The sequence below is a fragment of the Cervus canadensis genome, chromosome 8 (genome assembly GCF_019320065.1).
Source record: "Cervus canadensis isolate Bull #8, Minnesota chromosome 8, ASM1932006v1, whole genome shotgun sequence".
Classification (NCBI taxonomy): Eukaryota; Metazoa; Chordata; class Mammalia; order Artiodactyla; family Cervidae; genus Cervus; species Cervus canadensis.
Window position 1 is genome coordinate 71,293,339 of NC_057393.1, and position 72,089 is coordinate 71,365,427.

Here is a 72,089-nt window from a genome sequence, read left to right on the forward strand (position 1 = left end):
CTTTAGTAGAAACAATTTAGGATTGTTTCAACAAACACATAGGAAATTTATTATTTTCTTTCCAGTCAGGGATGGCTGATATGAATAAGAGCACTGGAAATCTGTGCCTCACTTTGCTAGTGTAGAGATAATCAATATAACCTGGGCAATTTCAATTATCCCATAAATTATTTGTAGGTATTTTCATCCCCTGGTACAATCTCAGACACTGCAGTCCCCCATAAAGCAGTATAACAATGTTATGATGCATGTTCTTGGTTAATAATTGATTTATTTTAAAAATATGTTCTATGCCATGACAGCTTATTCAAACACCATATTTTTGGCTTTTATTAATTCCTTATCTAACCCACTGATTCAATATACTTTCTTAGCAAGTTAGCATGAAAATTAAAACTATGTAGGGATGTTGGACATTTAGTACTGAGAAAGGAAGAACTCAGTAAGAGAAATATGTCACCTACCATATTTAACTGAGTAAAGAAAATGTGGTAATAATGTGCATAAGATTAGTACAAGATTAGCTAAAAATTTGCCCTAGCAAATATTAAAATCCTTATAGAATTTACTTCCATAAAGCAGGCTCCTCTGTCCATGGCAAGAATATTGGATTGGGTAGCCATTCCATTCTCCATGGGATCTTCCTGACCAAGGGATTGAACCTGGGTTTCCTGCATTGCAAACAGATTCTTTACTGCCTAAGCCACCAAAGAAGCCCAAAAGTTTTGACATTGCTATATTTTAGAATTGAACTAAATAATAGCCATGATAAATACAAGTAAATGTTTATTGAGTGCTGATCATATGCCAATCACTGTGCTAACTACTTTATGTGAAATTACCCTTTACTTTCAAAATAATAGGAGGAAAAATCCTAGAGGAGCTCATAGAAGTTAAGCAACAAATCTTTAATACACAGCTGGAAATGAATAAACACTATTTGATAAAGAAAAACATTGTTACTCTTAATTTGATTCCTCTGCTTATATATGTTTGGTTCAGTCTGCTTAGAATCTTCCTCAATCTCTTTCAATTACTTTTTCTGCTTATAAATTTCTTATCTATATTTCCAGAGAAAGAACATCTATAGTTCCCTCGAGAAGTTTTCTAGACCTCTTGACTCAAAACTGTCCCCATCACTCCAAACATCTATTGAATGAAAATACACTTTTATTGAGCATTTATAGACTTCTATCCTACTATTAAATTATGCATACAAGTATTTATTCATTCGAATTGGATTGTGAGTATTGAGAAGTCAGGAATTATGATCTGGTCATATTAAATCCTGCACAGACCCTACTATATTGAACTTTTGTTGCATTTATGCTATGCTTCTACCTCCTAGAAATGTATCTTAGAATTCAATAAAATTTAACTCTCACCTTCCTGATAACATGCAAAACAATAAAAAGCCATGCACTATAGAAAAATATAATGGTTCTACTCTTATAAAATAATTAAATGGGAAAAGCATTAATGTTAAATACAATGATGAATAATAATGTCAGTTAAACACTATAATAATATAAAACAAATTTATACAATTGAATAAACCTTGGCTTGTTTCCTTAGTATTGCATCATTCTGAAAACATAGTGACAACCTTGTTTGACATTTACTTCAATAGTAGAAGAATACAGAAATGAATGAATTTGGTTTAATTTTTCTGTGCATGTTCCATTAATTGAAAAATCATTCAAAGAGAAAAGCATAGATGTTAGCAGGAAAGATTTTGAAAATGCCTGGAAATTTCCAAGAAAAAGTATCATTATAGATGTAGGATTGGTGTCTTAAAAAAAAAAAGCAAAAAATCCCAGTGATTTTAACATATTTTTTCTTCTGTTTATTTAGATAATGACTACTTTTGAAAGCAATGATTTATTGGATTCTACTTTGTTTCTGATAAATACTAGAAAGAGAGCAGAAATAAGAGAATCAATTCAAATACTTAAATGCCATCGTTTCTAAAAAAGTAAATGGAATTTATTTGTTACTTGTGAAAATGTTTCTGACATCTGCAATAGGTGTTGTTGTTCAGATTGGTTTTATTAAAGTATCTGCCATTTCTTTGTTAAAGAAAATTTAATACAACAGAAAACTGTTTCTACCATTATCTCTTGAAAGCTTAAGGAGAGAATTCCCATAGTATAGCCCTCCTTTATCTCTACTTTTTTATAACTATTGCAGAAAAAGAGCATATATTTGGGATATAAAACCAACGAGAAACAAACAAACAAAAACAACAACTGTTTTTTCAACCTAGGTGAATGCTGTACCTACGGTGGGTTTTATCACAGCTGAGAAGCCTTAAATAGAATTAAAACCTTTTAAAATAAAGTTCAAATAAATCCCCCCTTTGTCTCAGAGGAAAATCTTATATTTACTATATTACAAATAAGTAATCCTGCCCTTATTCCAGAGGGAGACACTGTCTCTATTTTCTAAGACTGTTTGCTCTACAACCATCCTTGAAAACATAAAGACAGTCAATTCCTCTGCTAGCAAGATATACAGAATCAGTCCATAAAGAATTGTCTCTCCCCAAAGACTGTATACATCAGATCAAAAATTTAAGTTGTAAATGTGAAAACTGTAATGTGTGAGATGAAAGATACACTAGATAAGATTAACTTATGAATAGACATTTCAGAAAAAGAGATATGTAAATTTTAAAAAAATCAGTTTTTTTAGTAATCAGAAATTATTCAAAATAAAATAGAGAAAATAGAATGATATAATGATGATGATAAAAAACAATCGATTATCAGGTTAAAGTTACCTAATGTGCATGTGATTAGAATTCTAGAAGAGAATAAAAAGTATTAGAAGAAATAACATTTGAAAAACTTCCTAACTGATGAAAACAAAAATCATTTCTAGGAATCCTAACATAAGAAACTCCTTTACATAAGACGTTGAAGGGTCTGACATTTTACTTTACTTTCAGGGTAATGAATACTGACAGAAAACCCAAGGTCCCTGGCTTGAAAGAATAGGCCATTTATTGCTAACAGTCAGAAGAGTGCACTGAGGGTTTCTCATGTTCCCTCTTACTATTTCATGAGTTCTTCATGACCAAAACCACACAAGGTGAGGTGATGTGGGCCAGATGTGATCTGAATTTGCTGCATGATGCACTGCAGAAGAGGAACTTTAAAGTTTATCAGCTGTTTGGGAGGCTCTGTGGGAGGTCCTTTAGGAGCCAATGAATCTGCTGACTGAAGGATCTACTGGCTCATAAAATTATAAACTATATATATATATATAAACAAAACACCATCTATCCCTGGAATGATATGGGACAGAAGGCCAGATATTGGGCTGCCTTCCTCCTGAAAACATAGTGACTTGCCTCTTGTTTGTTGTTTATTCGCTAAGTCCTGTCCAACTCTTTGTGACCCCATGGACTGTAGCATGCCAGGCTTCCATGTCCTTCACTATCTCCCAGAGTGCTCCCATTGCTCAAATTCATGCCCAATGAGTCAGTGATGCCACTCAACCATCTCATCTTCTGTCATTCCCTTCTCCTCCTGCCTTCAATCTTTCTCAGCATCAGGGTCTTTTCCAGTGAGTTGAATCTTCATATCAAGTGGCCGAAGTATTGGAGCTTCAGCTTCAGCATCAGTCCTTCCAATGAATATTCAGGACTGATTTCCTTTAGGACTCACTGGTTTATCTCCTTGCTGTCCCAGAGACTCTCAAGAGTCTTCTCCAGCATCACAATTCAAAAGCATAAATGTTTTGGTGGTGAACCTTCTTTAGAGTTCAGCTCTCACACCTGTACGTGATACTGGAAAAACCACAGCTTTGACTATGTGGACCTTTGTTGGCAAAATGCTGTCTCTACTTTTTACTACAATATCTGGTTTGTCACAGTTTTTCTTCCAAGGAGCAAGGGTCTTTTAATTTCATGACTGCAGTCAATGACCACAATGATTTTCAATTCCAAGAAAGTAAAATCTGCCATTGTTTCCACTTTTTACCCATCTATTTGCCATGAAGTAATGGGACCAGATACCATGACCTTACTTTTAGAATGTTGAGTACTAAGCCAGTTTTTTCACTCTCCTCTTTCACCCTCATCAAGAGGCTCTTTAGTTCCTCTTTGCTTTCTGCTATTAGGGTTGTATCATCTGCATGTTTGAGGTTGGTGATATTTCTCCTGGCAATTTTGATTCCAGTATGTGACTAATTCAGCCTGACATTTTGTATTATATGCTGTACATGTAAGTTAAATAAGCAGGTTGACAATATACAGCTTTGATGTACTCCTTTCCTAATTTTAAACCGGTCCATTGTTCCATTTCTGGTTCTATTGCTTCTTGACCTATACATAGGTTTCTCAGGAGGCAGGAAAGGTGGTTTGGTATTCCCATCTTCTGAAGAGTTTTCCAGTTTGTTGTGATCCACACAGTCAAAGGCTTTAGTGTAGCCAATGAAGCAGATGTTTTTCTGCAGTTCCCTTGGTTTTTCTATGATCCAATGGATCTTGGCAATTTGATCTCTGGTTCCTCTACTTTTTTTAACCCATTTGTACATCTGGAAGTTCTCGGTTCATGTACTGCTGAATCCTAACTTGAAAGATTTTTAGTATTACCTTGCTAGCCTTTTAAATGAGCACAATTATATGGTAGTTTTGGCATTCTTTGGCATTACCTTTCTTTGGGATTGGAATGAAAACTGACCTTTTCCAGTCCTGTGGCCATTGCTGAGTTTTCCAAATTTGCTGACATAATGAGTGCTGCACTTTAATAGCATCATCTTTTAGGATTTGAAGTAGCTCACATGGAATTCCATCACCCCCACTAGCTTTGTTCACAGTAATGCTTCCTAAGGCCCACTTGGCTTCACACTCTGGGGTGTCTGGCTCTATGTAAGTGACCACACTATCGTGATTATTCAGGTCATTAAGATCTTTTTTGCATAGTTCTTCTGTGTATTTTTGCCACCCCTTCTCAATCTCTTCTACTTCTCTTATGTCCTTGAAGTTTATGTCCTTTATTGTGCCCATCTTTGAATGAAATGCTCCCTTGGTTTCTCTAATCTTCTTGAAGAGGTCTCTAGTCCATTCTATTTTTTTGTTCTTTCCCCTTAGAAGTAGTTCTAAGAAACCACCATGTTTTTAGAGAAACACTATAGAGACTATGGGGCCCAGAAAGCTGTGGAGAAAATCAACAAGAATATTAGGAAAAATACTGATATATTAGCATTTATGTATTCTGTTCTGACCCCCAAACAGCAAAACGCAAGTCCTACACACATAGACAGAACATATTCTGGGCAAAAAAACCAAATCTCAATCAATTTTAAAGTATTCCTGACTTGTAAAAATTATGTTTCTGAAAACAATGACGTTAAATTGGAAATCAATAGAAAGATCTGTGAAAAATGCTCAAATATTTAGGAAAAAATGCAACATTACAAAATAACACAGTCAAAAAAGAAATGCAGAGGGAAATTAGAAAATATTTTGAATTGAATGAAACAAAAACATATCGTATGAAAATTTGTGTGTTGCCACTAGAGTAGTACTTAGGGAACATTTATAAGTTTGTGCCTATTGTATTAAATATTAGAAAAGAAGAAAGATCTCAAAACAATAAATTTCACTTCTACCTTAAGAAACTAGGCTATAAGAGCAAATAAAACCAAATTATGAAACAACAACAAAAATGAGTCAGGTAAGAATTTAATGAAATATAAAACAGAATCAATAGAAAAATTGTTAAAGCATAAAAACTGGTTTATAAACATCAAGCCAGATAGACAAGAAAAAAGAGAAAGAAAGAAAAAAGACACAGATCACCATTAGCAGGGATGAAAAAGGTGAGACACTAACCAAGTATCAAAAAGAAAATGAATAAATAAAATGATCAACTTTATGTCAACAAATTTGAAGACTTAGGTGAAATGAACAAGTTTTTTTAAAAGACACAAGGTGTCAGGGTTCACACAAGAAAAATTCATAATGTGAAGATTCCTTTATGTCCTATAGAAATCAATTTTGTAGTTAAAAAAAAAATTCCTAAAACAAAAATTCCTGACACAAATGCCTTCATTGGAAAATTCAATCAATATTTAAGAAAGAAAGAATACTGATTCTAAACAAGCAGTTCTATAAAACTGAGGAATAAGGAATGTTTCCCAGCTCATTCTATCAATTTGAAAAAGAATAAAGATTGGAAAGGGAAAAGTTCAAATTTATATTTTTATGAACATAGATAAAATATTAAAAATAAAATTTGAGCAAACAAATTGATAATATTTAAAAAGAACAATGTATCATGAGTGATAAGTGAATCTCCAAGTGGAAGATTCACCAAGGAACATACATTTTTTTAATATTCAAAAATCAATCAAGATAATTTACCATATTAGCAAGCCAGAAATAATTGTAAGACTAACTTGGTAAATGCAGATTGAACATTAGACAAATCCATCATTCCTTTGTGATAAAACAAACAAAACTTAGCAACTTAGGAATAGAAGGCAACTTCCTCAAGCTGAAATATGAATATCTTTAAAAATCCTTTAACTAAAATAATAGTGATAGAAAAACTCAATGATTTTCCTCTAAGATCAAGAACAAAGCAAGAATATCTATTCTTGCCACTTGTATTCATCATTTTACTGGAGTTTTCAGTCTGTGCAATCAGGTAGAAAAATATATGAAACACATCCTGATTGGAAAGCAAGACGTAAAATAGTCTTTGTCTATAGATGACACTAAAGTTTATGAAGAAAATTAGACAAAATCTATAAAATAGTTAAAAGAAATAATAAGGGTATTTACCAATATTGCAAGATACAACATGAAAATAAAAAATACACTGTGTTTCCATCTAAGTTGAAATGAAATATTACAACACCACCAAAATATGAAATGTTTATAAATAAATCTAACAAAAGATATGAAAGCTTTGTATGATGAAAACTACAAAATGTTGCTGACAGAAACTAAAGATGCCACTGAATGAAGTATATATCTTGTTTGTGGATCAGAAGGCTCAACACTGTGGTGTCAATTCTTTTCAAATTGATCAAACCACATTTAAAACCTCGGGTAGATTTTTGTAGAAGCTAACAGGCCTATCCTAAAATTTATATGAAAATTCAAAAGACCTAGAGACAATCAAGAAAAATTCATAATGTGAAGATTCCTTTATGTCCTAAAGAAATTAACTTTATAGTTAAAAATCTTTCTAAAATGAAAATTTTAGAAGGCACAAATGCCTTCATTGGAAAATTCAATCGATAATTAAGAAAGAAAGACTACAGATTCTACACAAGCAGTTCTATAAAAGTGAAAAAGAAGAAATATTTCCCATCTCATTTTATCAGGTTGAAAAAGAATAATGGCAGGAAAGGGAAAAGTGATGGTGATGAAAGATAATTCATCATCTTAAGAAACAAAATCATCTAACCAGATGCATAAGATACATATAATAATATCTACCTCCCTATAAAATAAAATCTTTTAGCAAATTAAAAATATTTTTGGCATAGACATACAATGGAATATGGCAAGAAATGAAGAAACACAGCTATAAAAAAGAACATGAAAATAGCATATTGAGTGAAGCACATACAAAGATTACATACATTTGATAGCCCTTATAAGAATTCAAAGAACAAGCAAAATTTATCTATGATAATAAGAATTAGAATGGCAGTTGTTTCTGTAGAAGAATGGATTAACTTGAAGTGGGTACTGGCAACTTCTTGGTTAAAGGAAATTTATTTATACATTTATTACATAAATTACAATTATTTATACTGTATTTCACCACTGCTTTAGTGTGTATCTCCAAAGGCATTACCAGTTTCTCTCACAGCAGTATCATGATCATATCTCAAAATCACAGTAGTGCCTTAGTATCATCTGGTATTTGATTCATACTCATATTTCCTTAACTGTCTCTGAAATACGTTTCTACAGCGAATTGTTGAGGGTTGGATATTATGTCTCTTAAAATCTAGAAATGCCACAGATCTTCCTTTATATTTTATTCCATGAACTTGGGAGAAAATCAGCTTTCTTCTTGGATTTATCTAACGCATCCTGATCATCTCTTTTACATATCTGTCTATTCTCTACCTTTATTATAAAGAGAACTTTACATCTATGGACTTGACTGAATTCAGATTTAAAAATTAGACAAGAATACCTTAGAGATGAAGCTGTATATTACATCTGGTTAACATCAGTTACACATGTATCTTATTTATCTTTCTATTAGTTTGGATAAAAATTAACTTTGAGGTTCATGGGAATATACTTTAATTCTTTCATTGAAAATTCTTACATTACTCTAGGTGACACTTTAAACACTACAAATAATCAATTCATAAACATTAAAAAAAATATATAATGGTGGTGTTGTTTAGTCACCAAGTCATCCCAACTCTTTTGTGATCCCATGGGCTGGACTGTAGCCTGTCAGGCTCCTCTGTTTATAGGATTTCTCAGGCAAGAAAACTGGACTGGGTTTCCATTTCCTTCTCCAAGGGATCTTCTGACTCAAGGCTCAAACCTATGTCTCATACTTTGGCAGTCAGATTCTTTACCACTGAGCCACCAGGGAAGCAAATATTTTCTTTCAATATAATGATGTTAACTTGAGGAGATTATTTAGTAAGAATAGTGATGATTTAAAAAGAAATTCCACTGCATATTTATTAGATGATGTTCTTTTATAATGAGAGTTTTTTCTTATCACATATCTTATTTTGTTACCTTGAGACATAGGTCTTACTAGAAAAGACAGAAAAAATCCTTAAATAACCAAATCTCAGATTAAAGACTTGGTGCAAGAGCTACTTTCAAAACGAACGCAGAACCTTTTGTCATACTGATTTAGTTCAAATAATATTAAATATAAAATAAATAATGATGATCAAGTCATTTTTAATCATCAGGATCTGAATTTTGTAGAAAGAAGGGTAAGCAGAGGTTTCTATACATTCCTTACTCAGACTGCCTACAAAGATAATGTTTTGCTTTTCCAAGTAACTTAGACAAATTTCTGTGTAAAAGTAAAGCAATTCAATTTAAAAAGACAAAAATAATAAGAAATTGTCATCCTAATAGGAAACAGCATGTCCTAAGAGAAAGTTGAGAGGAGATATTTTAGGACTCTGAAATCAGCCAAGGGTCGAGGGTCTCATTAGAACTGAACTAGAAAGGAAAATAAATGCAGGACAATACTGATTGTATTATTTCAACACATATATTGTATGAAACTATATAAAGTACTAAAGTATTTATGAATAAAATATGATGCTTGATATTTTCTTCTTCAAAATAATTCAGTAGTGGGAAGATATACTATTTGAAGTACAGAACTGTATTTGTGTTGGTGTTGATGAAGTGAAGTCTGAAGTAAGTGAAGTTGTGTTATACTGTTCTCTTTACTTTCATGCATTTATCTTTTTTCATTAATAAATTTATGAATTCAAAATGATTTTCAAAATATGGAAAACCATGTAAAGTGTATGTGTCTCTTTTGAAGGGAGAGAGCTATTTTCATAGATCTGATTTTTGACAGATTCTATTATCTAAATATTTAATAAGCTTTTGGGACTTCAAAGCAATGATTTGTTTCTATAGGAAACTATTAAAATGTCTGTCAAGGCATTAAAATGTCTATCAGTAATTTTTCTCTCCTCTTTGATACATATAGATGAAATAACCTCTCTTTCCATAATTGAATAGAATGAATTGTTCTATCTGAAAACAGAAGTGTAAGTGATGATACTACTTAGGCAAATCAGTAACACTTGACAATATGAACTGATTGTTTCTTTTAATAATTTTGAAAGGTTATTCATTTAAGTCATAGTTATTCATTTTTAAGTCAAGTGTACATGAAATAAGGGATCAAGTTTACTACTCTCATGTCAATGGCCTTGCTTAGAAGAGAATTTTGAAACATGAGGTCAAGGGGTAGAAAGAAATGTTATTCAACACATCAAGGATTGTATATGAAGTCCCACTGTTGGTGAGTTGAGATCCAGGTTATAGTACAGGCTCTGTTATAAAAGCTTAATTATTTGATGGTCTTGTTCTTTTGTGTATAAAATATAATTTAGTATAGAGGAGATCTCCATTTCTATAGGTGATGGTTGGGTTAAGAGGTATGAGACAGTGTGAAGCACACTTCAGTAACCAAAGGATAATCAAAAAAATCCTACTTGCAGTATTGTTTCTTAGAACAACTAAACTACATTTTTAAATGTAAAATAGTAATTAACAAAGGTAAAGTTTCAGAAAAATAATGTTAAAGAACGGCAAAAATGATAAAACTCTCCAGAAAGCAGGAATAGAAGGAACATACCTCAACATAATAAAAGTTACATATGACCAACCCACAGCAAAATTTATCCTTAATGGAGAAAAATTGAAAACATTTCCCCTAAAGTGAGGAACAATAAAAGGGTCCCCACTCACACCACTACTGTTCAACATAGTTCTGAAAGTTTTGGTCACAGCAATCAGAGCAGAAAAAGAAATAAAAGGACTCCAGATTGGAAAAGAAGAAGTAAAACTCCCACTGTTTGCAGATGACATGATCCTCTACATAGAAAACCCTAAAGACTCCACCAGAAAATTACTAGAGCTAATCAATGAATATAATAAAGTTGCAGGATAAAAAATTAACACACAGAAATCCCTTGCATTCCTACAGACTAACAATGAGAAAACAGAAAGAGAAATTAAGAAAACAATTCCATTCACCATTGCAATGAAAAGAGTAAAATACTTAGGAATAAATCTACCTAAAGAAACAAAGTATCTATATATAGAAAACTATAAAACACTGGTGAAAGAAATCAAAGAGGACACAAATAAATGGAAAAAAATACCATGTTCATGAATTGGAAGAATCAGTATAGTGAAAATGAGCATACAACCCAAAGCAATCTATGGATTCAATGCAATCCCTATCAAGCTACCAATGGTATTTTTCAGAGAACTAGAACAAATAATTTCACCATTTGTACGGAAATACAAAAAAAAACCTCAAATAGCCAAAGCAATCTTGAGAAAGAAGAATGGAACTGGAGGAATCAACCTGCCTGACTTCAGTCTCTACTACAAAGCTACAGTCATCAAGACAGTATGGTAATGGCACAAAGACAGAAATATAGATCAATGGAACAAAATAGAGAGCCCAGAGATAAATCCATGCACCTATGGGTACCTTATCTTTGACAAAGGAGGCAAGAATATACAATGGAGAAAAGACAATCTCTTTAACAAGTGGTGCTGGGGAAACTGGTCAAACAGTTATTGTTTTCTTACCTGTGGGAGAAAATATATAACCGGTATTTATAAGTCATTTGAAGATATTTGTCAATAGCACATGCTTACTTCACTTACCTCCAATCTTCTTCCCAATATGAAAATAATTTACAAGCAGGAAAAGACATGTGCATTAAAATAATATCTACTTTTATTCTAAAACTGATTGTCCCATTTTATAACTACTGACCTAGTTGCCAGTAGTTACCAGTTTAAGTTACCCCTTAAACTGATCCATGATATCATTATTCTATATGCTAAAACAGTTATCCCATATCATTTCCTCCCAAATGCCTTGCTTTTTCCAACATCAGCAAGTATAGCCCTTTGTTTTAATCCCTCTTTGACAGTGATAATGGGTGGCCATGAGTTTTAATCAGATAGAAGAATCCTCCTAATAGTTAGCTATTAAATCACACTGCCAGTAACCTATTATAAAATGCTTTACTGAGAAATATGGATGTCTTCTTTTCATACAAAGCATAATAGAGAGTGTAAAGAAGCTTAAGTCTGGGAACCACCTCCTGAAAAGCTTGAGTGGTTTACTTATGGACTGTTAGATGAGAGTGAAAGACATTCAATCAATCTGATATAAGTACAATCTGAGAATGCACAAAAAGTCACTAAGAAGGAGTTCTCTGCGGATAATCACAGTCAACTTTCATGCAATGAGAAGGGCTATGAGAGTGCAAGATAAATAAAGTCACATAGAATAGAAAGAGACACATTTAGAATAAAGTTATATTTATAATATATTTGACTAGATCAGAACATTGTGATGGAAAAATTTGGCAAGGTAATTTGGGATTGGATTGTAGAGGGTGGGGCTCACAAGTGTCAAAAACATAATGAAGATTACAGAAGAAAGAGGAAAAGGAGACACACCATGTATTTTCCCATTTTTCTCCTTTCACTACTATTTCCATTTACTATTGTCAGGTCACTTTGCTTAAACATTAAAATTCCTAATGATCAGTAAATGAAAACAAAGATTATACAAAGCCCTCACAATAGTTACTTATTCTTAAAAGAAACATGTTTAGCATATTAATGAAATTTTTATAAAATATTTTTTTTTGTACTCTTGTGGTGACTATATATTTATGAAACCAACTTTTTAACTTCATAAATATTCCTTTTCAGTAATTATGATATTAAATTTCAGCCAGCTGTCCTCTGCTTATGAGTGACCTGACTGACAGCATCACCATCCTTTGATAGATTATTGATAAGTAGAAGCAGACAATAGTCCTTCAGCTCAGTTTTCTACTATTATTCTAGAAAAACCTCCAATTCACCTCCCTGTTACAACAGCAATGACACCTTGTGGAATATGTTTGCATACTGATGGGTTGGTTGATGGGCTTTGAGAGTTACATAAGCATGCCCACAGCAAAATGTGAGAGCTTACAAGAGATTTCTCTTTAGCCTTAGAAGTAGCATGTCCAAGAAAGACTCAAAGTCAGAAAAAATCCTAGAAGCATCTACTTTGTACCTATCTTGTGGCTAGAGAAGTAGAGATGACAAGACTGTCAGCTTGTCAGTTGTAGGAGTACAAAAGAAATTTCAACTAAGAGTCAAGCTGAAAATGTCTTCCTTTGTAAAAAGCACCCCTTAGACTTCATTTTCAAAGCTGATGTATTTTTGCACTTTTGCCAAAATGCAATTACATGCACAGTTGCACAGGCAGATACATGGGAATATTTTCATAAGAGTAATTTACAGTAAACAGCAAGTGCAATTAGAAACTGAGAAGGTTTTTCCTTCACACAGTTATGTGACTAATTGAACAGCAAATGGTATTATAAAGAATTTAGAGAAGAAAGAGTTTTGCCAGCACAATCACTGCCAATCAATGCCTTTGTGACATCAACATATTTGGTTCCACCTATTCATTAACCTAAATGGGGTCTGTGATTGTTTTTAAATCAGTGCACAAAGTACATTCTAAACACAAAGGAAAACAGAAAAGCAGAGAAGATATATTTACAAAAATATGAAAAATATTTATATTTATATATTGGATCTTCAACTTCCATGTTCAAAGATGTTTCTCCAGACAGAGTCCATGTCTGTCAAGAATTCTAATGGCTCTCATGGAGACAATTCTCTGCCTCAGAGCAAAAGCAATCTGTGACAAATAGTTTGACTGTTGACTAATTTCTAGGAGAAAGATACAGAAAAAAGAAAAAAAAAAGAAAAGAAAAGAAACACACACACACAAAAAAACGATGAGCACTTGGATTTCATTTTCTCTCATTCATTTTACTAAGAAAATGGGAATGAGTATTTCAGTCAACAGTCCTCAACTGGCTAAAATTTCAGATTTCATTCAGTGATAATTTTACTTGGTATCATTCTTATCTATAATGTGGTGACAAATTGGTAACAAAATGCTCTTAAAAAGTAACTGGTAAATCTGTGGGTTTCATCAGATTCATTATGGGACAATGAACAAAAATTGGTCAATATTTATTAAAGTAAATGCAAGGAAATATGCCATATACCCATGTTTGATAATTTAATATGCATGCATGGAGGAATTGCTCAGCCTTATTATACCTATGTACATGTAAAATTTCACATGTTAATATAGAAGGTGGACTTTATCTCTCTTCGTGACTATTATGTGCACCTTGATGCATAAGCATTCCAGCTTCCTACCTTCACAATCCTAGCTTGTCCAACCTCAGTGTTAAAACTATTTTTCCACAGCTAAAGCAAACAAAAATAAATAACTCTTCTGTAAGGGCTATCACCTCTAATTCAGAGTTATGCTTTCTCTGCATACTCCATGTTACTTCTGAATATAACATGAAATTACTATTGTTGGAGCCACTCATTCCAGGAAACAAACTCATTCAGAAGGACAAGGCAGATAGTGGAGTGCAGTTTATTACACCAGTGGATCCAAGGCAGTCTCCTCGTAGCCAAGGACCCTGACCAGTTTATGTGAAAACCTTATATACCCTAAGTGAACCTGCCCAAACCCACCTCCCCAAATTCCCTGAAACTAGTCTGAACAAAGGAAAAGAAAGATACAATCAAAGTTAGCCTGTGATTCATATGCTTTAAGCCTAGGTAGTTAACAGTGGACAATTATCAATAGGCCTGTGGTCATACCCCAATAGGCATAATAGAATTTATGATTATATTCAGTTACACAGATAATTAGGGTATTCTATTAGACTACAGACAGTCTAGGTACTAGCCCAGGGACTCTTCCATCTAGGGGGGTCTGGTTTTCCAGTTGATATGCTGTTTCCATAGATACTGGGCTCAAAGTCCACAGTCTAGCCCAAGATGGAGTCCTGCTTTCAAGATGGAGCCTGTTCTGTCTGTTTCCTCCTTCACTATTTCCATTTGGAAAGAAATACATTAATCACAAGAATCAAATTCGGTTTAGTAAAGGCAATTAGTGGTTGGTGACCTAACACCATGAGTATCTTTAATATCATCCTGACAAAACAAACAAACAAAAAGCAAACTGGTCAAATTCCATGAGTTTTCAGTAGATTGGAAATAAATGAATGGGACTGTAAAATACAGGCAATTCAGAACCCATAAAAATTAATCACATTAAATCTGACAGGGTAGTATATATGTAGACATGCAAAGATAAACAGTGGTATAAGATAAACTAGACATGTAAAATATATATTTTCAAACAGAAATTTCTATGAAGGTTTAAAGAAGAAAGCAAGCATTATGTACTAGATAAATGCTCTGGATTTTCATAGGAGGTCAAAAAATGTGACAAAAGAAAGACTTCCCAAAATTAACAAAAATGCATGCCAATAAAACTTCAGATTCTTGATCATAAAGTTTTCATATTATTTCTGGATAATGATGAATAAAAACATATTTACCTATTGTATGGAGCAGGATAGAAAGGTGTATGGTAGAGAGGACAGCTAACAAGGAAACCTAAAGAAGTCTTTAGTTATAAATAAAATATAAATATATCAGTTTCTCTGCAATCCAAATTTTAGGACAGAAATTTGTCTTGAATCTTAATTTCAACTATTAAAATGAAGTAAATACATAAATTGAGTAGCACTCTTTCTCAGCTGGCCCTTGTTTCTTTATTGCTATTACCTGGGGTTGAATTTCTCAACATATGTGATAAAGAATGTTGGTTTAGTGTGCATGTATCAGATTTACCTAGTAGACTTGGTAACATACAAGTTCCTGGGGCCCATCCCCAGCATTTCTGATTCAAAAGGTCTGGGTGCAGCCTGAAACCTTATTTATAATATGTTCCCATTTGATGCTGACATTTCTGGTTTTTGGATCACACTTTGAAAACTACTGGCATAGTGGAATATATACTAATAGTTATTAAAACATTTTCATTGTGCTATGAATTAGGAACATTAGGTTAGGAACCTCAAATAGGTGGTTTCCTTTCTGCAGTATTCCTGAAAACATTTAATATAAAATGTATTTTATCAATATTGCCAAAGAAATACTGCAACAGATGGAGTTAAATAGGCAAGGGAAAGGTTATTCAGGATTATTGACATAGGGGAGAGATTTGAACTCATCACTATTGAAACAAAAGGTAGGAGTTTTTAAACACTAAAGTGTGTTAGTGAAAAAATTACCAGACGACTTTAGACAGGGGTTGGTGACTGTGATCAGGCGATCTGTATTTGCCAACGGTACCTTATGGCTTGGATGATAAAGAAACTGCCTGCAATGCAGGAGACCAGGGTTCTATTCCTGGTCAGGAAGATCCCCTGGAGAAGAAAATAATTCCATGGTACTATTTCTTTGAAGATGATATAAGAAAGGTTATTCTATGAGAAGGCCTCTCTTCAAGGCTAAAAAATTTTGAATAAATGTCACTTAAGCTCTTCATGATGTTAGTCAAACTGGGGTCTCCTGAATTGCAGGCAGATTCTTTACAAACTGAGCTATCAGGGAAGCCTTATGATGTTAATAGCCAAACCAAATTGCATACTCCTCTGAATAGGAATTGCTTAAAGGGATAAATAGCACAATAGGGTCTAACCTGGACAAAGGAAACACATAAGGTAAAATCTGGTATTTATTTTCAGAATGATAACACATCAATTAACTTGAACATGAATATGTTACATACACATACAGCAATACAAATGCTTAGTATCTTTAGAGGTATATATGCACTTTTGCTGGGCTTTCCAGGTGGTGCTTGTGGTAAAGAACAAACCTGGCAATGCAGGAAACAGAAGAGATGTAGGTTCAATCCCTGGATCAGGAAGATCCCCTGGAGGAAGACTTGTCAACCCACTTCAGTATTCTTTCCTGGACAATCTCATGCATAGAGGAGCCTGGCGGGCTACAGTCCATAGGGTCACAAACAGTTGGACATGACTAAAGCATAAGCATTTTCACTACATATGTACTGCAAAAAGTAAGTGCTGTATCACATTCATGTGCACAAATGCAACCTGGTCTTTATTTCACATTCTTTGTTTTTCTTCCCACTGTCTTAATTATGATACAGACAAGTAGAGGCTTTATCTTTGAAACGCCTTATTTTTACATTTACTCACAGTGTCAAAACATTATTCTAGGCTTATGGTAAAATACTAGATAAATTTTAAACATTATATTTACCATTTCTTGCTTTAAAATATATGTTTTTATTGCTTACATTCATTGTAAGAGGTGACATAAGTCAGTTGCTCCTAACTATCACCCTCCAATTGACTATTCTCACTCAGGCAGAGAAGTGAAAGGCACGAAGGAAGGGAAAGGTAGACCCAATTGAATACAGAGTTTGAAAGAATAGCAGGAACAGATGAGAGAGTCTTCTTAAATGAGCAATGCAAAGAAATAGAGGAAAACAACGGAATGGGAAAGACTAGAGATCTTGTCAAGAAAATTTGAGAAACTAAGGGAATATTTCATGCAAAAAATGGGCACAATAAGGACAAAAATAGTAAGAATCTAAGAGAAGCAGAAAAGATTGAGAAGAGGTGGCAAGAATACACAGAAGACCTATACAACAAAAGGTCTTAATGACCCAAATAACCACAAGGGTATGGTCACTTACCTAGAGCCAGACCCCCCAGAGTGTGAAGTCAAGGGAGCCTTGGGAATCACTACTAAAAACAAAGCTGGTAGAGGTGATAGAATTCCAGCTGAGCTATTTAAAATTGTAAAAGATGATGCTGTTAAAGTTCTGCATTCAAAATGTCAGCAAAATTGGAAAACTCTGGGTTGACCATAGAACTGGTAAAGGTCAGTTTTCATTCCAATCCCAAAGAAAGATAATGCCTAAGGATATTCAAACTACCATACAATTGCACTCATTTCCCATGATAGCAAGGTAATGATCAAAATATTTCAAGTTAGACTTCAACAGTGTGTGAACCAAGAACTTCCAGATGTACGAGATGGGTTTAGAAAAGGCAGAGGAACCAGAGATCAAATTGCCAAAATCCACTGGGTCATAGAAAAACCAAGGGAATTCCAGAAAAAAAAAAAAAAATCTACTTCTGCTTCATTGACTGCATAAGCCTTTGACTGTGTGGATCACAAAAAACTATGGAAAATTCTGAATTAGATGGGAGTACCAGACCACCTTACCTGCCTCCTGAGAAAAGCTGTATGCAGGTTGAGAAGAGCAGTTAGACCTGGACAATGGAATAACTGACTGGTTCAAAATTGAGAAAGGAGTATGTCAAGGATGTATATTGTCACCCTGTTTATTTAATTTATATGCAGAGTACATCATGCTAAATGCTAAACTGGATGAATCACAAGGTGGAATCAAGATTTTGGGGAGAAATATCAACAACCTCAGATATGCAGATGATACCACATAATGGCAGAAAGTGAAGAGGAACTAAAGAGTCTCTTGGTTAAAGCAGAAGAGGAGAGTGAAAAAGCCTACTTAAAGCTCAACATTCAAAAAATGAAGATCATGGCACCTTGTCCTATCGCTTCACGGCAAATAGATGGGGAAACAATGGAAACAGTGAAAGACTTTATTTTCTTGAGCTCCAAAATATCTGTGGACATTTACTGAAGCCATGAAATTAAAAGATAATTGCTCCTTGGAAGAAAAGCTATGACAAACTATATATCAAAAAGCAGAGATAGTACTTTTCCAACAAAGGTTTGTATAGTCAAAGTTATGGTTTTTCCAGTAGTCATGTATGGATGTGAAAATTGGACCATAAAGAAGTCTGAGAGCTAAAGAACTGATGCTTTCAAACTGTGGTGCTGGAGAAGACTCTTGAAAGTCACTTGGACAGCAAGGAGATAAAACCAGTCAGTCCTAAAGAAAATCAACCCTGAATGTTTATTGGAAGGACAAGTGCTAAAGCTGAAGCTCCAATACTTTGTCCACCTGATGGGAAGAGATGACTCACTGGAAAAGACCCTGATGCTGGGAAGTAATGAGGGCAGGAACAGAAGGGGATGACATAGAATAAGATGATTGGATGGCATCACCAATTCAATGGATATGCGTTTGAGCAAACTCTGGGAGATAGTGAGATAGGGAAGCCAGATGTGCTGCAGTCCACAGAGTAGCAAGGAGTAGAACATGACTTAGTGACTGAACAACAACAACACAGAAGCATATTTCTAAATATATTTCTATTTTGGGAGGTATTTGTAATATATGTTTAAATTGCACACATAATACAGTATATTTATTTTTCAGTTACACCTGTTACATGTGCCTTCCTAATCATTAAAATGTTTAGCACTCTTATATAACTTCCTGTACATCAAAGCTCCTTCTACCTTTAAGGAATTCTTCCAATGTATTCATATCAAAATTTGGGGACAAATTGTATTATATATTATTATTATTATTATGAAATACATAATAAGTCATAGTATTATTCATGATTGAGATATATACTGTATTGACTACATTTCCTTTCTTACACTTCTCCTGTCCTTTCACTGCAGTGATTAAAGCCTCATTAGGTGCTTACCTATCGTTTCCGCTAAAGAAACTAAAAATAGAAAGGACTCTAAAACTCTTTTTCTATAAGATCATGTGATTTTTCAGGGGTTGAATTTTCTTGGAAATAGTTTTTCTGGATCATATCATCCTCCTGCTTCAATCTCCCTGTCACCTATCTGAAGCCCTCTGTAGTTATTTTAACCCATCATAGAAAACAGTCCTTTAAAATAAAGATTTTTTTTCCCCAAAATATTTATGAAGAGAAAACCTTGAGGGGAAAGGGTTCCATTTCTGACACTTCATCCCAGAGAAAAACATTCCAGACAATAAAACTGAAATACTCTCATGTCATTTATCCTCTCATAGCTTCTGCCCAACATAATCATCTTCTGCTGATATAAACTGTTGCTTTCCTAAACCATACGCACACACCAGCAACAACCACATCAAACAATATTCTTTTTTTTGAGATTTAACAATTTTGGGGAGGAAGCTGCTGTATCATCCTACTTTTTTATTTTCCATTTAATGTTACTTTGTAGGTTATTTGTTCCTAGCATTTGAATATAAAAGAGCAATTCATTTAATCAATGTGAATTTTTTCTGTTAACACAGAATGAATGAAACCAATACCAGAAATGGTTTCTAATTTTCTGTATGACACAGAGAGCTCAAATCCATGCTCTGTGACAACTGAAAGAGGTGGGATGGGGTGGGAAGTGGGAGGGAGCTTTAAAAGGAAGGGGACATATGTATACCTAAAGCTTATTCATGTTGACATATGGCAGAAACCAACAAAATATTATAAAGAAATTATCCCCTGATTAAAAATAAATACATTAAAAAACCAATTTTTAATTCTTAACAACAGTAATGGCATAAGTCCTTTTGAAGGAGGTCACCATTACCACCAATACCCTACCATATCTTGGCCTCAGGACAAGCTACAGGGAGGTAACACAGTCAGCCCTACCCATCAATAGAAAATTGGATTAAAGACCTTGAGCACAGCTCCACCCATCAGGGCATGACTCAGATTCACCCACAACCAGTCCCTCCCATCAGAAAGCTTCCACAAGCCTCCTATCCTTATCCATCAGAGGGAAGAAGGGAAACCACAATTACAGAAAACTAACCAATGGAAAATTAGAGATACCAAGGAAACATTTCATGCAAAGATGAGTTCAATAAAGGACAGAAATGGTATGGACCTAACAGAAGCAGAAGATATTAAGAATAGGGGGCAAGAATACACAGAAGAACTGTACAAAAAAAAATCTTCATGACCCAGATAATCACGATGGTGTGATCACTCACCTAGAGCCAGACTTCCTAGAATGTGAAGCCAAGTGGGCCTTAGAAAGCATCACTACGAACAAAGCTAGTGGAGGTGATGGAATTCCAGTTGAGCTATTTCAAATCCTGAAAGATGATGCTGTGAAAGTGCTGCACTCAATATGCCAGCAGACTTGGAAAACTCAGCAATGGCCACAGGACTGGAAAATGTCAGTTTTCATTCCAATCCCTAAGAAAGGCAATCCCAAAGAATGCTCAAACTACCGCACAATTGCACTCATCTCACACGCTAGTAAAGTAATGCTCAAAATTCTCCAAGCCAGCCTTCAGCAATACGTGAACCGTGAACTTCCAGATTTTCAAGCTGGTTTTAGAAAAGGGGAAGGAACCAGAGATCAAATTGCCAATATCTGCTGGATCATTGAAAAAGCAAGAGAGTTCCAGAAAAACATCTATTTCTGCCTTATTGGCTATGCCAAAGCCTTTGACTGTGTGGATCACAATCAACTGTGGAAAATTCTGAAAGAGATGGCAATACTAGACCACCTGACCTGCCTCTTGAGAAACTGTATGCAGGTCAGGAAGCAACAGTTAGAACTGGACGTGGAACAACAGACTGGTTCCAAATAGGAAAAGGAGTATGCCAAAGTTGTATATTGTCATCCTGCTCATTTAAATTATAGGCAGAGTACATCATGAGAAATGCTGGGCTGGAAGAAACACAAGCTGGAATCAAGATTGTCAGGAGAAATACCAATAACCTCAGATATGCAGATGACACCACCCTTATGGCAGAAAGTGAAGAGGAACTATAAAACCTCTTGATGAAAGTGAAAGAGGAGAGTGAAAAAGTTGGCTTTAAGCTCAGCATTCAGAAAACTAAGATCATGGCATCTGGTCCCATCACTTCATAGCAAATAGATGGGGAAACAGTGGAAATGGTGCCAGACTTTATTGTTTTTTTGGGCTCCAATGTCAGTGAAGATGGTGATTGCAGCCATGAAATTTAAAGATGCTTACTCCTTAGAAGAAAAGTTATGACCAACCTAGATAGCATATTAAAAAGTAGAGACATTACTTTGCCAACAAAGGTCCGTCTAGTCAAGAATATGGTTTTTCCAGTGGTCATGTATGGATGTGAGAGTTGGACTGTGAAGAAAGCTGAGCACCAAAGAATTGATGGTTTTGGACTGTGGTGTTGGAGAAGACTCTTGAGAGTCCCTTGGAGTGCAAGAAGAGCCAACCAGTCCATCCTAAAGGATATCAGTCCTGGGTGTTCATTGGAAGGACTGATGCTGAATCTGAAACTCCAATACTTTGGCCACCTCATGCAAAGAGTTGACTCATTGGAAAAGACCCTGATGCTGGGCGGGATTGGGGGCAGGAGGAGAAAGGGATGACAGAGGATGAGATGGTTGGATGGCATCACCGACTCGATGAACATGAGTTCGAGTAAACTCTGGGAGTTGGTGATGGACAGGGAAGCCTGGCATGCTGCGACTCATGGGGTCACAAGAATCAGACACGACTGAACAACTGAACTGAACTGAACCAAACTAATCACTTGGATCACAGCCTTACCTAATACAATGAAACTATGAGCCATGTCATGTAGGGCCACCCAAGACAGATGAGTCATGTGAAGAGTTCTGACAGGACATGTTCCACTGGAGAAGGGAATGGCAAACCACTTCAATATTCTTGTCTTGGGAACTCCATGAGTAGTATGAAAAGGCAAAAAATATGACACTGAAGATGAACTCCCCAGATTGACAGGTGCCCTATATGCTATAGGAGAAGAGTGGAGAAATAGCTCCAGAAAAAATGAAGAGGCTGAGCCAAAGCAAAACAACGCCCATTTGTGGATGTGACTGATGATGGAAGTAAAATCTGATGCTGTAAAGAGCAATATTGCATAGGAACCTGGAATGTTAGTTCCATGAAACAAGGTAAATTGGAAGTGATCAAACAGGAAATGGCAAGAGTGAACATCAACATTTTAGGAATATGTGAACTAAAATGGACCGGAATGGGTGAATTTAACTCAGATCATCATTGTATCCAGTACTGCCGGCAAGAATTCTTTTAAAAAAAAAAATGGAGTCGCCCTCATAGTCTACAAAAGAGTCTGAAATGCAGAACTGGGGTGCTATCTCAAAAACAACAGAATGATCTCTGTTCATTTCAAAAGCAAAACATTCATTATCACAGAAATCCAAGTCTATGTCCCAATCACTAAAACCAAAGAGGATGAAGTTGGATGGTTCTCAGAAGACCTACAAGACCATCTGGAACTAACACTCCAAAAGATGTCCTTTTCATCATAGGGGACTGGGATGCAAAAGTAGGAGGTCAAGAGACACATGGAGTAACAGGCAATTTTGGCCTTGGAGTACAGAATGAAGCAGGGCCAAGGCTAACAGAGTTTTGTCAAGAGAACACACTGGTTACAGCAAACACCTTCTTCCAACAGCATAAAAGATGATTCTATACATGGACATCACCAAATGGTCAATACTCAAATCAGATTGATTATATTCTTTGCAGCTGAAGATGGAGAAGCTCTATAATGTGAGCAAAATCAAGACTGGGAGCTGACTGTGGCTCAGATCATGAACTTCTTATTGCAAAATTTAGACTTAAATGGAAGAAAGTAGGGGAAACCACTAGAACACATTCAAATCCTAAATCAATTCCTTATGATTATATGGTGGAAGTGACATATAGATTCAAGGGATTAGATCTGATAGATAGGGTGCCTAAAGAACTTTGGACAGAGGTTCATATATTGTACAGAAGGTGGTGATGAAAACCATCCCTAAAAGAATAAATGCAAGAAACAAAACGGTTATCTGAGGAGGCCTTACAAATAGCTGAGAAAAGAAGGGAAGTGAAAGGCAGAGGAGAAAAGGAGTGATATATACATCTGAATGCAGAGTTCCAAAGAAGACCAATGGGTGATATAAAAGCCTTCCACAGTGATCAATGCAAAGAAATAGAGAAAAGCAATAGAATGGGAAAGACTAGAGACTCTTCAAGGAAATTAGAGATACCGAGGGAAGATTTCATACAAAGATAGGCACAATGAAGGACAGAAATGGTCTGGGCCTAACAGAAGCAGAAGATACTAAGAAAAGTTGGCAGGAATACACAGAACTATACCAAAAAAAAAAAAAAAAATCTTAATGACCTAGATAATAACAATGGTGTGATCACTCACCTGATATCACTCACCTGACATCTTGGAGTGTGAAGTCCAGTGGGCTGTAAGAAGCATCACTATGAACAAAGTTAGTGGATGTGATGGGATTCCAGTTGAGCTATTTCAAATCCTAAAAGATGATGCTGTGAAAGTGCTGCACTTAATATGTCAGCAAGTTTGGAAAACTCAGCAGTGGCCACAGGACTGGAAAAAGTCAGTTTTCATTCTAATACCAAAGAAGTACAGTTGAGTTCAATTCAGTAGCTCAGTCGTGTCTGACTCTTTGAGACCCCATCAATCGCAGCACACCAGGTCTCACCATCCATCACCAACTCCTGGAGGTTACTCAAACTCATGTTCATCGAGTCGGTGATGCCAACCAGCCATCTCATCCTCTGTCATCCCCTTGTCCTCCTGCCCCCAATCCCTCCCAGTATCAGGGTCTTTTCCAATGAGTTAACTCTTCACATGAAGTGGGCACCGTATTGGAGTTTCAGCTTCAGCATCAGTCCTTCCAATGAACAACTAGGACTGATCTCCTTTAGGATGGACTGGTTGGATCTCCCTGCAGTCCAAGGGACTCTCAAGAGTCTTCTCCAACACCACAGTTCAAAACCATTAATTCTTCGGTGCTCAGCTTTCTTCACAGTCCAACTCTCACATCCATACATGACCACTGGAAAAACCATATTCTTGACTAGATGGACCTTTGTTGACAAAGTAATGTCTCTATTTTTTAATATGCTATCTAGGTTGGTCATAACTTTCCTTCCAAGGAGTGTCTTTTAATTTCATGGCTGCAATCACCATCTGCAGTGATTTTGGAGCCCCCCAAAATAAAGTCAGCTACTGTTTCCACTGTTTCCCATCTTTTCCCCAAAGAAAGGCAATGCCAAAGGATGTTCAAACTACCACACAAGCACATTCATCTCACACTCTAGCAAAGTGATGCTCAAAATTCTCCAAGCTAGGCTATAGCAATATGTGAGCTGAGAACTTTGAGATGTTCAAGCTGGATTTAGAATGGGCAGAGGAACCAGAGATCAAATTGCCAATATCCATTGGATCATAGAAAAAGCGAGAGGGTTCCAGAAAGACATCTACTTGTGTTTCATTGGCTATGCCAATGCCTTTGACTGTGTGGGTCCAATAAACTGGAAAATTCTTAAACAGATGGGAGTATCAGACCACCTTACCTCCTGCTGAGAATTCTGTATTCAGGTCAAGAAGCAACAGTTAGAACTAGACATGGAACAATAGACTCGTACCAATGTCAAGGCTGTATATTGTCACTGTGCTTATTTAACTTATATGCAGAGTACATCATGTGAAATGCCGGGCTGCATGAAACACAAGCTGGGATCAAGATTACAGGGAGAATCATCAATAACCTCAGGTATGCAGATGATACTACCCTTGTGGCAGATAGTGAAAAGGAAATAAAGAGCCTTTTGATTAAAATGAAAGAGTAGAGTGAAAAAGCTGGCTTAAAACTCAAGATTCAAAATCTAAGATTGTGGCATCTGCTCCCATCACTTCAAGGCAAATAGATGGCGAAACAATGGAAACAATGACATATTTTATTTTCTTGGGCTCCAAAATCACAGCAGATAGTGACTGAAGCGATGATATTAAAAGAAACTCAGTAACTGGAAGAAAGGCTATGATAAACCTAGGCAGCATATTAAAAAGCAGACTTTATTTTACCAACAAAAGTCCATACAGTCAAAGCTATTGTTTTTGCAGTAGTCATGTATGGATGTTAGAGCTTGACCATAAGGAAAGTTGAGCATCAAAGAACTGATATTTTGAACTGTGGTGTTGGAGAAGACTCTTGAGAGTCCTTTCTACAGCGAGGAGATTCAACCAGTCCATCCTAAAGGAAATCAGTCCTGAATATTCTTTGGAACTACTGATGCTGAAGTCTCAATACTTTGACTACCTGATGCAAAGAACTGACTCATTGGAAAAGACCCTGGTGCTGGGAAAGTTTGTAAGCCAAAGGAGAAGGGGACGGCAGAGGATGAGATGGTTGGATGGGATCACTGAATGATGGACATGAGTTTGAGCAAGCTCTGGGAGTTGGTGAAGGACAGGGAAGCCTGGCATGCTCCAGTCCATGGAATCACAGAGTTGAACAAGATGCAGAGACTGAACTCAGCTGATGTGTCAACTATGTGGTAGATATTTGAAGATACATTTTCTCCCTCTTGGACCCTCAATTATCTTGCAAGTCACAGTTATCTTGAATAAACTTGCTCATACATATACAGAATATCTATTTTATACTTTGGAAAGCTTCTGTGCATGGGTCCTCATCAAATAATTTATGCAGCTTCCAATAATCTCTTCCTTTGCCCTTCTTAACACCTCTTTTTTTTTTTTTTTATTCCAGTACTAGGAGATTTAATATAGATTTAAGCTTCAAACAGGAGCACAGATTAAAGTTACCTTTATAATTGCATTTATTCTTCAGAGTATATTTTAGTTAGAATTGTTCTAGTCCTTGATCTGAATCTTATTTTATGCTTCTCACTGCAGACTTATGTCTACGTACTGCTATTTCTTCAAGCCCAGGGTACTCTTTTTTTCTTATTTCTCCTTTATATAGTGAATGCAACATATTTTCAAAAACAAAAGAAGTGGTAAAAAATTATACTTACTGTTATCTAACTTTTGCTATATCTCTTGCTAAGTCTTTCCACCTATGAAGGGAAAAATAGTTTGTGCTTTTTAGGATACACTGTTTTTAGCAAAAAGATTAGACTAAATTGAGCTCAATTATACTATTCTAGTATTTTCAGTTAATTACTGTAGATAGTAGAATACTATTTTTTTTTTTTTTGTATTGAACATGCTGTGCTTTCAAGGCCCTTGATACATTTGTATATAGCACCTAAGTTATAATTTATTGAGAAGGTCAATTGTCTCTTTCAGAAAAAAGACAGATCTCAGGCTACATCTCAGACCTGAGAAATTTGCTCCTATGATCTTTAACTTTTTGCTGACTAGATATCTCTTTGATTTGAAACACACTAAAAAGGCCTGCTATGCTCTTGGGCTATCCAAAGTCTTTTATACAAAGAAATAGAAAGTGAAATTGAAGAACTGGAGAGAGGAGGGTGAAAGAGACTGTACTTGTATATACTCAGTTCTTACCCTAAATTCTCTTAAGAGAAATAGATCAAATAACTCACCTATCAGACAAATGCCTACACTTGTGATTTAATACTCCACATTTTACACTCTAAACTTGAAAGGTAGTCTTTTAGAGTCACTCCAGAGGCAGTTCTAGCCAACCTCCATAGATTGCTATCAAGAGTACAGAAAATAAAATTAGTCCTTATGATTAGTAAAGTATCCCTAACCTGTCTCTTGTCCATATTTTATAATAAGATAAATATATTGCCTCAGAGTTTGGGTCCACCTGAGGCACTTTGAAGATGATGCAATAGTTTATTCTCTATTGTTATGGATTGAGTTATGTCCCCCTCAAATTCATATGTTGAAGTCTACCCCCAGTACCTGAGAATTGACCTTATTTGGAAATAGGGTCCTTGCAAATGTAAGTGGTTAAGATGAAATCACACTGGAGTAGAGTTGGCCCCTAATCCAACATGACAGATATCCTTATAAAAAGGAGAAATGTGGAAACAGATATACACAGAAGAAGAATGCCAATTGAACATAAAGACAGAGATTGAGGGGAGGCATCAACAAGCAAAATAGTGCCAATAATATACCAGAAGCTAGAGGAGAAGCTGGAACAGATTCTCCTCTTAGTCTTAAGAAGGAACAAATCTGGCAACACCTTGATCTCAGACTTTTACATTCTGGAACTGTGAAATGATGCATTTATGTTGTTGTGATAGTATACTACAGCAACCTTAGCAAAATAACACATGTATCTGTTTGCTTAGTGTTGTTAATGGAACTTTTCATTTGGGGAATCTTTATCCTAAATCCATTTTGCTGTCTCATGCCATCGATAATTGCTAAAGATATCCACATTGTGCAATTCCAAACCCCTATACAGCCATGCCTATCTAGATGGATATATTCTGTGCCCCATTTCCCCCAACTCTTTTCTAGGTATTCCAAGTTATGTCCTGCTCTAAAGTCGTCAGCCATTTTATTCTCTCTGTTAGAAAGAGAATATTTTATTCTCCTCCATTTTATTCTCCTCCACTCTCTCTACACCTGCTTAACTCCTACAAAGCCTTCAGTTTTTAGTTTAACTATCATTATTATGGACATCTCTGGTGTCTCAGATAATAAAGAATCTGCCTGCAGTGCAAGAGACATGGATTGAATCCCTGGGTTGGGAAGATTCCCTGGAGAAGGGAATGGATAGCCATTCTAGTATTCTTGCCTGGAGAATTCCATAGACAGAGGAGCCTGGCAGACTACAGTCTATGGGTTGCAAAGAGTTGGACATGACTGAACAATTAACACACACATCATTGCATAAACATTAGTTCTTCCTGCTAATTAACTGCTGGATATCTATAATGTTCACTTGTATCTTTATCACCAAATTGATTATTGGTAGAATTGATACAATCATATTTTCAACTCTTCTAAACAGCAATTTCTAAGAAGGTAGCAATGTAAGATAGTAAAGGTATTAACTGTGTAAACTGCTTGGAGTCAAAGTCTTGGCTTGCAGATCCAGATTTCTCATTTAACAGTTTTGGAACTGCATTCTTGACACGTGCTGAATCTTATGTTTATTTCATCAGGTCAGTGCCAGGCATATACTAAACACTTAAATAAATATTTTTGGGGGTAAGATTTTTCAGGATTCACAACCTTGCTTTAGAGAGGTTAAAATATGATTTTTAGACATTAAAATAAATGGGGCATAAGGATCAGTTTGTCTACTCAAGATCCTACCCTCCATTTATTATGAATAGCATATGAGCTTGTATAACAAATCCAAGAGAAATACTGATTTTCATGAGGAAGGTTAATACCAGAAGGAAATTTGAAATCACATTGGCTATTACTGTGTATGTGTGTGCATGTGTGTTAGCTTGGGTCCTACCAGAAACAGATGGCACACTCAAATTGGGAAGTTTAGTGTCAATTTAATAAGGAGTTGTTTTATAAAGGTGTAAGCTTTGGCAGAATAATATAACACCTGAAACTGTTACTACTCTACTTCTTAAGGGACAAAGAAAGGAAACAAATATTTGAATCTGCAGACAGGAATGATATACAATAGCTATATACAACAGAAAGGACTTATTGGTAGGAGCTGTGGCTTTGCAAAGATGGATCAAGAAGAATAACTACCTTAAACTCTCTTGTCTTCTAATCTCATGTTAGTACCTCTCGATGTTCAGACATAGAGAAGCTTGTGGTGAAGGAAATCTATCTGTGATATAATTCCATGAAGGCTAGACTTGTTACAGCAAAGAATACAATGAAGTAGGGTACAAACTGGATCTGATGGAGCAAATGGATGTTTACCATCTCAGCTTTTATATATATCAAGGAAAGAAATATAAAGATTTTATATCATTGTTAAATTCTACTACATTAAATTTTTTTCTCATGCTTCTACTTCTCTCTCTCTCTGGTACGTTTTCTTCTCATCTTACTTATTCCAGCGTGAAAGTGCAATGTTAGGCTGAATATGGAACTTCCTTGTTTCCTAATCTTTCACCCACCTTATCAATTTATTTAGTTTTTTAATATCCAATTTAGGGAAGATTATATGTTATTCCAGTCAATTAATGTCACCATCAATACCTGAGTGTTTTCTTTTTGCCACATCAGCTCTACTCAACTCCAACCCAGGTTTCTCCACCTATTGTTACTCAGGTTGCTGAGATACTGGAGAAAACTATACAGACTTACACGTGAGTGTCAATGCAAATCTGTGTTATTCAAATTCAGTTGGGCATACGATGCCTTCCTGAATACTTCCTTCATATCCTTCCTTTGACCTCCACATTTAATTTATCCTATATGCAGAGTATATCATGAGGAACACTGGGCTGGAAGAAGCACAAGCTGGAATCAAGATTGCTAGGAGAAATATCAATAACCTCAGATGTGCAGATGACACCACCCTTATGGCAGAAAGTGAAGAGGAACTAAAAAGCCTCTTGATGAAAGTGAAAGAGGAGACTGGAAAAGTTGGCTTAAAACTCAATATTCAGAAAACTAAGATCATGGCATCCGGTCCCATCACTTCATGGGAAATAGATGGGGAGACAGTGGAAACAGTGTCAGACTTTATTTTTTAGGGCTCCAAGGTCAGTGCAGATGGTGATTTCAGCCCTGAAATTAAAAGATGCTTACTCCTTGGAAGGAATGTTATGACCAACCTAGATAGCATATTAAAAAGCAGAGACATTACTTTGCCAACAAAGGTCTGAGAGGGTAACAGGCAGGAAGACCAGGGGTCTCCAAATGGAGGAAATAGGCTGCAAGTGCCAGACATTTTTATCTCTCTTAAGCAGCAGGAGGAAATAAACTAGCAATGTTTTTCTTTCTTCTCTATACAGGTTTGAAAGGAGGTTTCTCTTAAAATGCTGTGTTGCCATGACACCTGGTTTCACCTGAAGCTAACTATTCTCAACCCTTGAGTTAACCAATACATTTTTTTTCTTATGGAAATGTTTGTCTTAAGATATGTTAATTTACACCAAACTCTGTAAGTTCCTCCAAATGGCCCAACCTACTTACTCAGATATTGTTCCCCTAATCTATGTAAACGAAACTATTTGTTTGGTAATCTGCCCTTCTACAAGATTCAAGTCAATCATTTATGGTCAGGGATGAATTATCTGGTGCCATTCTAAATTTTAAGACATTCCTTTCTTTTCATTAACAGACTGCGAGTGACTATATAACATACAGCTGAAGACTAGAAGGGGGGTACTCTTTCTGCCCCCTTCTGATGCCTATGTCAGAAGTTTTCTCTATCTCCTTTATACTTTAATAAAACTTTATTACACAAAAGCTCTGAGCAATCCAGCCTCATCTCTGGCCCCAGATTGAATTCATCTCCTCCGGAGGCCAAGAATCCTGGCATCTTATTGTTCAGCAACAACCTTTCAGGTCCATCTAGTCAAGGGTATGGTTTTTCCAGTGGTCATGTATGGATGTGAATGTTGGTATATGAAGAAAGCTGAGTGCCGAAGAATTGATGCTTTTGAACTGTGGTATTGGAGAAGACTCTTGAGAGTCCCTTGGACTGCAAAGAGAGCCAACTAGTCCATCCTAAAGATCGGTCCTGGGTGTTCATTGGAAGGATTGATCCTGAAACTGAAACTCCAATACTTTGGCCACCTCATGCAAAGAGTTGACTCATTGGAAAAGACCCTGATGCTGGGAGGGATTGGGGGCAGGAGGAGAAGGGGACAACAGAGGATGAGATGGCTGGATGGCATCGCCGACTTGATGGACATGAGTTCGAGTAAACTCTGGGAGTTGGTGATGGACAGGGAGGCCTGGCGTGCTGTGATTCATGGGGTCGCAAGAATCAGACACGACTGAGTGACTGAACTGAACTGAACTGACTTTCATGAATCAGCAAGCCAGCTAAAAAGCATCATGGTTTGAAAAAAAAAAAATACATCACGGGTTCCTATCGTCATTCCAGCATTTCTTATGATTCTATGTGAAGTGGTTCAATATTATTTGAAGGCAGATTAGAAAATTTAAAGATGCATAATGTCAATCCATGAGTAACTACCACCAAAAAAGTGAAAAAGACAAGGCAAGCTAATAACAGTCTATGATACCAACGTGGTGCTTTGAGAGATACTTAAAACTCCAAATGCATATGTTAGGAAAGAAGAATAATCTCAAAACTTTTTCTTTAGCAAGAGAACAAAGGAGAAAAACCTATGAGTGAGGAGTCTGGCTGTACCCCTAAATGTTATGTGGGTAGGTTGAAGATGGTAACTTCAGACTAAACACAAGATTCCTGGAGCACAGCTCTGTTGCTTCACCACCAACCAATCAAAAAAAAAAAAGGTCACAAACCCTGCAGCCCTCACCCCAAATGTTGCCTCCTGTTTCTGGGGACCAGTGATGACCATCCTGTTAGGTCTCCTGCTTGGCCCCTGTCTATTTCATCTCTGAGAGGCACCAACAGTTTCAAATTAAATTGCTGTTATTACAAGAGTGAAAGCTGGTTTCAGATATGAAACACCCCAACTTAGATCAGGCAGAGAGAGACTTCTGCTCTGCTAGGCAAGCCTACGCTCAGGCACAGCAAGAAAAAGTTACAAAAGAAAGAGACCTCTGCCCCAATTCTCAAGAAGCATCTTGAGTATGAAGTCTCTCAGGGGGGGAGTTGTTAGGGGAAGAACACTGATTGAAACCCCCTACCCTGGCCAGGCACCATAGTAACCATTTGCATGAGTTGTTTTATGACAGGAGATCCTGATAAGGAAAACAGAACTAATAAGCCACCACCAGCCGGAAGATTTCGGGAAAGGTCGAGAGGAGACACTGCCTGTCCATCAACTTCCCAGAATCCCTCTCGCTAGCATCCATCTTGGCTGAGTGATGCGTGCGCCACCAGGAAAGACTCTGAATTAGAATGATTGGCCAAAGACCACCCGGAAACTAATCCCATCACCATAAAACCCGAGACTATGAGCCACGTGGCAGAGCAGTTCTCCTGGGTTCCCTTACCTACTGCTCTCCACCCGGATGCCTTTTCCCAATAAAATCTCTTGCTTTGTCAGCATGTGTCTCCTCAGACAATTCATTTCTGAGTGTTAGGCAAGAGCCCAGTTTTGGGCTCTGGAGGGGTACCCCTTCCTACAACAATTGGGCTGAATCCTAGACTTTGCTTGACGGGCTTCGTGAGCTACAGTTTCTCTCCCCTCACTGGACTAGGTGCACAACATTACATTGCAATTTTCTGAAGAAAGTTGCTGCCAAGGACTCAGGTTTCCCCCAGCACCACTCGCCAGCATGCTTATAGGCATATTGGCCTTCCTGGCTCTGACTACTGATTTTGAGGTCTCCTTCTCAGGGCCCATGGATGAGTCACTTTACTTGAACTCAGTACTTACTCACTCCTACCCATTCTTTCTTTCCCTACCCCCAGTCCATAGTCCATAATGAGGTAAGAGCCTTTGTTAAGTCTCTCTTCAGAGACAATTGCTCCTTTCTGCTGTGCATCCATCTGACCCACCCACTCCTGGTAGTATTCCATGGGAGAAAACAAAACATTGGGCAGGGATCCTGAGCTTCCTTTAACCTCTCTCATTGTCTGGCAGTAAGGGAATATAAGCTTGATTAGTACTTTCAGTTTTGCCATCCAGTTGACCACCTTAATAACTATTTGTTTGATAACTATTGCAGTAATAAAGCACTTGAAAAATTCATTCACGATAAAAACATTCAGCAAACTTGGATTGAAAGGGATTTTTTTTTCAACTCTGAAAATGGACATCAATAAAAACATGACAACTAATATAATATTTAATGAACCCTTCCCTGTTAACATTTGTAAAGTGAAAGGAAGCCAATTCTTATGACTTCTATGCAATATCATATTGGTCCTAGTCAGTGAATACAAACAAGAAATAACAGGCGTACAGACTAGACAAGAAGAAGTAAAATTGTCTTTTCTGGCAGGTGACATCATTTTATGTGACAAAAATATGACAAAATTTGCAAAAAAAATTAGAAAAAGTGAGGTTAATAAATTTCCCAGATTCAAAGTCAATATACAAAATGTATTTGGTTTCCTACTGCTTAGCGATAAACAATTGGAAACTGAAGCCAAATATTTCAAGACCTATTCAGTGAAAAATCTAAAAAAAATTGCAGAGAAAGCAAAGAATATATAACAAAGGAGGAAATAATACATGTTTGTCAAGGAGACTCAATTTTTTTTTAAGATTCTCCCCATTTGAATCTATGAATTACTGTAATCTTGCTCAAAATCCCAGCATATTTATCTGGCTGGAATTGACAAGACAATTCTAAAATTTATGTGAAAATGAAAAGGACCAATAAAGAATTTTAAAAGAAAATAATAACATTGGAGAACATAATATCATCAAATTTTAAGACCATACAAAGTACACACATAATATGAAAAATTGATAATTTGACTTTATAAAAATCAAAATTTTCTATTTTTCAAATATAGTAATAAAAATGAAAAGCAAATTACAGACTTCAAAGAAATATCTACGACATATGAATACATATATTCAGATGTAATTCCAATAAACAAATTAAACTAATATTTACTTGATAAAAGAACTTGTATGCTGAATGCATAAAGAACACTGTTACTGTTTAGTCACTCAATCGTGTCTGACTCTTTGCGACCCCAGGGAGTGTAGCCCACCAAACTCCTCTCTCCATGGAATTTTCCTGGCAAGAATACTGGAGTGGGTTGTCATTTCCTTCTCCAATAAAGAACACTAGCAGTTCAATAATAAGACTAAAAAATGGACAAACAGTTTAAACCAGACACTTCACAAAAGATGATTATGTAGACAAAGACATGAAAAGATATGTAAACACTGTGAAATTCAAACTAAATCACAAGCAGATAATGCTACATAGATGGGCTAAAGTTACAAGAACTGGTAATACCATCTTTTGGAAAGGATATAAGCAACTTTAATTCTTATACACTGCTGGTAGTAATGCAAAATGATAGAACCACTTTGGAAAATAGTTTGAAGTTTCTTATTAATTTAAACCTACTCTCATAATATATCCCAGCAACTTCACTCCTAGTTATGTTTATGAGAAATTAAGTTATACATCTACACAAAGACTTCATATGATTGTTCCTAGCAATTTTAGTTATAGTTCCAAACTGTAAATAGCTCAAATCCACAGTTATATGAATATACAAAGAATAGATTACATTTTTTTTAAGATTACTTCTTGAAATAATATGAGAAAAACCTACTGAAGAACACAAAAGGATTGTAAATATTACAAACAATTATGAGAGAAATAAGTCAGAGTCCAAAAAAGTAAGCATTGTATAATTCCATTCACATGAAACTCTAGAAAATATATATTGAAAGTATAGACAGATAGACCACTGACCAGTGGTTGCCTGCAGACACTGTTGGGAGGAGGTGATTGCCTGGGAAGGAGCACAAGCTAACATTTTGGGTAGATGGAAATACTGTGTCTTGATTAAAGTGGTGATTACCTAAGAATATAAATATGTCAAAACTAGTATTCTTAAGATTGTACTTTACTGTAAATAAAATATGTCTCAATAAACTTGATTTTATTAACTACAAAAAAAAAAACATAATGGAAATCAAAAACCTCATGATTTTAGAAAGTCACTAAAGTTCTGTATGTTAAACTACTAGGATATAAATCGACATCTTCATGCTTCCAGATTCTAAAATGGGCTTAATTATAAAAAGCTCCACTGACTTTCTAGTGAAATAAAATACACATACTTTAATATTTTCTTTCATGTTGGAAAGGTTAAAAATGAAAATGAAATACAGTCAGAGACAAAGCATTTGATTAAGTGTGAAAACATTTAACTCTCATTGTGACTTTCTATATTTCTAAGCTTAAAATCACTAAGAGAATAGAAAAAAAAATAACGTAAGAAAGCAAATGAATAATGTAAGACACAAAAGGCTTAGAGGACACAGTCAGGTTGGGCACAAAAGTCATATCCACAGGGTCAATGCCACAGAAGCAGCTGAACCCCACTTTCATCTAACCTAAAATAATAAGATCCAGAGCTGATTCAGCCTCTCAAAATCATTTCAACTTTTTCTACCCTGAAACATTTCTCATATAGTTTTTGTGAAAATGTTTTTTTTTTTTTCTTCTTTTCTTCTAAATGATGGGCTTCCCTGATAGCTCAGTTGGTAAAAAATCCACTTATAATACAGGAGACCCCAGTTCCTGGATCAGGAAGATCCCCTGGAGAAGGGATAAGCTGCCCATTCCAGTAGTCTTGGGCTTTCCTTGTGGCTCAGCTGGTAAAGAATCTGCCTGCAATGCAGGAAACCTGGGTTCAATCCATGAGTAGGGGAGATGGCCTGGAGATGGGAAAGGCTCCCACTCCAGTATTCTGGCTTGGAGAATTCCATGAACTGTATAGGGGTCACATGGGGTCACAAAGAGTTGGACACGACTGAGTGACTTTCACAAGTATAAATGATATGTCCAAGCATCTTTAGCATTTGAACTTCTTTTGAGTAGTTTTCTCACAAACTATCAAATGCCATTTTCACTTTTTATAAATTCAAAGAGAATAGAGTTCCCATTATTATCACCTTTCTTTCTAATTTAAGATACACATTTACGTTGTTTTTGAGCATTATTAAATACTCATAGTCAGAAAGGACGAATCAAAATCACGGTCCCACCAAATGTACATAAGAAAGTCACAAGCAGTCCCAAGAGATGGGATCCTTTTAGAACTGAAGACAATCCTAATTGGCTTTTGTCTGCATGTGTGCATGCTAAGTTACTTCAGTCTGTCTGACTCTGTTTGACCCTATAGACTGTAGCCTGCCAGGTTCCAGTCCATGGGATTTTCCAGGCCAGAATACTGGAGTGGGTTGCCATGCCTTCCTACAGGGGATCTTCCCTATCCACAGACTGAATCCCCATGTCCTGCATCTTCCGTGTCTCCTGCATTGGCAGGCAGGTTCTTTACCACTAGCACCACCTGGGAAGCTCTGACTCATATCTACCTAATATGAAAGTCGTCCTCACACATCCCACCCAGATATTTAGTACAATAGAGATTTGTAGAACACTATATGAAACTGGTCAGCCAATTTATCACTTTACAAGTCATCATATCAGACTTGTTTGTTGTTCAGTCATTAAATCATCCCCAACTCTTTGTGACCCCATTAACTGCAGCATGCCAGGCTTCCCTGTCCTTCATTATCTCACAGAGTTTGCTCAGACTCATGTCTACTGAATCAGTGATGCCATTCTAGCCATCTCATCTTCTGTCACTTCCTTTTCCTCCTGACCTCAATCTTTCCCAGTGTTAGGGTCTTTTCCAATGAGCCAGATCTTTGAATCAGGCAGCCAAAGTATTGGAGCTTCAGCTTCTACATCATTCCTTCCAGTGAATATTCAGGGTTGATTTCCTTTAGGATTGATTGGTTTGATATCCCTGAAGTCCAAGTGACTCTAAAGAATCTTCTCCAGCACCACAATTCAAAAGCATCAGTTCTTTGGTGCACAGCCTTCTTTATGGTCCAACTCTCACATCTGTACATGACTACTGGAAAAACCATAGCTTTAACTATCCAGTCCTTTGTTGGCAAAGTGATGTCTCTGCTTTTTAATGCACCATCTAGGATTGCCATAGCATTAGTTTTAGGGGTGCAAAACTGTCTGCAGTGACTTTGGAGAAAATAAAATCTGTCACTGTTTCCACTGTTTCCCATCTGTTTGCCATGATGTAATGGGACCAGATGCCGTGATTTTCTATTTTAAATGTTGAGTTTTAAGCCAGCTTTTTCACTCTCCTCTTTCACCCTTATCAAGAGGCTCTTTAGTTCCTCTTCACTTTCTTTCATTATAGTGGCATCATCTGCATATCTGAGTTTGTTGATATTTCTGCCAGCAATCTTGATTCCAGCTTGTGATTCATTCAGTTTGGCATTTCACATGAGGTACTCTGCATGACTTGGAGGCACTCTTTCTATCCTTCCCTTGTTCAGTTCAGATAGAAGATGTCTCCAATTCTGCCTCCTAGAGGCAGTTTGTCATGTTTTAATCCAAGACAAAGCTTGACATGTTTTAATCAAATAAATCTTTGCTTTATCATGATTGTTAAATGTAAGCTACTACTCAAACTTAATTTTGTCTCTATTCATAATAAAACTTCTAATCTAAACACTGTATTTTGGAAAAATGAACTTAGTTCATCTTTGATTCTACAGTCTTTGAAAACTCATTCCCAGGGAAAGTTTAATGCTCATTAAGTTTGCATTTTAAAGTATAAATTTATTTGGTTTCTAGTCTTCAGCAATTGTTAAAGTGCTTCACTTATTCAGTTTAGTGTTAAGTAGACTAAAGAAAGAGGGTCTTGAAAATAAACTATTTATCAATAGAAATATTTGTTTGAATAAGCATAATAATTATCTCCACAAAAACTGTGAAAACATTTCTATCAATGTGACTTGTATCTGTTGTTAACCCTGACCACCTGACTGAGGTAGTATTTATCAAGTTTTCCATTATGTAGTTACTCCCCTTCCCTTATTTTCCAAACTGTACTCTTTGGAAGAAAGTCACTTTATGTAGCTGCCATTTAAGATGTGGAGATTTATGTTCCATCTCCTTGAGGGAGTAGTGTATATGATCGTATGATTTTTTTCTCTTAAAACTATGGAAGTGGTCAGATATGAAGTATACTTCCTTTTATATATTTTTGGAGTCCATTTGCCAATATATTATTAAGAATCATTTTTTGTCTATCCACTAGAGATATTTTTCTGTGGTTTTCCTTTCTTGTAATGGTTTTATCTAATTTTAATGGCATTTAATGATACTAGGGCAATATTGACCTCATAGAAGTTAGGAAGTGTTTTCCTTGCCTCTATTTTGTTCCAAATCTTAATGGAATGCCACCTCCTTGAAATATACACACATTTTGCGTTGGTCTTGCAGAATAAACTGGTTTCATACAGGTATCATAGAAAAAGTGACTATTCATAAATAGTAGGATTAATATGTATCCTGTTGGTGACTGGTTTTTAATCATTGCCTTTGTTCTTTGTTTTCTTTTTCCTTCTTTTTCTGCTTTTATCTGAGCATTTTTATCAAGCATTTTATTCCATTTCACTTCTTCTCTTAGTATTAGCAATTATACTTTAAAAAATGCTTTAATGATTGCCCTAGGATTTCCAGTGCACATTTGTAACTAATATAAGTCCACCTTGCAATAACATAGTGCCACTTTACATGAAGTTTCGGTGCTTCTTTTCTCTCCCTGTGACACCACTATCATTCCTTTTACTTATTATATGGTGTAATCACTGAACAAAATATTACTATTATAAAATTTAGATAGCTATCTTTTAGACTATGAGTAAGAAAAATAATGAGTTTATCTTCATTTATTCTTTATTGCTTTCCCTTTATTTAGAATTGAGTTTCATTTTTCTTTTCTTTCCTTATAGCTTCCTTTGTAGCTCAGTCAGTAAAGAATCTTCCTGTAGTGCAGGAGACCTGGGTTTGATCCCTGGGTCAGGAAGATCCCCTGGAGAAGGAAATGGCAACCCACTCCAGGATTCTTGCCTGGAAAACCCCATGGACAGAGGAGCCTAGTGGCCTTCAGGAGGGTCCGGGGGGTTGCAAAGAGTCTGGCACGACTGAGCGACTAACCCTTAAGATCTTTCTTTTTTTCAAACATGTTCTATTAATATTCCTTGCAGGTGAGATCTGGTGAATAGTTTCCTTAGTTTTGGTCTGTCTGAGAAAATATCTATTTTTTTACTTTTGAAAAATAATTTTATTGGATATAGAATTCTTATCTGGTACAGCTTTGTCTTATAGCACCTAAGTATTTCACACAACTCTTCTAGCTATTATGGTTTCTGATGAAAAATCCACTTTAATTCTTACCCTTATTCTTGACTTCTTGCTTCTTTCAAGATTTTTTTCTTTGTCTTTAATTTTCTACAATGTAAATAAGATAAATGTATGCTTATGTTTTAGCATTTATCTTATTTAGTGTTTTCTGAGTTTCCTAGATCTGTGGTTTGGTGTCCGCCATTAATTTTGCATAGTCATTGGCTAATATTACTATAAATATTTCTTTCATTTATTCTCTCTTCTCTTTCTAGCATTCCAGTTATGCATTTGTCAGTCTTTTTTTTTTTTTTGCATTTAAGTCTGGAAAGTTTCTAGTGATTTATCTCAAGCTTACTGATTCTTTCTTCAAACACACTCAGTCCACCAATAAGCCTATTAAAGATTGCTTTCATTTCTAGTAGGGAGTTCTTATTTATAGCATTTTCTTTTGATTCTTTCTTAGAATGTTCATCTATCTAATAGTGCCTGCTCCTGGATATAGTCTATTGTTCCTATTAGAGCCCTTACCATATTATTTATAAGTGTTTTAAACTTCCTGTGTGTAAAATTACCTGTCATACCCAGGTCTGGTTCTAATGTTGCTTTGTCTCTTTCCAATGTGCTTTTAAAAAGTCTGGCTAAGAGTTGTGCCATGTTTAATGTTGGCAGTAGCTGTACCTCCTGCATCTGTGCTAAGTTACTTTAGTCATGACCGACTCTTTGTGAACTTATGGACTGCAGCTCACCAGTTTCCTCTGTCCATGGGTTCTCCAGGCAAGAATACTGGAGCGGGTTGCCATGCCTTCCTCCAGGGGGTCATCCCAATCCAGGGATTGAACCTGCCACTCTTATGTCTCCTGCGTTGGCAGGTAGGTTCTTTACTACTAGGGCCACCTGGGAAGCTCAGCTGAGCCTCCTAGAGACTTCAAAATCCTCTTTTGTTTTGGCTTTTGTCTCCTGTCTTGACTTTGGTCTTATATACTCTTCCTCAGAGACAATAGCTGTAATCCTCTATTACACAAGAGCACTCTCAGTATGGTGGTAAAGTGGTAAGATGTGGGAGTTGGAAGCATTCTAGGTTTATCTGGTTTTTAGTGTGTTCATACCTGTGACCTTTACAAGTATTTATTCTTATAGAGTATCCCATCCTAGTCTTGCACTTAGGTAAAATGGGAAGGATAGAAGGTGCTGCAGTGAGAGGAACACCTGTCCTCAATGACTCTGGAACAAGATTCTGGTAAAGTCTTTATCCCAGAGAGCAGGCCTTTGTTATATAGAATGTGATCACATTATAGTATTTCCAAATAGTTTTTCTTTCCTTTCTAGATGATTGAATGAAAAGATGTCCTTTCTTATGCAGCCATAAGAACCTAGTAGAGTTCCTAGAGGTAAATTTCATGAACATTTTGCTGCCTGCATTTCACCAACACTGTGGCTTCCAGGATTTTCTTCCTCTCATGCTAGTCTGTATTCAATCTAAAGCAATTAGTCAAACTTACCTTTCAGTGCTTCTACCATCTTATAGCTCCAACGACTTTAATCTCTGTACTTAGATGTGATTTTCCTGGATTCACCTGTCTCTCCAGATTCCATGAAAATAACATGTGCTGCAGCCTCAGTTCTCTGATGAGACCAAGAAGTATTTTTAAATTACTGTTATAATGATGGGAGTGACTATTTCTTTGGAGCTAAAACTGCCTCATAAATATTTTTTAATGGTTAAAATATTTTATCTGAATAGTTTAATTGTTTTACTTACTAAGCATTTAGTTTTTGTCTCCTAATGGTGAGAGATAATGAAGAGATTAATAGCATTTTATGTTGTAATTTAATTTAAATTAAATCCTTATAATTTAAATTATTTAGTTCAAGTTTATGCAAATTATTACTTTGATACCTAAAGTCATATTGATCTTCAAAAAGCTTGTTATACCCTAGGGTTCTAGGAGAGTGAATAAAAATGCCCTTTTACTTTTGTATTTTTTGAACAATGCACACTATCATTTAAAAACTTCATGTTTTTCCAAGTGAAATATGATGCTTTTAATTGCATTTATTTTATTACAAAAATGTTTAGGAATGTGTACATACATTTCTATTTGTACAAGCTATTTCAGCATCTTTTTTCTTGATTCTAATTATTATACTCTTTACCCATCTATATATTGATATATTAAAAGGCTATCAATTTGAAAGCATTTTTGATATATTAAGAATATTAATCCTGTCATATCTATTAAAAATATTTTAAGTAACACATTATTTGCCTTTAATTGTTACATAATGTTTACGTTGATATATATCAGCTTCAAGTGTTGTTTATTTTAATATGCCCGTACCTCTGTTCATGGGCTTCCCAGGCAGTGATGCTTGGGTTGGGAAGATCCCCTGGAGGAGTGCACAGTAATCCACTCCATATCCTTGCTTAGAGAGTCCCAGGGACAGAGAAGCCTGGCAGGCTATAGTCCAAAGGGTTGCACAGATTTGGACATGACTGAAGCAATTGAGCACATACACCTCTGTTTGTAACTTCTTCTGCTATTTCTAAGTTTAAATAGTTATTCCCAATCTAGACTAATGGCTTTTTAATAGCAGTGGTGATTTATATTATTCATGGCTTGTTCACCATTTCAAGAATTATCATGCCACTGGAACTTCAGTGAAGACCCTTTATTAGTATTATCATGATCCTTAATAATCTCCATTCTGTTGACACCACTTGATACTATTCTGGTGATTTGATTTGCTTTCAGCAGTTCCATAAGAACTGTCTTTATATTTTGAATTATAATCATTGACATTTACTTTGTTATTATGTTAAAAATAAGAGTCAACACAGGACCAGAGTGTGCAGGGTTTTAATCTTTCATAAAACAAATGACATATTCTTCTCTGGAGTCTCCACCTAGTCTGTAAATGACTCAGTTTGAAGGCACTAAGACAAAAATCTTACTTCTGAGGATGATTATTTTATGTTAACTCTATAATTGTCAAGTTTATCCTACATAAGCAGTCTGATTAATATAAGTGACAGAAATATATTTTAATCTTTTTATTCCATGATATATAGAAATATATTATGAAAATTAAGTTCAAATATAAAAGAATGAGACCCCTCAAAATCATCAGTTTTTATATCAGATTAACACAGAGACTGCCAAATATTGAGCTTGAAAAGAGCCAAAATATACAATATGTTATATCTCTGATGTATTAAAAAAAAATGTATACCAAATCATTGTACATGTGAAGGTTACACTCAATACACTTTTTTTCTCAACACATTTTTTTGTTTTGGCAAATCTTCCTTAATGTTGGTCCCACCTCTTTCAACAAGAGAAAAAGAGGCAAAAGATTTTCAATCCCTGCTCCTCATCAGGCAGGGTAAACTGGAGACTTCAAGTCTTCAGAATTGAGTCCAAGGTATGTATATCAAGTTGAGGAATCATTCACATCAGTGTCCAAAGTGTGTCAGTGGCAGTAATCTAGAGATTGGTGGTGAATTTTTTTCATTTCCTAAATCTGATGACCTAGCCTACAATGTAATTCTGTAAGACCTGATATTCTTCCAAAATTTTTCTGTTATACTTAAGCAAAGTCCATTTCTGATGATTTCAATAAAGAGCCTCTCTGGTGGCTCACTGGCAAAGAACCCCCCTCCAAATGTAGGAGATGCTGGTTTTATCCCTGAGTCAGGAAGATCTCCTGAAGAAGGAAATATCAACTTACTCCTGAGAAATTCTTGCCTGAGAAATCCCATTGAGAGAGAAGCCTGGTGGGTTACAGCCCATGGGGTCACAAAAGAGTTGGACACAATTTAGTGACTAAAATAGCAATAACAAATCTGATTATACATTGATGTCTACTTGATTGCCTATATCAGAGACAACACTCCAAAGGAGAATCTAATATTTTACTTTTTTATTTAACATCAAGAGGAAGGAAAGAGCTTGTCATGCTATGAACATTAAAATTCATTTTTCTGGCTGCCTACCAAGAAGAAACATACTGTGAAAGCTCAACTCTTTTAGATGATGTTATATGTGTCTCTTTTCTTAGATACCATATCACTTACAAGTTTTTTCAATCCCTCAAATTATTAATTTTAGTTTACAAAAGGAAAATGTCAACCTACATCAATGAAAACACATTTACTGGCCAAACACTGTTAGAATCATGTTTATCTTTGTCTAGGAAAAGATGATCTAGAATGACCCTTTGAACCAAAGCATTTTTGCAGAATATGTGCTATGGTTTATTTTATTGAACCAAGACATATGTCACAAAATATTAACATTAGAATTACTTTTCAAATTTGTCTTAAGAACGTATGTAATACTGAGGTTTTACCCTGGGATTCAGTATGAATATGCATTCCAAGAAGAACGTATGAAGATTAATTTGTGGCTTGTCAGGTTTCTTCAAAATCGAAGAAGTTTCACAGTATTGAGAACTAGTGTACTCTACATTTAAAATCTGAGTGTGATATTATTCTTTTAATAATTTTAAAATATATGCTGTATTCTTTCTTGGAGGTGCATGTATGGTTTAGTTTTTACCATCAAGCAGTTCCCAATATAGTACGGTGGAACTGGCAGGAGCTAAAACTTATCAGAAAATATTTTTATTGAATAGTTAGGCTTGCATTAAATCTTAGTACATGATTTCAGAGGGAACACAGAAAAGATGAGGGTAAGAGTAAAACAACAGACAAAGGCATGACAATATAGAAGAACCAAACAGTTTCAGGAAATAGCAAATGATGTGACTGAAGGTAATGTGGAATGGGAATAACAGGGAGGAATAAAATATAAGACAGTGGTTTTATTTATTTATTTTGGGTATTGGATTCCACTAATGATCTGAGAGAAATTATCTTAATCAGAAAAGACACAAACTCTATCTTGTGAAGAATTTTTCACCAATATTATGTCCATCCATGGACTCAAGAGCACTTAGAGCTTTTTATGTTATGCTATGATGTTTATTTTTCATCTTATATGCACTTGAAGATGTGAGTGATTTAAATTAGACCACATACATGAATGGGACCAGATACACTAGAAGACATTAATGATTTAAATGGGAACAGGGGTGAGTATGATGTCTTTCTGTATCCAATCACAGTAGCACAAGCATTCATTCATCTTATTTCCTAGGTTACAGCTTCTCACAAGATCAGGAACTGATAACTGACATTATCTTGTTACTGTCTGTATTATAGATAACATTTGCCTTATTGCAATGCCTTGACTGAACTGTCTTCTGTTGTTAATCACCCCTAGTATTTCTTCTCTAGTCTTTGGGCAAAGGGTACTGCTCTTTCCTTTGCATTATTTCATCTCGATTATGGATATAAACCCCTTTCTCTTTCCTGAGAGAAGAGCCAATGCCAGACTGTAATTTTAATCAACATTTAATGAAAGGATATAGACAATGAATGGGAATTATGGCACATGAGTAATGTAAAACTTCTGGCCAAGCCTTGGGTCTCTTTCAGTCAGTCTCTTCCTAACAACTCTAGAATTGCTTCAGGCATCTAGAGGGCTTGGAATCTGGACTTACATTTATTTTATTTCCCAGAAAAAAAGCAGGTTCTCTCTTGCATTTGTTTAATGTCTCTTTTATGAAATTTATTCCCTATCCCAGTAGGTTGACTGACATGGGGGATACTAATTCATTTTAGGTGTGTAATAACAGTCAAAGAAAGAACTCATCAATTCCTTTCTGGGTGTGGGGGAAAGGGAAGCTATTCATCAAAGAGCACAAACTTTCAATTGTGGGATGAGTAAGTTTTGGAAACCTAATGTACAGTATGGTGATTATAGTTAATAATATTATATTATATACTTGAAATTTGCTAAGCGAGTATACCTCATTTTAATATCACACCAATAAAAGGGGTAACTACAGAATGCTATGGATAAGTTAATTCATTTGCTTGTTGTTATCATTTTGCAGTGTACACATATATTAAAATACCACATTGCTTTCCATTCAGAGTGACTTGGGAAAGTCACACCCTTTCAAATAACTACATTTGACAACATGGAAAATCATAAAAATAATTCTTAATTTGTACCATCCTTGCAAATTTTGGGGAGATAATGCCTTCTAAAATAAAGTATTGCTGAATATTATTTGCTAACATCTTATTTACAATTTTTTTTTAGTTCAATTTAGTAAATATATTTAGAACAAACTTTTTGTGATGAGGAAAACAAATGTGAAGAAAAACTTTTGTTCTTCTGAGTTGCTATCTAGGCACTTTACAATATGATAACCCTACTCACCCCTAGAGTCTGGACATTTAGATAAGAATTTGAATTTAGGATGCCCACCATAAATTCTTCCTTTCTTTTTTCCTGGGAGCTTTTTAAAATTGTAACCATTCATAGTTAAGCAAGGGAAAAGTTAATGACCTTTGCCCCCACCATCTTTGCCTCCTTCTCTGTTCTCTGTCTTCTGCTCACTTCTGACCCCTGGAGGAAAACCTCAGCTCATGGAGGGGGGCCTTGCGACCTTTTCCTTCAAGTGGATATACTGAAAACGTGACTTGCATCAAAATGATCCGGTGGGTTTCATTTCCCCAAAGGGGAAGCTTGGAAGCTGAGTGAGCTACGTGCTCACCATGTGTGGGTGGCTGGTTGCTCCTAATCAGGCAAATCAGAATCTGCATATTCTTAATGTAACACTCCATATGTGCATCCCCCAAAACAGTTTTTCTGGGGGCTAACATTAATCATTGTATTAAGTTTCATAAAATTAATTTGGAGTTTTCCATTTTTTTTTCTCCAAGAGACGAAGAGTACATTAACTACATGTTCCTTGAATATTAAAGATAGATCTTTAATTGATGTTTCAGTTAACTTATTTTTTTAATTTTTAGATTTCTTGGGTCAAGAGCAGTAAAATTTATTTTCACCAAAATGTCTATTTGACGTTATATTGATATTCAAATTAATTGACATAAGCTCTGTGGGCTATTTTGTTTGGCTTTCAGTTATATTGGCATATGTCTGCCTTTTCCCTTCCTTTTCCTCCCTTTTTTCACAACTTTATTGAGAAATAAAATGGCAAAATAGTTAAATATATTTAAGGTATACAATGTGTTGATTTGATATACATATATGCTGTGGAATAATTACTGCAATTAAGATAATTAACACATTTACCACCTCACATAGTTAACTTTACATATTTTTGTCTATGGTGATGATGCTTAATATCTAGTCTCAGCATCTTTCAAATTTATAATACTGTATCATTAACCATAGTCACCATGTTGTGCATTAGATCCTCATAACTTATTACTGAAAACTTGCACTTTTTAAGACCTACATATTCCCCTCCATTTTTTTCTCTAACCATCGTCCATCGTTCTATTCTCTATTCTATTAAATTTGCCTCTATTTTTTTTTAATTGATCTCACATAGAGTGATATCATACAGTATTTGTCTTTGGCTTATTTCAGTTAGCATAATGTCCTCCAGTTTCAATCACATTGCTGCAAATGGCAGGATTTCCTTGTTTCATATAGCAGAATGCTATTGTATTTTATATTTATATTGAGATAGATAGGTAGATAGAGAGATGTCCATTTATCCATCAAAGGACATTTAGGCTGTTTCCATATCTTGGTCTTTGTGAATAATGCTATAATGAACATGGAATGATAAACACTCCCTAAATGAGATATGAACTCAGCTATTGTTCCAAAGATTCTGATTTTCCTCAACAATGTCTTCTAGCAAACAGAGTTAAAAGAGTGAAAGTGTTAATCCCTCAGTCATGTCCGATTCTTTGCGATCCCATGGAGTGTAGCCCACCAGGTTCCTCTGTTCATGGAATTCTCCAGGCAAGAATACTTGAGTGGGTTGCCATTCCCTCCTCCAGGGAGTCTTCCTGGGTCTCCTGCATTGTAGGCAAATTCTTTACCCTCTGAGCCATCAGGAAAGCAAATGAACTCTTAAAGCAGAGGTGCCTTCCAATCTTCATATAAGTGACTTTGTCATCTGAGATATATTTTATTTGTGAATATTTTAAATTTCTCATTTTAATAAATGCCCTAATTGGAAACTCTAAACAGTAAGAAAGAGGCTAAATCTTACACTCAGGGATGTAAGGTTTAAAGTGGGTTTTTCATCAAGCAGAGCAACACTGATAAGCAAGCAGAATGTGTCAGTCGATCAGACTTTGTTCCTGAAATGATGTCTCCTGATGAAAATCAGGATCATAAAATCACTCTTACTTTGTGCTCAACTATCATCGTACTGATATAAATCTTACTAATTAAAATAATAATGTTTTAGAGGCTACTGACTCCTAAGTTTTTATAATCCAACCCTCCTAGAAAACAAAACATGGTATATATACACAATTTAAGAAAACTGATGATATCACATATCCTTCAAAGAAAAATATATTACATCTAGATATTACTATGAAAGATTGGCAATAAGATCAAAAGTGTGAGTCAGGGAGATGGAAGGGGAGAATTAAGAACACTAAATCAAATCTTGAGAAATTAGATACTGAAATAAGATAGAATGGGGCTAGAATTCCACCATTTATTAGTAGCCTGACTTTGAGTGAATTATAAAATTTGTAAAATTGGGATAATAATATTCATCCCCCATGGGTTTTAGAAGGTATATTTAAGTTATATGCTTTTATAATTTGCTCAGTCTGAGTAAAAAATGAGCATCCAGAGAAGTGAAAGTAAGTCAGATAACACAGGTAAAAAGTGAAAACTTTACCAGGAACAGGAAAGACATCTTCACCAGTCAGAAGGGAACAGGGTCCAGGGTTAAATTAGACAAATATCTCAAAGAAAATTGTTGAAGACAGACTAAACATCCCTTACTTCATGGTTAAGAAATCTCTAATACCCCTACTAATTATAAAGTGAAAGTGAAGTTGCTCAGTCGTGTCTGATTCTGCTGCTCCACCAGGCTCCAGTCCATGGGATTTTCCAGGCAAGAGTACTGGAGTGGGTTGCCATTTCCTTCTCCAGGGGACTTCCTGACCCAGGGAACACATTTACCATCTGAGCCACCAGGGAACCCCAATTATAAGATAGTGATAAAAAAATAAAATAGCAACCTAATTCGAGTGAGAAATGTGATGACTGGGAAATACTGAACATGGAGATAGAGCAGGAAATCATCAGAAGAGGATGTAGAAGCAGAAAAGGAGAGGAAAGAGCATGTCTCTATTCTGCATAAAACAAATCCTATCAGAGAAATGGAATTAACCCAGCCTGAAGCCTGTTTGCTGTCTCTCTTGAGGGCAAAGGGTCACAAATGGGGTTAAACTGAAGGTGATTGATGTCCACACACTGAAATGACTAAAGCTCCCTAATGCTGAGTAGTACACAACTTCTGAAATATATGCAGGGGCCCTGACTTGCTGGAGGAAAACTGGGAAACAACAATCCTTAATGCCAATCTTGATTTGCTAATTCTTTTGAGTCTTGAGGTTTTCAGTATTGCTTCGCTAGATATTGATACTTGGGTTCTGGGTTATTAGTAGGTGCTCAAATAATGTTTTTCACTCCTTTGTAAATTACTGGTAATTTAAATTTTATGGCTTCACAAATTAATCAGGAGCAAATAAAATAAAGCCTCAGAAACATTCCTTAGGTACAGTCAGCTTAAAATAGGATTAATGATCACTCACAGACTATATGAATATATTGATACAAGTATTTTCGTATATATATATCATACATATATATGCACATATACTTATAGAAAGACAGAGAAACACATATTTGCATAGTCACACACACAAACATATAGCACTCCTATTATCATTTATTAGCTTAGCATGTAGGAAAACCAAAACCATTGATCAGTGTCATTAAATTGTTCATCTTCTATAAAATGAAAATGGCTAATTATTATGGAATACTTGTAACACAAGTTGAGATATATATGAGTCATCATAAAAAGCTTGTTTTCATATATAGGGATCAAAATTGTGATTAATAGATTCAACTTATGGAGTAAATGACATATGGTTAAGCTGACATACTGAAACTATTTGCTCAAGAATTGAGAGTGGAATGTGGAGTTTTAACAAAAGTAGAAGATTTCTGCTTTGCTACACTAATTGGTCCAAGCTCAGCAGTCCCCAAATTCCAAATTAAACAAATACTTTTTGCATGCTCACTGTAGCAGTAAATTACATAATGCATTATAAATTACAGTTAAAAGGACAGTTTTCTTCAAAAGTGTGATGCAAGGCCAGAAAGTACGAGAAGCAATCAGCATCCTACTGTTTCCTCTTTGCAGAAGAAATGTAGCTAGAGCAGTGAAGGAAATGGATGCCACTAGCATAAAGGCCAAACCACCTGCTATTCTGCAATTTCAGGTTTTTTTGAGTAACTGAAGTTCATAATATGTTTAGTAACATGTTATCTTTAGTAACATGCCAGTATTACATAATCTTTGTGTTTGGGAGTATTAAAGTTGCCCAATTCTTTTGCCAGCTATATTTTCCCATGTCCCATTAGTTTGAGAGGGGTAGTTGCATTATCAAAAGTCCAAATGGGACTATATGTTAGAAACAATAAATCCAAGTCACAGCCAACCCAATTAGAAATGTGAAAAATGAATTCTGATGAGATGACTCAGGCTCTATACATGCCATGCCATGTACATGTCACACATAGGATTTCCTCAGACAAATTATTGAAGAGTAACATGAATTCATTGTATAAATTCATTGATAAAACATATATTGTCTCTGGCCAAAGGATAAATCAAAGTATTTTGTCAATAAAATACATAATGTGCTCTAAATTATATATTCTCATTAATGTTTTTATTCATTTGGAATTAAAAAATACCTATGCTACTGTTCTTCACCACAGAATAAAACATAAGAAAGTCATTGTGGGGAGATCATAGTCAGCATTAAAGTTGTGCTATCCAAAGACTGGACATTAAATCTGAAATAGAAAGTGAAAAGAAGCCAGAATTCTAAGTACAAAGGTTAATATAATAAAACCTAAAATGTATACTTTCTATCCTTTCTTTTTACAACTTCTTTAAAAAATATAAAATTATAGAAAGCAGTAATCATGACTATATACATTGTTGGGTTGCAATATAAATACTTTTCATGTGCATAACAATAATAGCACAAAAATGTGGAAGAGATAACAGAACTTTACTAATACTGCTTCTATATCTCATTGGAATAAAGACGATGAAAATATGAAATAGGTTCTAATAAACTCAGGAGAATACTGTTAGCCTTAGAGCAACTACTAAAAAAATTAATATGTCAAAATCATTAAGAAATTAAAATGTTACACTAAAAGATACTCCATTGATGGAAAAGAAAAAGAAAGACAACATAAAAGAGGAACAAAAATAAAAAAGATATAGCTAAAAACTCAAAGGAGAAGATGGGAATTCAACTAAAGAATGGTTTAAATAAACCAAAGCGAAGAAATTCTGATTGGATTAAAGAAAAAGATACACAACAACGTTTCAATATACTATCTATAAGAGACATGCTTGTTATTCAAAGATAGAAGTAGGTTGAAAATAAAAAGATAAATAAAAATATACTATGGAAACAACAACTATAATGGGTGAAAAGGCATTGCTGATACCAGCCAAATGACTTTTAAACAAATAAATGTTACTAGCTATAAAGAGCATTTAATAATTATAAATAGGTTAATATATGACAAATACTTAAATACAAATATACCATACTATTTATAATTATAAATATAAACAATTAACAATTATAAACTCAGATGACAATTATATCTACTACTGTGGGCAAGAATCCCTTAGAAGAAATGGAGTAGCCATCATAGTTTACAAAAGAGTCTGAAATGCAGTTATTGGATGCAATCGCAAAAATGATGGAATGATCTCTGTTTGTTTCCAAGGCAAACCATTCAATATCATGGCAATCCAGGTCTCTGCCCTGACCAGTAATGCTGAAAAGCTGAAGTTGAATGGTTCTATGAAGACCTACAAGACCTTCTAGAACTAACAACCAAAAAAGATGTCCTTTTTCATTATGGTGGACTGGAATGCAAAAGTAGATAGTCAAGAAACATCTGGATTAACAGGCAAATTTGGCCTTGGAGTACAGAGTGAAGCAAGGCAAAGGCTAATAGAGTTTTGCAAAGAGAATGCACTGGTAATATCAAACACTGTCTTCCAACAACACAAGATAAGACTCTACATATGGACATCACCAGGCGGTCAGTATTGAAATTAGATTGATTACATTCTTTGCAGTCAAAGATGGAGAAGCTCTATACAGTCAGCAAAAACAAGAATGGGAGTTGACTGTGGCTCAGATCATGAGCTCCTTGTTGCCAAATTCAGAGTTAAAATGAAAAAAAATAGGGAAAACCACTAGAGCATTTAGGTATGACGTAAATCAAATCCCTTGTGATTATACAGTGGAAGTGAGAAATACATTTAAGGGACTAGATCTGATAGAGTGCCTGATGAACTATGGATAGAGGTTTGTGACACTGTACAGGAGCAAGGATCCAGACCATCCCCAAGAAAAAGAAATGCCAAAAAGGAAAATGGATGTCTGAGAAGGCCTTGCAAATAGCTGTGAAGAGAATCAAAAAGCAAAGAAGAAAAGGAAAGATATACCTATGTGAATGCAGAGTTCCAAAGAATAGCAAGTAGAGGTAAGAAAGCCTTCCTCAGTGATCAGTGCAAAGAAATAGAGGTAAATAATAGAATGGGAGACTAGAGATCTTGTCAAGAAAATTAGAGACATCAAGGGAAGATTTCATGCAAAGATGGGCTCAATAAAGGACAAAATGGTATGGACCTAACAGAAGCAGATGCTAAGAAGAGGTGGTAAGAATACACAGAAGAACTATATAGAAAATATCTTCATGATCTAGATAACCACGATGGTGTGATGACTCACCTAGAGCCAGACATCCTGGAATGTGAAGTCAAGTTGGTCTTTAGAAGCATCACTATGAACAAAGCTAGTGGAGTTGATGGAATTCCAGTTGAGCTGTTTCAATCTTAAAAGATGATGTTTTTAAAGTGCTGCACTCTATATCCCAGCAAATTTGGAAAACTCAGCAGTTTTGGAGTTGGAATGGAAAAGGTCAGTTTTCATTCCAATCCCAAAGAAAGGCAGTGCCAAAGAATGTTCAAGCTACCACATAATTGCACTCACCTCACATGCTAGTAAAGTAATTCTCAAAATTCTCAACAATACGTGAACTGTGAACTACCAGATGTTCAAACTGGATTTAGAAAAGGCAGAGGAACCAGGGATCAAATTGACAAATCTGGTAGATCATTGAAAAAACAAGAGAGTTCCAGAAAAAACATCTACTTCTGCTTTATTGACTATGCCAAAACCTTTGACTGTGTGGATCACAATAAACTGTGAACAATTCTGAAAGAGATGGGAGTTCCAGACCATTTCACCTGCCTCTTAAGACATCTGTATGCAGGTCAGGAAGCATTAGTTAGAACTGGACATGGGACAACAGACTGGTTCCAAATAGGAAAATGAGTTAATCGAGGCTGTATATTGTCACCCTGCTTATTTAACTCATATGCAGAGTTTCATGAGAAACACTGGGCTGGATGAAGCTGGAATATCAATAAAAAAGAAAAATCAATAACCTCCGATATGCAGGTGACACCACCCTTATGGCTGAAAGTGAAGAACTAAAGTCTCTTAATTAAAGTGAAAGAGGAGTGTGAAAAAGTTGGCTTAAAGCTCAACATTCAGAAAACTAAGATCATGGCATCCAGTCCCATCACTTCACGGCAAATAGATGGGGAAACAGTGGAAACAGTGTCAGACTTTATTTTTTGGGGCTCCAAAACCACTGCAGATGGTGACTGCAGCCATGAAATTAAAAGACGCTTACTCCTTGGAAGGAAAGTTATGACCAACTTAGATAGCATATTAAAAAGCAGAGACATTACTTTGCCAACAAAGGTCCGTCTGGTCAAGGCTATGGTTTTTCCAGTAGCTATGTATGGACGTGAGAGTTGGACTGTGAAGAGAGCTGAGTGCCGAACAATTGATGCTTTTGAACTGTGGTGTTGGAGAAGACTCTTGAGAGTCCCTTGGACTGCAAGGAGATCCAACCTGTCCATCCTAAAGGAGATCAGTCTTGGGTGTTCATTGGAAGGACCGACACTGAAGCTGAAACTCCAATACTTTGGCCACCTCATGCGAGGAGTTGACTCATTGGGAAAAACCCTGATGCTAGGAGGGATTGGGGGCAGGAGGAGAAGGGGACGACAGAGGATGAGATGGCTGGATGGCATCACCGACTCGATGGACATGAGTTTGAGTAAACTCGGGGAGTTGGTGATAGACAGGGAGGCCTGGTGTGCTGTGATTCATGGGGTCACAAAGAGTCGGACACAACTGAGCAACTAAACTGAACTGAACTGATGTATCTAGTAATCATTATTAGATTATCAGTTATGTCATTGCTACAGATACTGAGAATAGATAAATCAATGTTCCAAAATGAAATACAGCAGTAGTCTTGTAGTTGGGACTATTTTGTATACCTTTATGTTTTTCAACTCTTCACAAATTTCCATAATGTACAAAGAAGGCAACTTTCATTGTGATTTTCATTTTGCAAACAGAATACAAACTATATAAAAATCTTCAAACTTCTACACAATGGTTGCTATAGATAATAATCCAGACCTCAGGAAATTATCAACTTTGGAATTTGTTATATTTTGGCAGAACCATTAAGCAAGTATTATAATGGGAGTGTGGACATTTGCCTTCATCGAATGCACAATCTTTGTGGCAGTCATCTTGGTGAAAAATAAGAACTTCCACAAGCATGTCTTAAAAATCGGCTTAAAATAAAAATATTGTCTTTGTTTATAACCTGACATCAGTTTACCCAAATTTCCAAGCCTAGGAGTAAGATGTAGTGAGCAGCATAGGCGAAATAAGATTAATGCCTCTTAAAGCAGTGTGCATTTATGCAGTAAATGCAGGTTATGTTTTGTAAGTGTGTATGTATGTATGTGGTGTATTTTGGTTTATCCTCAAATCTTTGTGTTCTCAGTCACTCAGTCCTGTCCGACTCTGTGTAACTCCATGGACTGTAGGCCACCAGGCTCCTTTGTTCTTGGGATTTTACAAGTGAGAATACTGGAGTGGGTTTCCATTCCTTTCTCCAGGGGATTTTCCCAACCCAAGGATTGAACTGGCATCTCTTGAGTCTCCTGCATTGGCAGGTGAATTTCTTACCACTAGCACCACCTGAGAAGCCCCAAATCCTTAGTAAGGTCTTATAAGGTCTTATTAATTATATATCCAAGCTTCTTTTGTAGAAGTTAGATATATACTAATTTTTTAGATGATGAGGAGAGCAGTGCACTATCTCATCACAAATACACTCTTATAATCCCTAAAATAATAGTATGAGGGAGATGAGTAGTCACTAATGAGGGACAGCTCTGAGCAGCATGATAACATCTCAAGAAATCTGTGTTGCAGAGTCAATATTGTCAAGGCAAGAATCAGAAGACCTTCTTTTGAAAAAATTAGACATAGATGAAAAACCCATTAAATGGGGGCTAAACTGTGATGGACAGGGAGGCCTGGTGTACTGCGATTCATGGGATTGCAAAGAGTCAGACACAACTGAGCGACTGAACTAAACTGAACTGAAACTCCAGACATATTGTTGGTAGGATATTTTGACATAATGGTGCAGATATAATTTTTTTTTAAAGAAAGCAGGTATATTTTTAGTAAATATTATAAGATACATTAGAACTATGAGTTTTGCCTTCAAAAGTATTGATATGAATTTAATCACCCCTACATATACATGATTGTGCAGAAAGTGAAAGTCATTCAGTTGTGTCCGACTCTTTGAGACCCCATGGACTGCATAGTCCATGAAATTCTCCAGGCCAAAATACCAGAGTATTTTGGGAAGGGAAAGTATTCCTTTCCCTTCTTCAGGGGATCTTCCCAACCCTGGGATCGAACCCAGGTCTCCCACATTTCAGGGGGATTCTTTACCAGCTGAACTACAAGGGAAGCCCAAGAATACTGGAGTGGGTAGCCTATCCCTTCTGCAGTGGATCTTTCCCACCCAGGAATCAAACTGGGGTCTCCTGCATCGCAGGTGGATTCTTTACCAACTGAGCTATGAGGGAAGCCCCATGATTGTGCTACTTTTCCATTAAAAATAGAAGCTGTTATGAATTCAATAAACAGTGGTAAATATGTACTTTTTCCCCAAATGCACAAGAAATCTTTTTCAATTTGTTCACAAGCCTCACAATGGGCAAGATCAAGTTATCTTAGAATACAACAAACATCCCATAAACTTGAACTTACTTTTGTACTTTAAAACTGGAAACTTGATAATGCCAAAGAATGTACTTCATAAAGAAGAAAGTGAAATACTGATTTTTGAGAATTTTAATCAGTAAATGCTTTTTTCATTTTTAAAAAATCTTATAAATTAAAAAATTGAAATATGTTGATTTACAATGTTTCAAATGTACAGCAAAGTTCTTTAGTTACACACACATGAATAAAATATATATATATATATATATATATATATAGTGTGTGTGTGTATATGTATATATATTCTTTTTCAGATTGCACTATAGGTTATTATAAGGTATTAAATATAGTCTCCTGTGCTGCACAGTATAATCAGGAAATGCTGTGTTTATACTTGCATTTAGTGATTGTTTCAGAGTTTAAAGATTATACTATGTAAGTTATTTTATTGATTAGATATTTTTCTGTGCAGAAGGCAGTGTAGTGAGGGCTAACCAATACTTCAATTTTTAGCCCTTTCTTAGCTTTTTCAGTTATTTCATAGTCTTTTTTTTTTTTTAGCTGTTTATTCTTTGAGTGGAGAGACAAATTATAAGAGAGAGGAAAGTTCAGTCATTACAAAACATGCATATATGAGACATGAGTAAATTTCTTTAATAGAACAGAACTTTAAAAATAGGTATATAAAACATATATTTTTTAAGGAATTCAAATGAGTTCATGTCCTGCAGAAAAACACATTAATTTGGAAAGATAGAGCAGGTGTTTGAGGAGATAATTTACAGTGGTCTGTGTTTAAATCATCTGAAAGCACTGAAGCACTTTCTCTTGTTTCACACAAGTTTTCAAAGCTTCAAAGTTGTTTACAAATAGCAGCTAATTCCTTCTATCACTAAAATAAGTGAAAAATGAAGTGGAAGCAAAGAGGTTAACTTCTTTTTCCCAATGCAATATACAAACGTAGCAGCAAGCAGACAAATACCCAGTATTTTCTGCCTCATTATAATTCTCTGTGCTTCCATGTGTATTAATAGGCTCAGTGGATGGGAGAGGAATATCTGCCATTTAAAATTTTCTCAGTTGCACTTTTAACTCATATGTCAAATCAGTGTGTAATAAATTATTACCAAATTACAATACACAAAAAAAGTTTTTCTTTTCATTTACAGCCCGTCAACAAGTACAAGACACATATGTATTTATCTCTGGCTATCTATTGACACCTAGTGAGAAGATATTTTTTTTTTTTTTTTTTTACTGAGGAAATTTTTATTATCCCAGTCGAGTCTACCAGACATTTTGTCATATTTGGTGCAACTTATTGGCATTAACACAATACAAGAGATTGGCATGTTGGAAAAAGAAAATAGATCCTGTTGAATATATCAACATATTTATATTAAAACCTAAGGGCCATGTCATCCTCCAGTACAAAAGTAGAGTGACTGTTTTCTTTCGGTGCTTAACTTAAATGTCATTTGTCCTTAAGGTTCTCTTTATATTAAAGCAAAACATGAAGAAATAACACTACATCTAGTACAAAGAAATGTGCATCCCAGGTTGAGGAATCTATGTATAATGTTATTCATATTATATAGCTGTGTAGTTATAATTATAGATTAGATAGTTGTGCTAGTAGTATCTCAGTATCTATTATTTTAATTTTCCTGTCATTGAAGATATCTCAAATTTTACTTGGATTCATTGAAAGGTAAGTGATGTAATAGACACACACACATACACTCTACAAAGAACATGGGCAGTATTTATTTATTCAGTTAAAAAGCTAATTTCCATTAGTTTTAAACTTCTCTCTTTAAATTTAATTTATCTAAAACAGATATTTCAAAAATATTTTATATATATCATCTATATTAACTGTGATGTCTATCAAATTGACTAATTTAAGGGATAACATTTTGATTGCCTAAATATAATAGATCATCCATTTCATGGACCATTTTATAGCTCATACCCAAAATAAAAGAAAAAAATGGTCAAGAAAGAAAAATTTTAGTATTTTTGAAAATTATGCAATTAATTAATCTATGTTTAATATAAACTAATTAAAAACTGTGACGTGTAGGTGTGAACACCCTTGATGAAATAACAGCATATAGAAATGAAGAGTATGTTTAAAGGTGACTCTCAGGGTTTATCCAAATACACAAGGAAAATTGGGGTATATAGTAGTAAAGTATATGATTTTGAAAGGTCAGATAAAATAATTAATGCATTGATTTATGCTCAAAATTCTGGTAAAATCCAATGATCATATCTTATAATTATTAGAAGAAACAGAGGTAAATATTTTGGTGTGCTAAAATATGTTTGCTCGCAATTACCATTCATTATTATAATTAAGAAGTCAGCACATGTTATTTACATTAACAATTTTGTTGATGTATTCATTCAGCTTTCTAAAATCTATTGATCTTACAAATATTCACTGATGCACTACTATGTGTCAGAGTCTGTTTTAGGGTCTAAAGATTGTTGCTCTCACAGGTTTTGCATTCTACTCAAGGGGAGAGATACCACAGTAAGTGCTATGAAGAATATAACAGCCAGTGGGAGGATAGAGAAAGCATGGGTAGATACATTGGACAAAGGAATTCATGAACTTTGGTGTCAGGAAATGACATTTAAGCAAATATTTGAATAATAAGTTACTGAAATGTGGTTATAGATAAGATTTTCAGTTGTCACAAGCTGTTCAGATAACATTTACAGAAAATGAATAAAAAGAAAACAAAATGCGAACTGGTAATTTAATAATGGGATGCCAATAGTCATGTATGGATATGAGAGCTGGACCATAAATAAAGCTGAGAATTGATGGTTTTGAATTGTGGTGTTAGATAAGACTCTTGTGTCTCTTGGACTACAAGGAGATACAATCAGTGCATTCTAAAGGATATCAGTCCTGAATATTCATTGGAAGGACTTATGATGAAGCTGAGGCTTCAATATTTTGGCCACCTGCTGCAAAGAACTGACTCATTGGAAAAGACCTTGATGCTGGGAAAAATTGAAGGCAGGAGAAGGGGATGACAGAGGATGAGATGGTTGGATGGCATCACCTACTTGATAGACAAGCTCAGGGAGTTGGTATTGACAGGGAAGCCTGGCGTGCTGCAGTCCATGGGGTCACAAAGAGTTGGACACAACTGAGTGACTGAACTAAACAAAGATATCTGCCCAATTAGACCACATTTAAAAAAGACAAATGTCAATTTTAGACACAGGCAATCAATTAAAACATAAGCAGAGTGGAGTTCCAATACACAAGGTCAAATATAACTGGAATAAGTGGGGGAAACAAGTTCAGAGTTTTGAAAAAATAATCCTCAACCCTCTTTAGGGGTTCAGTTCAGTTCAGATCAGTTGCTCAGCCATGTCTAACTCTTTGTGACTCCAAGAATCGCAGCGTGCCAGGCCTCCCTGTCCATCACCAACTCCCAGAGTTTACTCAAACTCATGCCCATTGAGTCGGTGATGCCATCCAGCCATCTCATCCTCTGTCGTCTCCTTCTTCTCCTGCCCCTAATCCCTCCCAGCATCAGGGTCTTTTCCAACGAGTCAACTCTTCCCATGAGGTGGCCAAAGTATTGGAGTTTCAGCTTCAGTGTCAGTCCTTCCAATGAACACCCAGGACTGACCTCCTTTAGGATGGACAGGTTGGATCTCCTTGCAGTCCAAGGGACTCTCAAGAGTCTTCTCCAACACCACAGTTCAAAAGCATCAATTTTTTGGTGCTAAGCTCTCTTCAGAGTCCAACTCTCACATCTATACATGACCACTGGAAAAACCATAGCCTTGACCAGACAGACCTTTGTTGGCAAAGTAATGTCTCTACTTTTTAATATGCTATCTAGGTTGGTCATAACTTTCCTTCCAAGGAGTAAGTGTCTTTTAATTTCATGGCTGCAGTCACCATCTGCAGTGATTTTGGAGTCCAAAAAGTAAAGTCTGACACTATTTCCACTGTCTCCCCATCTATTTCCCATGAGGTGATGGGACCAGATGCCATGATCTTAGACTTCTGACTGTTGAGCTTTAAGCCAACTTTTTCACTCTCTTCTTTCACTTTCATCAAGAAGCTTTTTAGTTCCTCTTCACTTTCTGCCATAAGGGTGGTGTCATCTGCATATCTGAGGTTATTGATATTTCTCCCGGCAACCTGGATTCCAGCTTGTGCTTCTTCCAGCCCAGCGTTTCTCATGATGTACTCTGCATAGAAGTTAAATAAGCGGGGTAACAATAAACAGCCTTGACGTACTCTTTTCCTATTTGGAACCAGTCTGTTGTTCCATGTCCAGTTCTAACTGTTGCTTTCTGACCTGCATACAGATTTCTCAAGAGGCAGGTCAGGTGGTCTGGTATTCCCATCTCTTTCAGAATTTTCCACAGTTTATTGTGATCTGCACAGTGGAAGGCTTTGGCATATTCAATAAAGCAGAAATAGATGTTTTTCTGGAGCTCTCTTGCTTTATCGATGAGCCTGCAGATATTGGCAATTTGATATCTGGTTCCTCAGCCTTTTCTAAACCAGCTTGAACATCTGAAAGTTCTCTTTTTACATATTGCTGAAGCCTGGCTTGGAGAATTTTGAGCATTACTTTACTAGCGTGTGAGATGAGTGCAACTGTGCGGTAGTTTGAGCATTCTTTGGGATTGCCTTTCTTAGGGATTGGAATGAAAATTGACCTTTTCCAGTCCTGTGGCCACTGCTGAGTTTTCCAAATTTGCTGGCATATTGAGTGCAGTACTTTCACAGCATCATCTTTCAAGATTTGAAATAGCTCAACTGGAATTCCATCACCTCCACTAACTTTGTTCGTAGTGATACGTTCTAAGGCCCACTTGACTTCACATTCCAGGATGTCTGGCTCTAGGTGAGTGATCACACCATTGTGATTATCTGGGTCATGAAGATCTTTTTTGTACAGTTCTTCTGGGTGTTCTTGCCACCTCTTCTTAATATCTTCTGCTTCTGTTAGGTCCATATCATTTCTGTCCTTTACTGAGCCCATTTTTGCATTAAATATTCCCTTGGTATCTCTAATGTTCTTGAAGAGATATCTAGTCTTTCCCATTCTGTTGTTTTCCTCTCTTTTTTTGCACTGATCACTGGGGAAGGCTTTCTTATCTCTCCTGGCTATTCTTTGGAACTCTGCATTCAAATGGGAAGATCTTTCTTTTTCTCCTTTGCTTTTCGCTTCTCTTTGTTTCACAGCTATTTGTAAGAGCTCCTCAGACAACCATTTCGCCTTTTTGCATTTCTTTTTTAGGGGTAGAATGACTAAACACTCACTCAGAAGATACTATCTATTTACTTCCACATGAGGATAATGAAAGTTGTTGCTGAACCATAAGACGCCAGGATTCTTGGCCTCCGGAGGAGACGAATTCAATCCGGGGCCAGAGACGAGGCTGGATCGCTCAGAGCTTTTGTGTAATAAAGTTTTATTAAAGTATAAAGGAGATAGAGGAAGCTTCTGACATAGGCATCAGAAGGGGGCAGAAAGAGTGCCCCCCCCCACTAGTCTTCAGCTGGATGTTATATAGTCAGTAGCAGTCTGTTAATGAAAAGAAAGGAATGTCTTAAAACTCAGAATGGCACCAGATAATTCATCCCAGACCATAAAACGATTGATTTGAATCTTGTTGAAGGGAAGATTACCAAACAAATAGTTTTGTTTACATAGATTAAGGGAACAATATCTGAGTATAACATACTGGTCAGTCAAGTAGTTTCTGAGCCATTTGGTGGAACTTACAGTCTGGGGTTAATGCATAGCACATTAACATAGCTTAAGACAAACATTTCCATAAGAAAAATTTATTGGTTAACTCAAGATTTTGAGAATAGTTAGCTTCAGGTGAAACCAGGTGTCATGGCAACACAGCATTTTTAGAGAAACCTCCTTTTAAATTTGTATAGAGAAGGAAAAAAAATATCGCCAGCTTGTTTCCTCCTGCCGCTTAAGAGAGATAAAAATGTCTGTCACTTGCAGTCTATTTCCTCCATTTGGAGACCCCTGGCCTTCCTGCCTGTTACCTTCTCAATAATAGACATTGTTATTTACCTATGTAATTGTAAAGTATATAAATTCTCTTTAATGAACAACACAGAACCAGGCCACAGATTATGAAAAGCACTTGATTTTTAACTTTTTTTAAAGGTCAGGTTGAAAGAATTGATATACTTCTAAGGCAGCTTGCGATTCACAGCTCATCTACTCAATATCTTCTGGTTATTTTCTTGAATCAAGCCAAATGATCAGAAAGCTGGGTGCTTTGGCCCACTCTGTTCTTTTCCCCACCCTAAAAGGGTGATAACAGACCTATACTTTAACACCATCACATTGACCAGTATTGAAAACTGCTGTAACACACAATCTATACAGCCTCTGTTTTTCCACTTATAAAAGGCCTACCAAGGCTTTTCATATCATCAATTTTCCATGCACGGTAAGACTCATGTCTAGAATTTCTTCTTTAACAAAAGCCTGGGAAATGATCCTTTTCCTCTCAGAAATCAGTGTGTGTGGGTCTGATAAACAAAATGTGTCCCATAGATAAAGTCTGTTTTAGCTGAGCTGCATTTGCAGTTCAAGTTTAATTCTGTAGAAATTTGGCTTTATATATATCTATACATCTGTACCTATATCTACTTAAATTTTGTCTGCTCTTCACTTTTGATCATTTCTTCTTTTTATATTTTTCCTTGGCCTATTTTTATAAAATTTTCCCCCTGAATTACTTTAATTCATTCAACAATCCTCATATCTTATGCAAAATCAAGTGGACCATAATTAAATAAATAAAAGAGAAAACAATTGCCCTTCTAAAATTTTAATTTAATAAAGGAGAAGGCATGAATTATATCTCTCATGGAAAAACTACAAATAAATATAAAGATAATGTTCCCATTACCAGGGCTACCTTTGAAGGATATAGGAATTATGTAGAATTCAAATCCACTCTGTGAAGAAGAATTCTGAAATATGGGCTTCCCAGATGGTGTTAGTGGTGAAAATTCTGCCTGCCAATGCAAGAGACATAAGAGACTCGGTTTGATCCCTGGGTCAGGAAGATTCCTTGGTGGAGGGCATGGCAACCCATTGCAGTAGTCTTGCCTGGAAAATTCCATGGACAGAGGAGCCCTGGTGGCCTACAGTCCATAGGGTTGCAAAGAGTCCGACACAACTGAATCGACTTAGCATGCACAAATGCATCCTGAAATATATATGCTAATGCAACTACAGGAAAAAATTCTCCCAGTTCACTTAGAAGCTGATATTCTTAATGGTGTTTATAGAGAAAGGGGAAACAATCTTTCCTCACCTTGCAAAATTATAGTCCACTCACCTCCTGTGATTGCCAAAATGTCAGGAAATATATAGCACTTTTATGACAGGAAAAGTAAGCCTTGTACTGTGACTCTTGCTTTTAGCTCGTTAATGTTGTCTGTAACATTTAGTACCTCATCCCAGTGTTTAATTGTTCCTCATGTCCAGCATTGTGACTACTGAAATCATGGGGGGAAGACAAAGTGAAATTCTCATAATTCCTCCAAGTCGAAATATTTGCAGTGATTGTAGAGTAACATTTAAAATAGGAAATGCTGAATTACATGGATTAGCAGCAATATTTATAAATCTTGGAGGACAATGGTGAAGAAATGTTGACTGAATAGTTTTGATTACCAATCCTTTTAAACTCTGTGATAAATTCAGAAAAACTTCCTTATTTTGGGTAGAAGCCACTCTTGGACAAAATTTAAATCCTATTCATTAATGGGTTTAATTCAGTTCCACAAAGACAAAAAACAAAAAAAAAAAACAGCATAACTTATTTTTGAGATTTGAGATTTGACCAAATTACTTTGAAGCCTATGAAGAAAAACAAGCAAACAAGACCAGCAAAAATAATTCTAATATAGAAGGGCAATGAGAAAACAATAGTCATCGTAGACCTGATTTTAATAGTATGAAACAATGTAAAATTAGAGTAACAGGGCAATAAAACAGAGTTGACAGCCACGAAATAGGATCTACCACATATTAGTTTATATGACAAGAGAGAAAGCACGAATCAAGGAGGAATGGAATTTATATTAAATAGTGTAGAGACAACTGGAAAACTAGTTGGAAAAATGATAGAGTCCTGTCTTTATAGCACATGCCAAAATATTCTGAATGGATACAAATTATTTTGGATAGATTAATTTTTATTAAAATAATAAGATATTATAAAGCAGAAGATGGATAGACTTTAACTTTACAAAATTTTGAAAGTTGCATAGGTAAAATAGTAACTGTCATATTACCCAACAATCCCACTTCTGGGCATACACACTGAGGAAACCAGATCTGAAAGAGACACTTGCACCCCAATGTTCATCACAGCACTGTTTATAACAGCCAGGACGTGGAATCAACCTAGATGCCCATCAGCAGACGAATGGATAAGGAAGCTGTGGTACATATACACCATGGAATATTACTCGGCCATTAAAAAGAATTCATTTGAATCAGTTCTAATGAGATGGATGAACCTGGAGCCCATTATACAGAGTGAAGTAAGCCAGAAAGACAAAGACCATTACAGTATACCAACACATGTATATGGAATTTAGAAAGATGGTAATGATAACCCTATATGCAAAACAGAAAAAGAAACACAGATGTACAGAACAGACTTTTGGACTCTGTGGGAGAAGGCGAGGGTGGGATGTTTTGAGAGAACAGCATCGAAACATGTATATTATCAAGGGTGAAACAGATCACCAGCCCAGGTTGGATGCATGAGACAAATGCTCGGGGCTGGTGCACTGGGAAGACCCAGAGGGATGGGGTGGGAAGGGAGACGGGAGGATCAGGATGGGGAATACATGTAAATCCATGGCTGATTCATGTCAATGTATGGCAAAAACCACTACGATATTGTAAAGTAATTAGCCTCCAACTAATTAAAATAAATGGAAAAAAAATAGTAACCAAAAGCCACAGATCCAAGATAGGAAATACATGCATTGCCATTATAACATACATTTATATTTTACTAAATAAGAAATGTGTATACAGCAATAAGATGAAATATTGTGACCTTAATTAAAAAGTGAGTAAAGACAAGGAACTGATAACCCTTTTGGCACACATGTATTAGGCAAAAATATAAGAATTGTCTGCCTCCAAGTAATAAGAGAAATACAGTTTAAAACAAAATTAGAAAAAAAAATTACCTAGACTGGTACGTATTCATAAGATCTTTTAGACTGGCAAGTGGATTTATCTTTCTATAAATGAGTTTGGAAATATATTCTTATACCAACACATTTAAAATGTTTCTGTGTCTATCCAAGAAGTTTTACAGTTGTTCATTCTAGAAATAAATATGAATTGTAAAATTGATAAGGACAAAGACATTAAATGTAATATTTCTAATAACTTTGCAATTTGGAAATAGTCTACATTTCCAAACATAAGGGATAGGCTAAGTATATGGTGATTAATTCACTTAAAGAAATTATATGCAGCTATTGAAAATGTTAATAGGTGATACTATTGGAAAGCACTGGAAAATATTTATTAGTTGAAGATAGGAGAAAAAGAGCAACATTAAATTATGTATAATATTTCAGTTGTCTACAAAAAGATAACTTGAAGGAACAACACATACTGTAGAGAATAGTCATGACTGAATAATTATACTTCAGATAGGATAGTTTTTAATATTTAAGTATAACTTTTAATTAATATCACAGTACAAATTCACTTTAAATAGAAAAAAGTTATATGTAATCTGCAGCCCTTCTAATTACTTCTGAATATTTTTGCAAAACAATAATAAATTTTTCAAAATGTTACCTCTATTTGCTGCTGTTTGTTATTCAGTTATAGATGTCAGTGGGTTTATTTCATACAAGATATGTTTTTAATACTTTAAAGTATCAAGCTATTCTGCCCACATTATTATAAAGAAGATAATGCCATAGCAATCTGGAGCACCAATTAGTGTTAATTACAACTTATTTTAACTGTCACCCTAGCATCCTTATAAGAATAGCTACAGAACTTTGCTTCTTTTTATGTCCCAGAATTGAGTGATTTCATTGTTATGTGAGTGTGAACCCAGTCATTATATGAGCATAAATGTTAAATGAGGGCTGTACAAATTAAGACTTATAATAGATCATGATGTTTTCTAAAAATTCTCTTAAATCTAAATTTTCAATGAGTGATATTAAAAAGTGTACATGTAAGATTACGTTTATGGGGACCTGTCAAGGTTTAGGAGTGTGCCAACTTTAATAAGTGTAATTTAATGTTTTTCAGATGTTGATATTTGAATAAAATCTCTATAAATGCATTCTGACTGTGTTCTTAGGAATGTGCATAGCATGTTTCAACTGAACTGATGCTTTTTTTGAAAAAAAAAAAAAAAAATTAAAGTCGCTTTTCCATCAAAGATACCATCTTTCACAAGATATTTCTATGAAACATTTAAAAATGAAAGCAATAATAGTCATTTACTCTGATTTATGATAGAATATTTGTCCACTCCTTATTTTTTATTTTTCTTTGTTGAGACATTTTTTTCTTTCATTTTTGAACAAATAAAAGATAAATTAGCAAGTGTGAAGGGATGGGGAGGGAGGTGGGAGGGGGGCTCAGGATGGGGAAACACCTGTAAGTCCATGGCTGATTCATGTCAATGTATGGCAAAAACCACTACCATATTGTAAAGTAATTAGCCTCCAACTAATAAAAATAATTGGGAAAAAAAGATAAATTAGTGAATATTGTGGATATATACATATTCTAAAGGTAAAAATCTAGTTCAAGTTCAAAAACGTTAAAAAAAAAAGACATCTATTAAATCAAAGTAAACAGCAATGATACCATCTGTGTATCCATCAAGCTTCTCAAACATGATTTTCTTTGCATTCCCATTACATCTGTCAATGCTCATATTTCCTATTTTCCAAAATTCTCTTTTCTTAAATTCACTGGGCATCACCATTCTCCTGATCTTTTTCTGCCTGCCTGACACACATCAGCTGAGATTCAGAGCACTCATACTGAAACAAGGAGCAAGCCAAGAATTCAGTTTCAAGAGAGCTATAAGATAATCTGTGAGGATAAGTACAAACAACACAGTGTGGAGTCAAATTCACAGAGATGACAGTTGTCAAAATCACCTAGCTCTAACCTTCCTGTCTGATGTAAGGTGAGAAGAGGGGGAAAAAGGTAAGAGAAACTCGTGAAGGTCACAGGTCTTAGAAAAAAGCCCGGTTAAAAACTGAGATATAGTCATAAGACCGCAGAATACTTTTCTTCTACCATTCTTTCACACCTCTGAGAAGTGCTCAGAGGGAGATCTATACCTATAAATGCCTATACTACAAGAGAAGAAAGATGGCAAATCAATAACCTAACTTTATATCTTAAAAAAAAAAAAAAAAACTAGAAATATAACAAGCAAAAACCCAAAACAAACAGAAGGAAGAATATAATAGAGATTAGAATGAAGATAAATGAAATAAAACAGAAAAACAATAGAAACAACAAACATTAGAGTAGATTGACTATTACAAAAAGAGGGAAGATAGAAGTAACTGAAATCCAAAATGAAAGTGAAGAGATTACTTTTGACTCTACAAAAAATAAAAAACAATATTAAAAGAATACCATAAATAATTGTGCTAACAAATTAGAGAAAACTAGGTGAAGTGGAATATTTCCTATAGGCGTGAAAGTGAAAGTCACTCAGTCGTGTCAAACTCTTTGCAATCCCCTGGACTATTGTCCATGGAATTCTCCAGGCCAGAATGCTGAAGTGGGTGGCCTTTCCCTTCTCCAGGGGATCTTCCCAACCCAGCAATTGATACCAGGTCTCCTGCATTGCAGGCAGATTCTTTACCAGCTGAGCCACAAGGAAAGCTCTCCTAGATGCATACATATTACTGAAACTTACTTAAGAATAAATAGTGAATCATAACAGACTGATAAAGAAATTTATTAATCAAAACCTCCCCAAAAAGAAATGACTAAGACTAGATCACTTCACAGGTGAATTCTATCAAGTATTTTTAAAAGATTTAACATAAATACTTCTCAGATTTCTTCAAATATACAAAAGGAAGAAACATTCCCTAAGTCATTCTACAAGGTCAAAACTTTTCTGATACCAAGCTAGACAATGATACCACAAGAAAAGAAAGCAGATCATATAGAAAGAGATGTGAAAATTCTCAATAAAATAGTAGTATAGCAAATGCAACATATTAAAATGATTTTCCTTAATGGCCAAATGGGATTTATCTCAAGAATGTAAAGTGGTTCAAGATATGAAAATCAGTAAATATAATATACCACATTTTCATTATGAAGCGAAAACTGGCATAATGTTTTCAATTGACAGGAAAAAAACCTGGACAAAATTCAACATCCTTTCATAATAAAAAAGAGGGAAGTTAGAATGTATAGGAATTTGTTCAACATAATAAAAACATTAATGAATAATCCATAGTTAAACATACTATTGAATGGTAAAAGACTGAAAGTTGTACCCCAAAGATCAGGACCAAGTCAGGCATCACATTTTCACATTGTTATTCAATGCTCTACTGTGAGTTCTGGTGAGGGAAATTAGTCAAGGAAAAGAGATGAATGGCATCCAAGCTGGAAAGGAAAGAGTAATTTTTTTTTCCTATTTGCAAAAGATATAACTTTATCTATTGAAAATCTTCTGGAATCCAACCAAAAAACATTATAGCTAGTAGAAGAATTCATCAAAATGCTGAGTACATGACTAATATGAAAAGTTCAGTTGTATTTCTATACAGGATGAAAGAAAGTTACATTTATAATAACATCAAACAGAATGATGATACTTAGAATGAATTTATTGATGGAGCTACAAAATATGTACAATGAAACCTACAAAATGTTCTTGAAATAATGAAAATAAGTGGAAAGACATCTGTATGTATGAATTGGCAGATATAAAATTCTTAAAATAGTGCTACCACTCAGGTGGCTTTAGTAATAAAGAACCTGCCTGCCAACGCAGGAGACATAAGAGATGTGGGTTTGATCTGTTAGTTGGGAAGACAACCTGGAGGAGGAAATGGTGACCCACCTCAGTATTCTTGCCTGGAAAATCCCATGGATTGAGGAGCCTGGCGGGCTACAGTCCATTGGGTCACAAAAAGTCAGGCATGACTTAAGTGACTTGGCACAGCACAGCACCACTCAAAACTGTCTATGCTTTCAATGCATTATCCATAAAAATCTCAACAGCTTTTTTGCAGAAATGGAAAATTCTATTCTAAAATGTGTACAGATTTGCATAGCTTCTAAATAGCCAAAACAATCTTGAAAAAGGACAATATTAAGGGACTCACACTTTCCAATTTTCAAAGTTCCTATAAAGCTACAATAACTATAAAAGTTTGATATTACATAAGGATATTCATGCAAGTCAGTAGAAGAGTAGTGACTCTACAGAAATAAACCCATACACTATGATCAAGTAACTTCTGGCAAGAGTGTGAAGATCATTCAATGAGGAAAGACCATCTTTTCAATAACTTGCATTGGGAATGTTCAAGGAAATGAGGTTGAATCCTTACTTCAAACCATATGCAAGAATTAACTCAAAATGGATCAGAAACCTGAATACAGTAGCTAAAACCCTAAACTTTTTAGAAGAAGATATTAGGGGTAAATATTCATAACCTTGAAATAGGTAATGGTTACTTACACATGACATCAAAAACACAAGCAAAAAAGAAAAAAAGAAAGAAAATTGGCTTTATTAAAGTTAAAATTCCATGCACCAAAGGACATTATAAACAGAGTGAAAGGCAACCCACAGAACGGGAGAATATATTTATGAAACATATATATGATAACAAATTAGTATCCAGAATACAAAAAACAATTATGATTCAACAACAAAAAGAAAAGCAGCCCAATTTTTAAAAAAATGGATGAAGGATATAAATAAACTTTTCTCCTAAGAAGATTTGCATGTCACAAACAAGCACATGAAAAGAGACTCAGCCTGATTATTTAGGGAAATGCAAATCAAGCCACAATGTGATCTAAAATTACACACATTAGAATTGCTAGTGTACCCAAAAAAAGTGTTGACCAAATAATGGAGAAACTGGAACACTCGGACATTGCTGATGGAATGCAAAATGTCACAAGCACTATGAAAAATAGTTTAGCAGTTCCTTAAAAGTTAAACATAGGATAACCATATAACCATATGATTCTACTCCTGGGTAAATGTCTGAAAGAATGGTAAACAGGTTCTCAAACAAAAAATTTTTACACAAGCCTTTATAGAAGCACTGTTTCCAAAGACCAAAAGTAGAAACAACCTAAATGCTCATTAACTGATGAAATGATATATACTGTGGAATATTAGTTGGCAATACAAATGAAATACTCAAGACATGCTACTACTGATACTAGGATGAACCTTGAAAATATGCTAAGTGAATGAAATGAAACTAAAAAAGGTCACGTATTAAACTATTTCATCTCTGTGAAATATCCAAAGTAGACTATCTATGGAGACAGAAAGCAAATTAGCAGATTCCAGGAGATAGTAGGAGGGAGGAATGGAGAGTGACTATCCTTTGGGGATGATTAAAATGTTTTCAAATTCAATAGTCTCAATAGTGGTAATTGTTGCCCCACATTGTGAATGTACTAACTATAACAAATGGTAAACTTTTTAACTGCATTTTACTCCAAAACACCACAAGAAACAAAAAACAAAAGCAGGCAATGGACCAGAACAACTCATATTCTTAGAGAAGAAAAAACAATGATGCAAACATGAGAGGCTTTTTACAGATCAAAAAAATATATATATAAGAAGTAAATTAAGCCTTCTTTTCTGCTTAGTCAATCTCAGTAAGGTATTCTCTAATATATTAGGAGCTCTAGAAAGGAATTTAAATGAAATATTTTTATTTTTGAAGATATCATAATATCTTGTTGCCTTCTCCTCAGTTCTTACTTGCTGTCACGTTGCCTTAAAGTGAATTTGATTATGTTAGTGAGTAATACCCTAGAAGGCAGTATCACTTCATGTTGTAGTGAATGACTGACACCAATAGACTCCCAGATTTCAGGCCCATGTATTTACGGGAACGTTTTAATTAGCATAGCTGTATTATTCCCGCATTTTACTTAGAGGTTTCCTAGTGGTCTGAAATAGTGCATCGAGCCCAAGCAAGTAGGCAATTTTGCTTGTTCCATTTGTTCTTAGTTCTACTGCAGTGAGGTTGCTGTTGTTTAGCTACTAAGTCTCACTTTCACTTTTCACTTTCATGCATTGGAGAAGGAAATGGCAACCCACTCCAGTGTTCTTGCCTGGAGAATCCCAGGGACGGGGGAGCCTGGTGGGCTGCCATCCATGGGGTCACACAGAGTCAGACACGACTGAAACGACTTAGCAGCAGCAGCAGCAGCATGTCTCACTGTTTTGCAACACTATGGACTGCAGCCCACCACACTCCTCTGTTCATGAGATTTCCCAGCAAGAATAATGGAGTGGACTGCCATTTCCTTCTCCAGGGGATCCTCCCGATACAGGGATTGACCCACACCCCTTGCATTAGCAGGTGGATTTTTTACTGGTGGGCCACCAGGAAAGCTCAGTGAGTTTTCTTTAAACAAAATATGTCTGTGCTCATCTTGTGAAGATAATAATTCTGTTTTCTACTCACATCATGAGTGCAGCCTTTACATACAAAACAAGGTTCAGAATAGATTTACATGGCAAAACAGCTCTTGGGAAATTATATGAATTATGTATATGTATAAATTATGATTGTTTGGGATACAGGCCCAGAAATGTTCTAGGCATATCTCAAGCTCTGGACAAACCGTGATGATAAAGATTCTGTAAAATTACAGAACACTGTTCCATAAAGTGGCTCAAAGTGGCCCACTTAAAAGTTAAAAAGCTGAGACATCTCAACAACACAGTGAAACTCATTACATTTGTGAGCAGCAAATTTTCAATTATTCTTTTTCAAACTGGAAATATTAACATTTGGTCAAAATACAACTTCTTGTTCTGTAAACACAGCATGTAGCTACGATTTCTCCAGTTCTTAATTTTTGGCTGCATTAAACCCTTTGAGAAATAGTTATTACCTACAAACTAGTGTTTATTTCCCTGCCTATAAAATCACGCCATGAGAGAAAAGCAAATTATTTTCCAAAAACAAAACAAAACAAAAAAAGGACAAAACAATTTTATCATTATATTTGCTGCAAACTTAGACTTTACTGGTCTAACTCTAGTACTGTATCTTCCATTTACTTCAGGTCTTCTTTGTGCCTTTAGGTCTGTGTGAAGACTTTTCCAGAAGTCATTTAGAAATGTATAGCCTCAAGGCTAATGATCTTGCACAAGATATTTGTAAAACCCAGATAAAGTCGCAAGAGATACTTGA